This window comes from Artibeus jamaicensis, unplaced genomic scaffold, assembly GCF_021234435.1.
Source record: "Artibeus jamaicensis isolate MK-2021 breed Jamaican fruit bat unplaced genomic scaffold, CSHL_Jam_final scaffold_3222, whole genome shotgun sequence".
Classification (NCBI taxonomy): domain Eukaryota; kingdom Metazoa; phylum Chordata; class Mammalia; order Chiroptera; family Phyllostomidae; genus Artibeus; species Artibeus jamaicensis.
In genome coordinates this window covers 6,232,357-6,304,445 of record NW_026522038.1, presented here as the reverse complement: position 1 = coordinate 6,304,445, position 72,089 = coordinate 6,232,357, and positions in this window count along the sequence as shown.

The window sequence follows — 72,089 nt, the reverse complement described above, 5'->3', positions numbered from 1 at the left end:
TGCTCCCTTTAAAAGTGCCTCATGGAGACTTGTAGTGCCGATGTAGGGTGCGTTTCATTCAGAACAAGTGATTTGTCAACAAACAGGTTCATGGACACTAGATAAACAGTCAAATATTTTATTCTGATTTCATAAATTATCTATCACTGTCTTCTACATGACAGTTTTTCTCTGTGGGTTTACAAAATGACTCTAAACTTTGAAGGTATGTGCTTTTATTTACAAAATTAGAGTGCAAACTAATAGTATTGTCAACCATGTATTAAAAGAGACTGTTGTACTTATTTTTCTTTTAGTACATTTTATGCATTTAGCTGTTTTACTGTAAGCATGTCATTCTATCTCTGCCAGGCAATTGTGGACTCCATGAAAGCAGGTCTCAGGTCTTCATGTTACTTTAATCCTAACAAGGTACTTGGCATAGGTGATGTGTTTTATGTTTGTCTGTGGAGGTTCTTGGGCAGAAATGTGCCACCTATAAGGTAACAAGCTACTAAATGTTCCAAATTAAATGAAGTAAAACCAATTTCTACTATTCCCTTAAATCAAGAGTTTATTTGTGTGTGTGTGTGTAAATTGATAGGTGCTTCCTACTAGTTCGCAGGTGGCAATCACAAAGCCTTTGGGCTGAATCCAGCCATCCATCTTGTTTTATCCGGCTGGCTCCTTGTTTCTACACAAGGCAGTGCTGAGCTCCTTGCCCCTAGTTAAGGACTAGTTACATTTATACAGTCCTAAAATTATACTTGGCCCTTTGAAGGCAACCAGGAGGCTGATGTGGCCCCCACTGAAAATGAGTCTGACGCCCCCCGTACTGTTCATAAATTGTCCATTTAACTTCAACAATTGTTAGAGTCCTTTACAATCTCTGAGGAAGAGGAAAATTTTGTTTCTCTATATTAATTTGCAAAAGCAGCTCAGTTTTCTTCCCAAAATTGCATCACATGACATGCAGTATATAGAGTACAGGCATGTTAGCACTTTGAAATGACCCCAATTAACAAACTTGACAATTGCTTTAGCAAATATAGTCAAGAGTGGAAAAGGTTCATTTTTAAGTGGTACTCCTGAGAAGTGTGAACTCATAATGAAGAATGTACTCACATAATCACTTATGAACAAATCATCTTGAAAATTAGACCAACACAAGTTAGAAATAAAACACTGTGTTTTTTACAAAGCACATGCATGTGTACTCTAAAGAGTGTAATATAATTCTGTTCCATGTTAACAGTTGTGGTTGATGAGCAGGTGCTGGGAATGAAGACTGATGAATAAGAAATACAGTTGTCCAGGAAGTCTTCAAATGGAGGTTGGTGGCAATGATTCCTATATGATTCAGAACATTAAGAGTAAGCTGTAAGGACATTTTTTGATCTACTTTCAAAGACATTGAAAACTTAAGTTACATAATGAAAACAAGAATCAGATTTAGGACTTGGGTACTCAGCTCACTCATTTTCTTGTATTTCTCAAGAGAGTGTAGTTAATAGCTAACAGGCCGTTTGGGGATTAATTTTACATATCTCAGAGAATAATAAACTTTTTACATTTCAAACTACCAAAACAAAAGACAAGAATCATTTTTTCCCATAAGAAGCTCAACTTGGTTACAAATATGTGTTCACCATAAATCAGGGCTCCTATCTCTTAAGACTCATATTGGTGAAATAGGTACTATGAGCAATTAATGTGTTAACTTGATTTGTTAATGCAGAGAATATTCACAGTTTTGCACATTGAAAGAGACTGATTCTGTCATCACTTTAATAGAACTCTGCTGGAAATCAAACACAATTTTTATTCTAGGGAATGATTACTGTGTCTTGTTTAATTCTCCCCTAACAAATGTCAGCACTAATGTATTACAGATTATTCAGTCAATTTGATGGTTCCAGGTGAAAGAAAGGAACACAAATCTCTTCTTTTAGTGTAAAAAGGGTCAGCCGGATGACTTCCCCTGCAGGAGCGGAGATGAGGCTTGACATGAATCAATCAAGAAGGCTCAATTTTACAGTTATAGCGCCTAATGCCTAAACATGAGCGTACGGGTGGAAATTAGCACCCGATTATGAGCATACATGATCTTCCCCTGGAAGACAATAATATTGGCATTAAGCTTCTCAAGAGGGAAGATGCTTCTGGTTTTTAATATGTCTTAAATTATGTCAGGAAAAACACTGGAACATCACACAAAAGCCACAGTCAGTGTCTATTGCTATCTCATAAAGCTGGAGATCTTTACAACAATATTGACACAGGAGCAGGCAAGCAAATGTCAGCCAATATAACATATGAAATACTTAACGTAACCAATTTTCAGCTGTCAATCAGCAGGGAATAATGACTGATGCAAGGAATCAATACGCCACAATTGAATTCCAGCTCACAAACTTGTTTCGTTCTGTGCTATAAAAGACTGTCAAATGTCACACCCCAAGAGATGCAACAGGATTCCAAAGATTTATTTATTTCAAGCTCTGAAGTCTATTAGCAATAGTGCTTCTTTGCTATTGGAAATAGAGCCTCAATGACATTAAATTTTCAAAAATGAAAACTAGTTTTTCTGACAAATTAATGTAAGTCTTCCTCGGTCCCATATTTATTTATTTTTGACCAATATGAAGTACAATTATACTCAACCAATTCTCAGGATTTCAGAAGGCAAATATTTGACATAATTTGTCAAGTAAACTGCTTACAGAGTCAACTATTCTTAAACAAGTTGTCTCATACATGGTAAATAAGTGAAAATTGCACATGACAAACCTCCAGCTTATCTTAAACCCAAACCTGAACATCATGCAAATTATTGATAGAAAATGAAATCTATAAAATTTTGTCTTCTTCAAATAACAACATTAAATTCTACTCTCTCTACTGCATGACAAACTTTAAGAAAAATAATAAGCTAGTGTAAAAAAGTCTGTGTTATTCAGAACACAAGTACAATATTTTGTCTTATTCCATGCCAGCAATTTAAGAGTTTGCTAAACATATTTTAAAAAATCATTTTAGTATTAATCAAGCATTTAAAAAATATAAGTCTGATGATGTGTAGTTAGTAGAGAGATGCTTCCTGTAAATAGGGAGAACAAGAAAACAGAAAATTACTCTACCTATCCCTAAGTATTCCCACAGAAAATATTTTTAATCCACATTATTTTATATGTTGCTCAATACTTTTCCTAAATTATAAGGGAAAATGTAAAGTGTTAGTTTTATGAAAGACAGATAGGTCAATGATGATCTCCAAGGAAGCATTTTTTTTCCTTTTGGGTCAAGGAAAATGTAATTCACATGTTATCCTGAGCCAGTTGGAGTGACAAGCCAGTTATCCCTCAAGATTCAGTTATATGTGTCAGAAATGTAGGAGTTTTCCACAGTTGCCAATGGCTATACGGATAGGGCAAAGTCAAAGCCTGCTACTCTTTGGGCAGGAGCAACCTAAGGCATATGCTAAAGGTGCGCAATTATTACTAGTACTTGTATTTGTAAACACTTGTGTGTTGCCCTTTCCTACACAGAATGTCAATATGTGGGACCATATACTAGGTGGCAGAACTTGGCACTACCAGAGCTTATGCCTAGGCTAGGTTTTATGACCTCTTGACAACCCCCATTATAAAGTATATCTGAATTAGTATTAAATGTTTTAAAAACATTTTTTCAGATGTATTTGGCCTAAAAAAAGATAAAACCCAGATAAAGCATATTGGGAATATGTTTGTTTATGACTGGGGAAGCAAAATGTCTACATTGTTTATAAATGGAAATAAAATACTGTTAAGGCACAGTTACTCATGTGGTTGAGTAGGTTGATTAAACCCAGACAGAATAACTTGGTCAGAACTGCAGTATCCTTCATTTGTTCTTCACTGAAAATGATAACATTGAACTGTAAAAGTTGAGATTGAAAAACCACTAGTGTGCTGTCTAATTTCAGCTGCAGAAACTGCTGTGCTCTCTTGGTGACTTTATGAGGGAATAAGATTATAGGTCACAAGAGCTTCTTTATTTCCCACCTGTAGCTTCTAACAACATTTTATTAAGGATTTTCCCATCTTCTTTTTCTGACCTATAGGGGTTGAAATTCTAACAGCAGTTACATGACCTTGACCAGATAGTATTAACATAGATTAGTGATTCTGAAATGAAATATCATTTTATCAGAGCTCTATTTATAGTGGTTACTAATATTTTACAGTGCTAATAAGACAAACAAGATATATCTTTATGTAAATAGAAAGGAGCCCTTAATGCAGCTAAATACTTAGTGCTTTATGTTTGCCTCACAAAAAAATCACACCAAAGCATTATTATTTGAAGGTTTAACATTAATTTGTAAAACAAACATGTTGGAGAGCAGTCCATAAAACCTTCTTGACATATGGTTGCTTATTGGCTTGTTTAGATGTGTGTGTGTTTAAATGCTCACTCATTGATTAGCTCTCCAAAATAAAAACTGAAGGAAAGGGAGAGGGAGAATTTTAAGTGCAGCTACACTCTTATTGGAAGATAGAAATTCTTCTTTTCAAGAATTGTTTTTGGAGATGAGATGTGTGATTTCTTTTCCCAATGGTTTTGAAAAGTAATGAGATGATATTATTGGGGTACTTGGAGTACAAGGGAAGGTGCTATGTACCCAGTACTATCATTGGACTTCACTTAGAAATGTACATTAACTGAATAAATATTAATATAATAGAACACAGCTACTCTGCTCACACTCTGGTAAAGATTTCAGGAAACACATGGGTCAATGGAATGGCTGAGGTTTGTATATTTTTAATATTGCTTTATGCCAAAGTCAATGAATTAAAAAAAAAGAAAAAAAATGAATGGAGGACTTCCAGTCAAGATGGCAGCATAGGCATACATGACTCACCTCTTTGCGTAACCATTTCAAAATTATAACTAAAATATAGAATAATCATTACACAGAACTGTCAGAAATTGAGTTGAGTGGAAGTCTGACAACTATGGAAGTAAAGAAACCTTATTTTTCCAGACTGGTAGGAGGTGAGGAGACATGGAACTGGCAGGTCCCTTGCCCACATGTGGTGGATAAAAATTTGGGAGGGATATCTTGGGAGCAGTGAGTCCCAGATTCACAGCAGGTCCCCCAGCCCGGGGTTCCAGTGCCAGGAATATAAGTTACCACAACTTCTGGCTAGAAAAAAAAAAACAGTGGGTATTGAGTCAGTAGAAGAAACTTCTGGAGCTCCAATCAGTTCCTATTAAAGAACCCCCACACAGACTCGCCTATTCAGACTCACTCCCTCTGAGCTCCAGCACTGAGATAGAATCTTGAAAGGCACCAGTGGTACATAGGGAGAAACTAAAGTGTGTGGCATCAAAGTGAGCAGAGGCAATTATCCCTTTTCTAAATCCTCCCACCACAAAGCTGGCAAACTGGTGCCATACCTGAGACTCCATCAACCTGGCTAACACTCTTTGACTTGCTTTGGAGATCCTGAGAGATTCTGCTCTACCCAAATTGTGGGCCCATCGAAGCTGTTTTTCAATATGAATGACTTGTCTTGGCTCATACTTTACAAATTCCTGAATCCTAATGAACAATTAACAGCTGGCCTCAGGGAGCCCTAGCCCAGCACAAACAACAGCCAGCCTAGATTCACAGCTTGGCTTCACCTAGAAATCTCCAAGCCCAGTGTAAGTAACAGTCTTCTTAGATTGCTTTATAGTTCAGGCAGGGTGGCCCCACGCAAAACACACATGGGGGATGATCTTGGCCTGCACCACCCAGGAAACCCCAGCACCAGTGCACCCGATGGACAGTTACAAAGCAGATCAAAGCACCTCCACCCTGCCTCTGCACAGTATATCCTCCACAGAGGGCAGAGGTAGGTGGTAAGTCATCAACGCCAGTCCTTGCAGCTGACTGGCCTGGGTAAATCCCTCCCATTGATCTGCCAACAGCAATTAAGGTTCAGCTACAAGAGGAAGTTGTGCTCAGCCCACATGAAGGGCACACCTCAAGTACCCAGCTTGAGTGAGAAGGGAGGCTGTGTCACTGGACCCTATAGAACACCTACTCAACTAGGTCACAATACCAAGACATGGAGTCAAAGCAGCTCTACTTAATACATAGGAACAAACGCAGGGAGGCTGCAAAAATGAGGAAATAAAGAAAGATGTTGAAATGAAAGAACATATCAAAATTCTAGAAAAAGAGCTAAATGAAGTGAAGATAAGCAATCTATCAGATACAGAGTTCACTGGTTATAAGGATGCTCAAGAAACATAGGAGGACCTCAGCATCATAAAAAAGATACAGTCAGAAATGAGGAAACACTAATTGAAATAAGGAACAATTTATAGGGAAACAACAGTAGAGTGGATGAAGCTGAGAATCAAATCAATGATATGGAACATAAGGAAGCAAAAACAACCAATCTGAACAACAAGAAAAAAAGAATCCAAAAAAATGAGGATAGTATAAGCAGCCTCCAGGACAACTTCAAGAGGTCCAACATCTGCATCATAGAGGTGCTAGAAGGAGAAGAGAATGAACAAGAAATTGAAAATTTATTTGAAAAAATAATGACATGAAACTTCCCTAACTTGGTGAAGGAAATAGGCATATAAGTCCAGAAAGAACAAAGAATTCCAAACAAAATGAATGCAATGGGACCCTCTCCAAGATACATCACAATTAAAATGCTAAAGGTTAAAGATAAAGAGAGAATCTTAAAAGCAGTCAAAGAAAAGCAGTTAGTTATCTACAGGAGAAATTCCCACTAGACTGTCAGTTGATTTCTTAAAAGAAACTTTACAGGCTAAAGTGATTGGCAAGAAATATTCAAAGTCATGGAAAGTAGGGACCTACAGCCAAGATTGCTGTTCCCAGCAAAGCTATCATTTAGAATCAAAGGGCAAATAAAGAGCTTCCAAGATGAGAAAAAACTAAAGGAGTTCATCCTCACTGCCATTATTATAATGAAGTGTTAAGAAGACTTATTTAAGAAAAAGAAAATCAAAACTATGAACAGTATAATGGGAAAATACAAATCTATAAAAAATTTGAATCTAAATACAGACTAAGCAAACAAGAACAGAGACAGACCATGGATATGGAGAGTGTTTTGATGGTTGCCAGGTGGGAGGGAGGTGTGGGGGAGTGCATAAGAAGTGAGTGGATTAAAAGTACAAATAGGTAGTTATGGAATAGCCATGGGGATGTAAAATGCAGTATAGGAAGTGGAATAGCCAAAGAACTTATACCCATGACCCATGGACAGGAACAATGGTGGGGGAATTGTCTGAAGGAATGGATGGTGCTGAATGACAGGGGGTTAAGGGTGAAAAATCAGGACAATTATAAGAGCAAAATCAATAAAATATAATTTAAAAATATAGCTGAATATATTTTTCAGACATTATCTCATTACTTCTAAATATAAGTCATGATACCATAAACGTCCTAGAGGAGAACATAGGCAGGAAAATCTCAGATATTCCACCCAGCAATATTTTTACTGATATGTCCCCTAGAGCAAGGGACATAAAAGGAAGAATAAACAAATGGAACTTCATCAAAATAAAAAAAAACTTGTGCACAGTTAAAGAAAACATCAGCAAAATGAAAAAGGAACCAACTGTATAAGGAAATATATTTGCCAATGATACGTTGGACAAGGGTTTGATCTCCAAGATATATAAAGAACTCACATGACTCCATACCAGTAAGACAAACAATCCAATTAAAAAGTAGGCAAAGGACCTGAAAAGATACTTCTTCAAGGAGGACATACAGAGGGCCCAGTGACCTATTAAAGGATGCTCAACATCACTAGCCATCAGAGAGATGCAAATTAAAACCACAATGAGATACCACTTCACACCAGTCAGAATGGCCATCATGAAAAACTAAACAAACTACAAGATCTGCTGAGGATGTGGAGAAAAGGGAACCCTAGTGCACTGTTGGTGGGAATGCAGACTGGTACAGCCACTGTAGAAAACAGTATGGAATTTTCTCAAAAACTAAAAATAGAACTGCCTTTTGACCTGGCAATTCCACTGCTGAGATTATATTTAAGAACCCCGAAACACCAATCAGAAGAACCTGTGAATCCAAATGTTCATAGCAGCACAATTTACAATAGCCAACTGCTGGAAACAACATAAGTGCCCAGCAGTAACTAAGTGGATCAAAAAACTATGGTACATTTATACAATGGAACACTACACAGCAGAGAGAAAGAAGGAACTCCTACCCTTAGCTACAGCGTGGATGGAACTGGAGAGCATTATGCTAAGTGAAATAAATCAGTAGGTGAAAGACAAATACCATACAATCTTACCTGTAAATGAAACCTAATCAACAAAACAAAAATAATGAGCAAAATATAACCAGACACCTGGAAATAAAGAACACTTGGCAGTAAGCAGAGGGGAGTGGATACAGGGATATGAGGGAACGAAGAGGAAGGGGCATCAAGGAACATGTACAAAGGACCATGGACAAAGCCAAAGGGGAGTAGGATTGAGGGTGAGAGTTGGAGGTGGGTAGGGCAGAAGAAAGTGGTGATGGGAAAGTGGGGACAACTGTACCTGAATAATAAAAAAACTAAAGAAAAAAATTTAGTTCCAGATACACTCAAGGAAGACTACCTTAAGGTTTTTATGGCTCTGAGGTTTAATCCCTAAAATTGTTGGCTCAGATTTTTACTACTATTAGGACAATTGAGTGTAGAACTCACTTTTTTTTAGCTGTTAGTAAAAATTTTTAAAGAATTCCATTTGTTCTGCAGTCAGATGAAGGATTTGAGAATACTTTGAAAATAATAGTGTTTATATAAAACAGACAAAAAAGAGTCAATCTGGTGTTTTCAGCTGCTGTAATGACAAAATCGGATTGTCTGCACAGCCAGTCAATAAACAGTGAAGAAATCAGTTGATATGACAAAGAATGATTGGGAAAAAAACCTCATTTCTTCACTCTGTATTTTTCCTTATGAATGCAATTATGTCTGGTCAAGAAACCCATTTTCAGAAACCCACTTCATAAGCTGTTTTATTTTTTAATTAAAATAAATCAAGTTGAGAAACTACCAAAATTTAGCCAAAGTTTAGCTTTAAAAATTTTGGGGTGATGTGTTAGATTTATTAGGTGAGAATGGTAGAAAATAAATAATGACAGTGTGGCTATATGTCAGTAAAAGAAGAGTCTTCAAAACTAAGTTGATTTAATTTTAGATCTTTTCTTGGATTTCCTATATTTGCTTGCTCATTTGTAAAAAATATAATATAATCCACATAGCAAAATCCCAGTATTATGTCTGTGCCATCTTCTAAGAGCTTAACAGGACTGAAATGCAGATCTCTGGGTAGACTCAGTGTTAAGAGTTGAATTGTGCCCCCTAAAATGATGTTAAAGTTATAACCCCCGGTCTGGTGCATATAACTTTTTTTTGGAAATAGGATTTTTGCAGGTGATCAAGTTAAAATGGGGCCTAATCTAATGTTTTCTGATTTTGTTTTTAGAAAAAGAAGAAATTTGAACGCATCTAAGATGAAGAGAATAGCTTGTGAACATGAATACAGAGATCAGGATGATGTGTCTATGCCCCAAGGAACAAGAAAGTTTGCCTCCAAGCACAAGAATCTGGGAGAAAGGCATAGAACAAATTCTTCCTCAGAGTCCTCAGAAGAAATCGACCCTGATGACATCTTGATCTCAGACTTTTAACTACAGAACAGCGAGACAACAGATATCTGCTGTTTAAGCTTCCCAGTTTGGGGGACTTTGTTATGGCAGCCCTACCAAAGTAATACACCCAGTAATCACAGACCAATGAATACCATCAAATTTTTACTCAGCCTTTGATTTATGATGCATAAATAAAGAATAAAGTCATCTGAGGAATTTCAAGTTTGCTGTAAATTACATCTTCTCCTTGAGAGTCTGACATACAGGTATAATGCCTAGAGATTACAGAACAGTCCAGGCCATGCACTGTGTAGGATTCTACACATTCTTGAGTAGTATTTTTTAAGGGAGAGAGAGAAAAGTTTCTCCCTTGAGGCTTGACATTGTAAATATATTTCTCTCTTAGCTTCTTTATCAATAAAGTCAAAACGAAACAGAGATTCCCACTGAGTTGCAGTGTCACAGCTAAATGAGTCAGATAAATAGTCTGAATTACATAGGTATGGCCCCATTAGTGCCCTCTTTGAAGATACTGAATCATCTGAGTCACAGTTACTTTAGAAGACAGTATAGCTAAATGATTGTATTTGTGCCTATGAAAACAAGCTTCTTTGACTGTTATGTACCTGATGTCAATGCCTTGATGGAATTAATTTATTCTTCCCCCAAAATATTTTTCTTCCAACATTAAATACACAAGTTAATATTAAACTATCAAAAAGAAAAATATACAGTGAACTCCGCAGGTAAAAGAATATTTTCTCAGAGCTTAATATTTTCTCAGTGTTATTATAGGAGCATTCTATAAACACAGATTTATTTAATATGCCCATTTCTCTCATATTTGATTATTATTTTGAGATCAGACATCCAATAAATTTGGGAAAATGTGAATTCTACTGCTATTTAAATAAAATACTGAAATATCTTTACTTCTCTTTGTGCGTTTATTTCTAAGTAACCCTTTCTAATAAGTGAGAAACCTTGGGGTAACACAATAAGCTTGGAAAAACAATGAAGTCAGTGAGAATGAGAACAAGCACATTCAGCCTTCTGATTGGTAGGCTGATATGATTATTTTGCAAACCAAATTTCCTGACTATGTACTTAGTATGCAATATATATTGAAAATGATATTTTCAAAGCCTCTTTGTAATGCCAAGAACTACCATTATGCAGCCCATTCTAGTTATTAAATGATAATACTAAAAGGTTATGTAAAGGAAAAAGATTAAGTTGCTTAAAATAAAACTAAGGGCCTTTCACAACTGAATTCTTGCCTGTATTTTATAAAACTAAAATGAGTCATTTTGCTAAGTTAAGCAGTAAAAGGAAGGAAATACTTCTCTCATATAACCATTTACCTTGAAATCCACTGTCCAGGGATTTTTCAGCACTAGTATTTTCAGTCTGCAGAAACCAAAATTATGCAGATAAAGTTAGTCTCAGGGATGACTCCACAGTGAGACCAAGCTGAGAAGTTTTGGGGTGTCACTGTCCAATGACTTGTGCTGGTGGGGAAGTCGTTTCTTTTGTCTTCCAAAATGAAAATAATATATTAAAGTAAAATTGAGACGTTTTAAAATACTTTTTAAAATAATATTTTCCATTACAGTTTAGATTTAATATTATTTTATATTAGCTTTCATGTATAGCATTGTGGTTAGACAATCATATACTTTACCAAGTTTCTATCGAGTAACCACTTGGCACCATACACAGTTATCACAATAGTATTGACTTTATTCCCCATGCTGTATTTTACGTCCTCATGACAATGTTGCAATTACCAATTTGTAATTCTTAATTCCTTCATCTTTTTCACCCAATCCCCTTAGCCCCCTTCCCTCTGACAACTAATAGTCTATTCTCTGTATTTATGAGTCTGTGTCAATAAATTTTAAGATTTTAAAAATTATCATCAATACAGTCAACATTTTCTTCTTTGTTCTTTACCCAAAATGCAAACCATCTTTCTAACTGGGAGCCAGCCTATACCCCCAGGTCTTCATAGACACACTAGCTGGTTATCTAATCAAATAGCCGTATATATACATTTTCTCATTCTTGCAAGATATGAGAAGTTTGCCTGCTAAAACACATCCAAGTATTGTAACCATGACTAGACAGCCAGCTAGCCAAATGAGTTTACACAGGCATCCTTAATTTAGAGCTGGTATTTTCTAAAATGCAGAACTTATGTTTTATGCAGAATTTAATTTCTTTCTTCTCTGAAGGAGGTGTAATGCTGTGGTTCCGATGTGTGAGTTCTGAGGCCAGGGCTGGTTCTGAGAAAATATTCACAAGTTCATGACTAAATGAGAAAAAATAAGGAAATGTATGTAAGATAAAATTAACCAACTTGCTTTCTGAACATAAACATTTTAGTTAAAAAACTTGCTCTTAATATTTTTGTGATAAAGTCACTCTTTATAAAATAGTTATGTGGAAAAAAATTTTTTAAATAATTTTCTTACTTGGCAAATTAATGAGTTAGTTAAATTATATTGCTCTTTGTATTCCTTCATTCTGTTTTTTTTTTTAAAGGACCAATCTCTGAAGTCTAAGATCCTTGGTTTAAATATCTTCATAATATTTTAACACAGCTAAAGTAAGCAAGGTTTATTATATGTATAACTTAGAAAATTTTGTCATTATTTAGAATACATTATTATAAAAAATAATAAGTGGTATATATAGTATCTATAATATTCCTAAAGAAGAGTTTAAAATGAGCAAATTCGGTAGATAATATGTAAATTAATGCCTCTTTCTTTCAGTCAGTTAGAAGTGATTGCTTTTAATCATACATAATCTGTGTTTGATAAATGAGATTTATTTAAAAATACATAAGATAAAAAGATTATCTCATGACAAAATATAAATACTACGTTGTACATTAACCAGAAATTACTCCTATAAGCCAAACCAGCTCAGACAGACCATGACTCTCATTTGACCACTGTCTGCCAAGGAGCCCAAATCAAAGGTCCTAGAATAGCTGACTAGAGTATTTGCCAAACATCAAGATGCTCTTTTTGAAATGGTACATTTTAGAATGAGGGGGCATACCATTGGTATGACAACTCTGTTTTTGGTAAAAGAAGAGAAGCTTCTGTGGCTTTAAAAAAAATTCTGGATATCTTTTAGATGCTTAACAAATACCTGTTAGATTTTGAGCAAGTCTCTTCTGATTTTGTTGTATATCTCAATTGCAAGGGTTTTCCCCCCAAATTTCTTTCAGTTAGTAAGTTGCCATGCATTCCACAAAACCCTATGCAGAATTATAAATATTTTTATAGGAAAAAGAACTTACTGCAAGTCCTCACAGCTTTCTGGCCAATGACTGTGTTGACAAACATCTGACTAGAGTTGTTAATGTCCCCTAATAAATAGATAGATCAGAGTCCTTACTGGTTTCTGAATGGCAGTTTTATGAAACCACATTTTTAAAAATTTATATTTAATCTACACGTTTGTTTTTTTCCTGTTCATACAAACTTGGAGATGTAGTCTAGCTCCATCCAGAAAAATGGTTTGTATTTTTTGTGAAAGAGCAGAGAAGAACATGTTGACTGTATTGATGATAATCTTTAAAATCTCTCAATTTTATATTTATCTTTCACTTTTGAAAGACTAAAGAAATAAATTCCTTGCACTGACAGTCCTTGCAGAGGAAATGCCCCCAAACTTCAAGAATTCTTTTTTAATAAATTTATAGATTATGTTGCTTTAAAATTGCATTTACTTTGGACTATAAATATAACACAATATTCTTCTAATTTCCATGGTCAGTAAGAAAACATGAGCATATTTTTTTCTCTTGTCTTTTGGCATTGTTTCTTTCTCACTGTGAGGAAGAAATAAGTAGAGCAAATATATGTACTTTGTATGTTTTCCTCTTGATTTTCTTCTTTATTCTGCTTCTGAAATAAGGCAATAGAAATATGCAAGATGTGTTTTCACATATACATATTGTCCTAATATAAAGTACAATAAGAGTTATTCAATATTTAAAGTAAAATGATGATATGTTGATTAAAATGATATACATTGATTAAATAGCTAACAGGTTGGCATTTCATTCTAAAATAGTAAGATTGACTCTTTTGCCTGCATAAAATTTTTTATAATCTCACTCAAATTTTAAAGTCACATGTAAATTAGTGAAAAATGAAAATCCATGAAACATAGAATTTATAGCATTGCATATATATAGTATTATAAGAATTTGTTCTGTTAAAATGTTTTTGTCTTAAACAGAGCTTTAGCAAAGTCGTTTTATAAAATGCAGGGTGACAGAATAAATTTTTGACTTAATTTATCTTACTTTTGTGGGATTCAGCCAAGATGTTAACATTATTTATTCAATGTGGCAAAAAACAGGCACATTTGTTCACTGGAGAAAGTTTTCCTTTGTAATATTCAACTCATAAAATTGTGTTAAGAGATGATAGAATTTTGAACTGATTTTGAAGTAAAATATTTTAAGTGGAACCTAACCAACAGAACAAACAAGCAAGCAAAATATAACCAGAGGCATTGAAATAAAGAACAAAGTGACAGTAACCAGAGGGGAGAGAGGAGGGGGATAATGGTAGAAAGAAGGGTAAGCGTGTCAAAGAACATGTATAAAGGACCCATGGACAAGGCCCAAAGGGTATAGGATTGAGGGTGGGAGGTGGGGGTGGGTCAGATCGGGGAGAGTAGTGGGGGAGAAATGGGGACAACTGTACTTGAACAACAATTAAAAAAAGAAGTTGAAGTTCAAAGAACTCTGTCTAACATGCATGTGTTACTGGGCCACAAATATTTCAGACCCTGATGGTTATGTGAAAATCCAGTTTGACAGCAGTGATGTTGAAACTATTCTCACCCCTCTGATAACATGATAAATGTGAGATAATGCTAACAGAAGTATTTTATTACATATTTTGTAGTATCATAGTTCTTTCCAAGAATAATTTACTGGATCTGTAAGGTAAAAAATAGCAGTGATACTTGGTACTCTTCAAGAGTCTTTCAATTCAGGAAGAAAAGGCACTTTATAAACTCCGAAGCTCATTAACCTTCACAAAATACTGCTGAGTTAGGTGGCAAATGTTACTCTTTTCAGTTCATAGATGAGTGAACTGAAGCACTGAAAGGTTAACTGATTTTTCCAATTCACAAAGCAAGTCACGGCATGAGGAGAGGTCACGCTGAATTCTTGACTATTGGTTCACATGGGTCTCTACTCTCTGGACACATAATTTATTAAATAAGCACCTATTGATTATAATTTACTGGATAATGCCATTCAGAATTTGTCCAAATAATTCGCTCATGACACAATTATCCACTCTCCAAACAGACAAAATTGCCTGATTCACCCAAATACTGCAGTAGTTTGGATCACTATAGGTGAATAATTGAAGAGAAAATTTCAGGCTGCTTTTATACTAGAGAAGCTACAAAAAAAGTACATGAATTTTTTAAGGAATAAGTAGTTGTTTTCACTGATAAGTAATATAAACACCCCCTTAATGTAAATTATATGAGAAAGTCTTCAAATATAATATAGAAAAGAAAGTTGCATGCATTTTTATTTATCTTCTCTAATACAAAACCATAAAGGTCTATTTCCTTTTTATAATTAGGGATGTAAAGAAGAGTGAATTTAAGTTTACTTAAAAATATTTGCAATGATGTTGTTAAATCTAGGTGATAGGTATATAAGGGTTTCATTTTATTATTTTTCATTATTGTATTTTAAATTATATGTAATAAAATATTAAAATGTACATTTCACACAGTTCCTGGAACATACAAAGTAATTATTGAAAGTAAAAGGTAAAGATGAATAATACATATTTGACAGTGGAAATATATTTGATATATTTTGGCCAGTGATCTAGAATGTTATTGTATACAAAAAACTATTCAGATAAATAAAATATTTTTAGATTGTAAAATGTTGAAGAATGATTTTACATGTCAGCTTCATTTTTTATAGAGTGAAACAGAAAGAAATAAAACAATCTTCTCAATATTAAATAGTCAGCATGGTCCTAGAAAATTCTTCAATAATGTGGAAAATTTGGGACCCTGTTGGACATACAGTTTCAGACAAAAGTAGGCTGTCTAAAGAAATCCTCAACCTCAGTTACTGTAATTAAAGCAAAATTTTTATTAGTTTAATTATAATCAAAAGAATTAAACTAAAGGAAAGAGAAAAGGTGGGGAAAAAGAGGAAAGAAGGAAAGTAAAAAGGAAGGAAGGAAGACAGGGAGTGAGGAACACAGGGCTAATGCTAGACAACAGAAAGAGTCCACTAAACTCAGAAATTCCAATCTTTTATTCTATCTTCCTTTTCATCTAATTCATTTGCCATTGCTAGAGTCATCTTCCTAAGTGCAAGTTTGGTCATAAAGTTAAAGTCCCTTATTCACAAATTTTCAAGGTTTTCTCTTTTCCATCAAATTAGGGGAAAAAATCTCATTTGAGAATCAAAAGTCCTTCACAGTTTACAATAGCCAAGTGCTGGGATTCACTGAAGTGCCCACCAGTAAATGAGTGGATTAAAAAAAAACAACTATGGTTCATTTACACAATGGAATACTATGCAACAGAAGGAAATAAAGAGTTCCTGCATTTCATGGCAGCATGGATGGAATTGGAGAGCATATGTTAAGTGAAGTAAGCCACATGGGGAAAGAAATATATCATATGATCTCACCTATAAGTGGAACCTAATCAACAAAACAAACAAGCAAGCAAAATATAACCAGAGATATTGAAGTAAAGAACAAACTGACAGCAACCGGCGGCAGATGGAAGGGGACAATGTGGGAAAAGAGGAAAGGGCCATCAAGGAATATGTATAAAGGACCCATAGACAAAGCCAAAGGGGATAGGTTACAAGGTAAGAAGCGGGGATGGGTGGAATAGGGGGGATGAAAATGAAGACAATTTTACTGCTGTACTTGTATAACAATTTTTTAAAAAGTCCTTCACAGTATGATGACTACCTACTTTTCCAGCAGCATTTCTTATTTTTCTACCTCTCAATATTTCATATTTTAACCAAACTTACCTATTCATTTTTTCTGAATATGCTTGAGCTCTCAGATAATGTTGATATGCATGCATATATTCAAATTTGGCATGCATCATTCTAAGTGTCTGGGATAATATGTTTTCTCTGCCTCTTCCCTGGCATTTGTCTTTGTTCTTTGGACTTTGTAATAATTTCTGAGTCTCAGATCACTGAGATCATAGAGTGATGTCTCATTAGTAGGTATAGAGTAAAGGGTTATCTCTTTTTGTGGTAATCTTGGCTATATTTTCTCTAATAGGCCCATTCTAGAAAAACCTAGAAATTCATCATTTTTGTCTGTGGAGATACAGTCATCCTTTTCAAGTAACAGTATTTCAGGTTTTTTGGAAGGAAACAATTCTCCCTTATTCTCAGTTATGGATATGATAAGACAATGAAGTATATAATATGGAATAGAGTGAGCTGACTTATGCATGGGGGAAATGAGGATCCCTCTGTTCTAAGCTGAGAAATATGCAATTCTGGTTATGTGGTAACAAAACATCTGTTAAATGGTATTCTTTTTTTATCAAGGAACACAGATAAGATGAGAACCAAGGTAAGAGTAGAAACTTGGTAGAAAAAATGTAAAAGCTCCTTGCCTATGTGAGCAAGCAAATTATATGAATTAGAGTCTAACAATATTGATCCTTTGATTAAAAACATTGAAATATATGTTCCAAGCTACAGTTAGTTTTAACAAAGGCATAAAGATGGAAGTCAAAGTATGATATTGTCCTGGGACTTGCAGAAATCCTCTCAATTTTTTTCTACTATTTATTTCCCCTTCCAATCAAAGGAAACAATTGCCACCATTATAAAGAGTCATGAATTGAAATGCAAATTGGTATAAAGGGTCACATTGACTATGCCATCATATCCCAAGCTATGCTTGTACATTGCTCTGAGGCCAGGGGCAAGTGGAAAGCACTCCGCCCTTAGACACTCAGACACTGACACCCCTGGGATCTAGATTCGAGGAATCATAATGCAAAATCTCTGTCTTTAGCTATAAAGCTCACAATTTGTATTGTCTGAGAAATTCCACTTTGATTTTCTTTCCAAAATTATCTCCATGGTCCAAACTCCACATGTTTGGGGTGGACTGACTCAATATTTGGCCTCCAGTTCAGATGCCTGATTGACTCGGAACTGTTCAAATTTTCACATCACTTTGACCACAGGGGTTGGCTCACATATTAACCAATATATGAGAGGTACAAAGTCTTTTTTGGCTGTTGTTGTTGTACTAGAAGAACTCATGCTTAGAGTTTCCAGATGCTACACAGCAAAATTTGCTTGAAATGAAATCAACATAGGAAAATAGAAAAGAGACACTGAAAAATGGAAGAAGCTCAAGAACTAAATATCTTATTAGAATTCATGAATTATCTACACATGAAACCAACTTTTTTCATGAACTTTTCTGTTATATAAAGGGATATATTTCCTTTTTCAATTATGCCAATTTTCGATTCTGTCTCCTATAACAGAAATATAGTAATTACCCCATAAATAGGATTAAATTGAATCAAATTAAATTGAGGTTGTTTCCAATGCCACGATTCAGCAGATTCAAATTTTACCCACTTGATTAAAGTTATATCTGACAAAAATAATTACAGTGTAGATTCCAGTTTGGGATGCTTAGTATCCCCTGACATAATTTCCAATTCCCATCATTAAGTTTAAGAAGCACCAAAATTAGTGAACTCAAAGCGATACTGAAAATTAGTATTGAATTTTATTCTAGTGCCAGATTCTGGGCAAAAATTTGATGTGTCGCAAGGTTGATAGGACTGGATTGAAAAACTCCAATTATGATGCACTGTAGGAGAACAAACTTCCTTCCCTGAATGTGAATGGAAATACTGATTTCTCACTATTCATTCCCAGTTTTTAAAAAAGTTCTGAACCAACTTGAAAACAGCAGAGGCATCCACTACTGTATGGTATACCTTTGTTTCTCTCTTTCTTTCTTCTAATCCCACACATCTCTTAGTGTATTCTGAGTGAGTAAATGTTCTTCAGTTAGAAAAGAGGATGAAATGCTGGACACTTGTTGTTAATCTTTGTTCAACAAAGTAGTAGGGTAAGAGAAACTCTCATTTCAGGACATCATAACTTCACAAGATTTCTGCCTATGAAGGATAGATTTGGAATATGAGCCATGTATTTCTGCTCAACTTTCAGGTTCAAGTATAGAAAAGTTAAATGTGTGCAGAGAAAAAACAATCAATTTCCATATTCCACTGACTAGCCCATTTATGTGTTTGGATTTGGTATTTTCTGAGGATTGGGCTCATATCTTTAACAAGTTCTCCTAGTTTTAGAATAAGTAAAAAAGAAATAATGCAGCATGAAAAAATTATTTAAACATACCCCATCATGAGAATAAGGCATTACTCAAAAAAGGAATAGACCTCACAAAATAAAATGACACAGGGATTGGAGAAATGTTTTATAAAGAAATTATGCCTTCCTAAGTGTAAAAGAATAATTTGTAGTTCCTTGAAATAAAAAGAAAATAATAAAGCAATAGTTGGCAGAGATTAAAAATAAATTGATGACATACAATAGAGCTTGCTGAAATTATGTAGAATTACATAGAAACTAAAAAATTAACAGCAATATAAAAGTAGAATTGAAAGTAGTAAAGAATAAGTTTTCTTCATTTTCAAGTTTTGGCTGACCTTTCAAACCTTGAAGTCAAATTTTTCTAATACTTAAAAAAATTAATACAGAGATACTAAAAGTGATAGATGGTCGAGGAAAAGGGAGAATCAGAAGTTTGAAAAGTATGGTGAAAGAAAAATGACATCTTTTTTTGTTTTTTGTTTTGTATGTGAACAGTTTAGTTTTGTTTTTTAAGTATATTTTATGCTATTACAGTCACCCCGTTTGTTTTTTCCTTTAATCCCTCCATGCTTCACCCCTCCTCCCTCCAGCATGTTCCCCCCTTAGTTCATATCCAGGGGTCATACCTATAAGTTCTTTGGCTTCTCTATTTCCTATACTGTTCTTAACCACTTCCTGTCTATTTTGTGCCTACCAATTATGCTTCTTGTTCCCTGTACCTTTTCCTCCTTCTCCCCATCCTCCTTAACACTGATAACCCTCCATGTGATCTCTATTTCTGTGATTCTGTTCCTGTTCTAGGCATTTGCTTAGTTTTTGTTTTTTTAGGTTTAGTTGTTGATAGTTGTGAGCTTGTTGTCATTTTACTGTTCATAGTTTTTGATCTTCTTTTTCTTAAATAAGTCTCTTTAATATTTCATATAATGAGGGCTTAGTGATGATGAACTCCTTTAACTTGACCTTATCTGGGAAGCACTTTATCTGCCCTTTTATTCTGAATGATAGCTTTGCTGGATAGAGTAATCTTGGTTGTAGGTCCTTGCTTTTCATGACTTTGAATACTTCTTTCCAGCCCCTTCTTGCCTGTAAGGTTTCTTTTGAGAAATTAGCTGAGAGTCTTATGGGAACTCCTTTGTAGGCAAGTGTCCCCTTTTCTTTTGCTGCTTTTAAAATTCTCTCCTTGTCTTAAACCTTGAATATTGTAATTATTATGTATCTTGGTGTGTTTCTTTTTGGATCCACCTTCTTTGGGACTCTGAGAGTCCTGGACTTTTATGTCTATAGGTGAGATCATATGGTATTTGTCTTACACCACCTGGCTTATTTCACTTAGCATAATGCTCCCTAGTTACATCCATGCTGCTGTGAAGGGAAGGAGCTCCTCCTTTCTGTCTGTTGTGTAGTTTCCACTGTGTAAATAAACATAACATAGTTTTTTGATCCATTTATTTACTGATGGGCACTTAGATATGCAGATTAAAACCACAATGAGATACCACTTTATACCTGTCAGAATGGCCATCATAACCAAATCAACAAACAATAAGTTCTGCTGAGGTTTTGGAGAACAGGGAACCCTAGTGCACTGTTGCTGGGAATGCAGACTGGTGCAGCCACTGTGGAAAAGAGTATGGAATTTCCTCAGCAAACTAAAAATGGAATTACCTGGCATTTCCATTGATGAGATTATACCTTAAGCATCTTGAAACACCAATTCAACATAGCAATGTTTACAGCAGCACAATTTACAATAGTCAAATGCTGGAAGCAACTTAAAATATTCTTTAAAAATAAAGTGTCACTAGTATAATTTCTAAAAATTAAAAGCATGGTTATAAGAGCACTAAAGACCTAGAAAGATATAAAACCAAGTCAAAAACACGCAAAAATTAAGAAACAATTAAAACTAAATTTTAATGGTATCAGAATATTATATTATGTAAGGAAAGGAGAATGTGAAAACAATGATAAACTTAACTGTTAATAAGAAATAACTAAAATGTTAGTAGTGGTTATCTTTGGTAGCAGAGATAAATTTTTGAAATTGTCTATGTATTATACATAAAACATAACTTTACTTTTATAATTAAAAAATAAGATTATATTTCAAAAATAAATGTAACTACTGATGTAGATTAATTCTAGATTGTGTGGCAGAGTAACTAAGCAATGAGAACACTTGAAAGCTTAAGGGTTTGAAACAAGAATTTAGAAGTATATGGAAAATTATACATATTTGTGAGGCAAGAAAAAGATTAACTTGTAATTGTAGCTTTTGTTTTTCACTTTAAGAACTACTTCTGAGAGCACAGTTTAAATGAAGAGAAAGCAAGATTGGCCTTAATAGAACAATGAGTTTATAAAATCTATCCTCTAATTGTAGTAATTCCTTTTGTTCTGTGTTTTTATGCTCTATACTGTACACTGTACACTGCGGCACTCAATGGCCAAAAGCCCATGGTATAGCTTAAGGAGCATAGAAAACAGAACCATAGTCACAGTCTAAGTAAAAATGGTGTTGAACTATGGAATGATTTGAACAATTTCTATAATTATTGAATTTTTCCAGTTCTACCTTTACCTGGAAATATCATATGCTGGATAATTAAGTAAAAACATTCTGTCTTGGCTTTGCCAGTGCCTTGACAACTGTTTAACAAGGAGAACAACGGTTTCATGTTTTCCCACAGCCAAAGTCTCTCTTACATGATTCATTTACCAGCATTAAGATTTAAATGACTGATTAAATGTTTCAAACAGGCCTTACTAGAAGTAATGTCAGTTAACAACGTTCAGTGTCTTAAATTAGATTAATTTGCATCATCTGGTAGGAGGAGAATGATCTTGAAGCTTTCTATGAGTCACACCGAGCAAGCAGTTCTTCCTACCCATTTCCCTTTCTTTGTTCTATGAAGCTAGTGAAGTTTATGGATTCTTTCTGAAAAAAAAAAAAAAAAAGACCAAAGTCATTCCAAGGGTGGACGTAGGGGTCAGTGTTTGGGGACTGTCATAAAACAATCATAGCTACTGTCTGCTTCACAAGGCTTCTTTTGGTCTTCTCCTCAGGCTCAGTGATTCCCCTGCATCCATTGTTTGTGAGGGACGTTCAGTCAACATCAGGCGTTCTCCTGAGTGTGGGACCTTGTGCAATTCACATAAATTTTGTAGAATATAGGAATTCGTCCTGAATTATTACTTTGTTCATTTAATCTTTCCACATTTTATTTAGTAACATGTATCAGACATTTGCTAAGAGATGAGAATATAAATATGAATAAAACAAATCTCTACATTCATGAAGTTAATGGTCGAGAGAGACACAATTTCCAACGTTTTTGTATTTCACCATTTATGATTTTATTAGCTCTTCTACAAGTAAGTTTGAGGGTACGGTGGGAGAAGTTGGAGAGGAAGGTGAAGTACCTAATGGAATTTGCCAAGAATGTCATCTTATCATGTCAGTCCTTTACTGAATGTCTCTGAGAAAAAGGAAAGGAGTATCTGGCCAAAAGGGCTCTCTCTCTGCCTCCAGAGGTCAGTCTCTCCTTGAAAATCCTTTCCTGAATCTCCTAAAGCTACTTCTAAGGATCTCACATTTGCAGGTAGGAAGAAGCCTTCAAGAATTTTACTTGCATAGAGAAAGCACTTCTAAGGGATTTTTCCCCCCAAACGTGAGCTAAATCTCAAGCAAGTTTTTCCCTTTGATTGAGGTAGAGGGGCTTGTGTGGGTGCATGTGATTTGTACTTTTACATTCACTTTCATACGTCTTTGAAACATACACAAAGATTTTTGCCTTAGGCCACTAAGGGAGTGAATATCACAAAAGGGATTAGCACGCTGTACTTCATAGCATCAATTCTTGTATTGGGGTATTAAATCATACTTTTAATTCAAATAACTTTAGTATGCCCAATTCAAGTCAGAATCATGAAGGCACATGACTGAAGAGGGAAAAAAGATTGGCTTTGATTTGAAGCTGAATCAATGTAACTAGTATGGTTTATTTGAAAGGCAACCTCAAACTTTCACATTCAACAAGCTAGCACTCTAGCCCTACTAGGAGACCGCTTCATAGCCCGGAGCAGGTGGCATTTAAAAACAACCGGCTGATTAGGAACACCTCCTTCCTTCTATTCTGTTCTGAAAATGCATTTAACAATTAACAAAATGAAAGCATTCCCTTTCTGGAATTTTGACTTTAGAAGCAGGAATTTAATTTACAAAACTGTCTACAACTAATTAAAATGAGTAGTCACTACTGGTTTGCAATGGGTTATCTTTGAGAAAAATCACACTTTAGATGGCCAAAAAAGGGTTCATATTCTGGTTTTGAACAATAATCTTCCTCCATTGCTAATGCTTTCTCTGTTCAGCCAACTGATACTCATTCAAATTAATGGAGTTTGAAACCTGAAGCCACATAGTGAAGATAGTTGATAACTGAATGTTAGGTTCATACAGAAAGGCTTTATTTACATCAGGGTATTTTTGAAAAGAGTCCTTATTCCTTTAGTCCATTATCTTATTTCTTTGGCTTCTGATGGCTATTTCTATTGTGTAATATACAACCAGAGAAGTGCTGTTTTGCATTATTTAAGTCAGTGAAAAATTTAAAATATTTTTAGCTAATCAAATTTTATTTGGACTGAACATTTTCATCAAGATGTTCCACAGTTAATTTCATGCTAGTATTTAATCTGATAACATTTGTGTCATAATTGGGGGAGGTATAGCTATAATGCTGCCAACTTTCAAACAAATTTTGATATGCCTGAATCCTGTAAGGCACCCTAACTTTTTTTAGTTTAATCAGGAATTAAATTTTACCTCATTTAGATGCTTCTATGGATTGTATTTTCATCAGATAACCAACCTGAATTGATTTGGTTAGTCTAATTGAAATACAATAGGTCTACTGACACTTACCTTCTTTGGAGAGTTGGTAGCATGAAGTGCTCACAATATGCCTGTTTCTATACCCAACACTCAAAATTATTTTTAAACAAGTCAATTAACTAAAGGATCAAGAACTAATAGAAATGAAAGAAATTTGGTGTTGCAAATATAAGCATATTTAAGCTACTGCTGATTAAATATAGTGGTATCTAGCATCTGTTTCCATGAATTTGAATAGGAATAAATAATAAATACTAAATAAATTTCAACAATGCAAACAGGCCCCCAGAAAACAGAAGCAGCATATTATATTATCTTATAAGAGGATACTCAGAAATCAAAATCGTACTGATAATACTTTGGAAATATTTGTTATGATTCATTTATCTAAATCATGCCACAACATGTACATAGTTTAAAAGAAAAATAAATGCACATCATATAAGACTATGATTAAAATAGCATATTGTACTATGAAATAAAGAACATTAAGAGATCATGAATGATTATAGAATATATAAGAGCTTATTTTACAAGTATTAAAGAAGAAATGTGAACTATATCAAGAAGGTATTTAAAACTAAATCCATTTTGAACACACAGAAACAGACTCATACATCAATCCCTAAATTTTTTTTTCTGGTAGTATGCTGCTATCATAAATAACATTGATAGTTGACTTAGCTAATTTATGGGTTAACCTAGGTCATTCTCATTAATTTACCAAAAGCTTTAAAGCCGTTAGCAATGTTCCTCTTTGATCACTTCTTACATTTGCCCCAGGATTCTTTTCTGAAAACCATTGGTTTACCTTTCCCATCTTTTACGATATAATCCTCAAGCTCCAAATCACACTGTGTGTTCTTTAGGTGTTGATCTGTGTCCCACTAAATCACTTAAATTATCCCTAATGGGTTGAGATTAAGAATTTTTACCTTGAACACACACACCTGCCAGTTTGTGTAATTTCTATTGCTTACCGTGATAAGGGCAAAGTGGAGCAAATGACAGCACCAAAATTTATGTTTTTTATGTCTTTGGAAATCAGTGTTAAGATAATCAAGGAAAGAGTGACAATTACTTGGGGCATAACCCATAAGAAGCAGCAAAATACCCACATCTGTCCCATTAAAATATCCATAGATTATACTATCAAATGGAGAAAGTTTGACTAACTTTTAATGTGTTTCTGGCTCAGAGGAGGGTGCAGTAAATGATTTCACTGGGTAGAGAAACATGTGCTACATTGCTGAGAAAAATTGTACTTACTTCCCACACACCATGCCTGGTGACATTTACTCCGTTTGCTATATCTCAACCCTTAAAGAATAAGTTCAACACAAAAATTTTTAACCCCATACCAAGACACATACCATAACCTTTCAATGATCTTTGCGATCATAATCATGAATCAAAACAGGCAAAAGGATAAGATAATGATGTGGGATGCTCTTGGATTTTTGGATCAAGAAAGATCAGTATTCAGATATCAGTTCTGTCATTAAACGTCTTTCAGTTTCTGTTTGTTCATCTATAAGAAGAAATGATAATCATCTGCATGCTGATCTGAGTTTATTAGAACTGATGTGTATACTGTGTCTACCACAATTCCTAGTACTCAGGAGATATTTATTTCCAAAATCCCTCCAACTTGGTATGGGGTTGAAAGTTTTACGAAGTAAATAAAAATTTCTTTCAATATTTCTAATTACAATAGGCCATTGGCACCCTGAAAGATATATTTTAAGCACAGATAACAAGTGGTCATTCTATATCTTGTCATGATTAAGGGCCATGGGTTCATGTAAGTTAGCTTACTGAATAAAGGTTTGACAAAGAAACCCACTTTGAGAACACAGACAGCCTTTCAAAAAGTATTGCATCTCCGCTTTCCTTTTTTAAATTTAATTAATTAATTACTTTTTAGATTTTATTTATTTATCTTTAGAGGGGAAGGGAAGAAGAGATGGAGAGAAATATCAATGTATGGTTGCCTCTCATGAGTCCCCTGTTGGGAATTGACCTGTAACCCAGGCATGTGCCCTGACTGGGAATCAAACCACAATCCTCTGGTTCATAGGCCCACACTCAATCCACTGAGCTACACCAGCCAGGACTTCTTTACTGGAAATTCTTGATTTTAACTGTATGGACCTAAGGAGATCATAGTACAGTGCTCAGTCTCCAAAAGAGTCTCTATTTGCCTTTTCTCTGTTCCCATTGGCTGGCAATTTTTTTTCCTAGCTACAAAATTCCCTCTAAGATTGAAAAATAAACTCAGTACTAGTACCTTAGGAGATTTTAGGTTTCTCTGAGGCTCATGATCAAATGATTGGTGTGTTGAGTCACAGTATTGTATATCTGAAACTCAAATAATCAATACAAGATTGTATATCAACTATATTTTAAAATGCTTCTTGAAACGATGGATCACTTTTTTAAATGCTTTCTTAATCTACATCCCTAGGAAACCTAGGAAACATAGCGCTAATATTAGTTTGAAAAATGTTTTCCCTATTAGCATATTCAAGTGATATTTGAGTAATTGCTATATTTAGGTACTCACACATCATTTTTTTAATTTTTAAATTTTAATTTTTTATTGTTGTTTTACTATAGTTGTCCCAATTTTCCCTCATTGTTCTCCCCTGCCCTGACCAGCCCCCACTCCCATGGTCAATCCCCACCCTGTTTTCCATGTCCATGGGGCATTCATACACGCTCTTTAACTAGGCCCTTCCCTGCTTTCCTCCCTTATTTCCCTGCCCCTCACCTCTAGTACCTGTCAGTCTGTTCCTTGTTTCCATGCCTCTTGTTCTATTTTGCTCATTTGTTTGTTTTGTTCATCAGGTTCCACTTATAAGTGAGATCATGTGATATTTGTCTTTTACCTCCTGACTTATTTCACTTAGCATGATGCTCCCTAGCTCTATCCATGCTGCTGGATAGGTTCTTTTGAGTTGGTGTTTCAGGATTTTCAGTGGAACCTCTGGATCAAAAGGCAGTTCTATTTTTAGGTTTTTGAGGAAGTTTCATTTTAGAGTTTTTCTGGGAAGAAACTGTGACATTATTGGATTCTAAGGAGATCTAATTTAGTTGAGGCAAACATCATTTAATTCATAAGATCCATATCTCTCTTTCCTAAGATATAAATTTTTACCTCTTGCTATGTATTAAAAACACCTATAGTTTTAAACATGCTAAAACCTGAATTCTTCCCCAAGATACTCTGATTGCAAAGTTTGTGATGGGGCTAATTTACCCATGGTTTTATTATTTTTTCTAATGTTACACAGGTGAAGGCTTCCACTTCTCAGAAGGATGCAGTAGGTTGTTGTAGACTAATGATCCCTCTACCTCGGATAGAAAAACACATAAAATTTATTAAAATATTTTTGAAGACATTAAAGTAAAATTCCAGGTTTGGAGAAGTTTCTTGAGTTTTTCTGGGCTAAGGAAACAGACCAATGGCAGGCTTGCAATCAAAAGTACATGTCTAACCATTATTCTGTACACCTGAAACAAATACAAATACAAAATAATGCTGAAAGTCAACTCTAATTGAATACTACTACTACTAATAATAAATTACAAAAGAAATATTGTGGTTCAGACATAAATAATAGGGGAAACCAGAGGTAAATGGAGTTCTACTAACACTCAAACCAGCCACAACCCAGGTTAGCCTCTGAGTATATTATGGTGATCAGATTATCATCTTCTCTGCCTCATATACTCTCTTTGTAGAAAGTGACAGTATCTGAAGTTTATGAAGGTCTTTTATCCAAAATGACTCTAAAGAAACAGCATGTAAAGAGAAAAGACAATATGACCAATAATCAAATGAATAACCAAATGCTAGAACTTAGTTTACATAACCTTGATATTGGAGTTAGAAGAAATGGGGGGAATGTTTTAAAATATAGATGAAATACCATATGATCTCACCTTTAACAGGAAGCTAAACAACAAAACAAACAAGCAAACAGAATAAAAACAAAGACACTGAAATAGAGAACAAGTGGGCAGCGACCAGAGGGGAGAGGGAAGGGAATTTAAGGGGAAAAATGAAGAGGGATTTTGAGGAACAAGTATGAAAAACACAGGGAAGAGGACTTGGGGGGGGGGAAATGGGAGGGAGGTGGGGAGATGGGGCAGGGGGGCTGGGATGGGAGAAATAGACAAAAAACTGTACTTGAAAAATAACTAAATAAAATAAAAAAATAGTTGGAGGAATACAGAAATCTAAAAAAAAATAGGTGAAAACATCAATACTTTCAATAGAGAATCAAAGCATATGAAAATAAAAGTAAAAAACTGGGTATGTTTGAACTGAAAATTAGAAAAATCTGGAATTAAAACTCAGGGTTTTAATTTGACTGAAACTCAAAATTTAAAAGCAAATCAGGTAGAGCAAAACATAAAACTAGCAAATTGTAGTGTAATGGACTATAATGAGTTTGTGAATTTTTACCTTAGAAACTCACAAGCTAACTTGTTGCTGTTCCATAGACGCTGGCAGAAGGCACAAGTTCCTTAAGACAAAGCAAATGACTTTATTACTCAGAGCCCAGCTGGCAGCATGAACTACATTTTTGCTCTGGTTCCTGATGCTCACCAAGTCGCAAGAATAACGCAAAGTGGTTCCCTACACACAATCCACAAGTGTATTTTGGGAGGCAAACACTGATCTGAAAAGATGAAACACTTTTATGGAATGCAGACATAACCCTAATCTTTGTCCAGGAGTAGATGGTACTTCAGTCCCCAAGTTTGCTTATTACAAACACAACCCGGGGATCTGTCTAAAACAAACAGCACTCAGGATCTTAAATTCTTAGCATATCCGGGAAGAATACACAGGGACGCTCAGGGCCGGTGGTGGAAATGTGGAAAAACAGCAGCGAATAAAGCACCAGAAGGAGTAAATAAATAGTGTGGGTAAACATAACTGAATAAAACCTCTATAAAACAATAATCGTAATATTTTTATAATTTTTTACTTTCAAATGCATTTTTATTTTATCATTCACAGAAGTTTACACATACATATAAAAGATTATTGGTCATATATATGGAATGATTTCTGGTATGTTTATGGATTTATATTCCCTGTAAGAATTCTGGCCCAGTGATAGGAAGCCACTATCAGGGGTGTGCAACCCATGGCCCACAGGCTGCATGTGGCCCAGGAGGGCTATGGAGGCCGCCCAACACAAAATCGTGAATTTACTTAAAACCTGTTTTTTGCTTATCAGTTTTTGTTAGTGTTTGTGTATGTAATGTGTGGCCTCAGACAACTCTTCTTCCAGTGTGACCCAGAGATGCCAAAAGGTTGGACATCCTTGCTAGATCTATATCTGACCTTTTCAACAAAGATTTCTTTTCTCTTTATTTTTCATAAACTTCATTTTTAAATTATAGTTGACATGAAATATTATATTAGTTTTAGGTGTACAACATGGTGATTAGACATTTGTATGACTTATGAAGTGATTACCCTGATAAATCTAGTCCCCATCTGACACCACACACAGTTATTAAAATATTATTGACTATATTCCTTATGTTGTATTTTACATCCCCAGGACAGTTTGTAACTATCTATTCGTACTTCTTAATTCCTTCCTCTTTTTCACCTGTCCCCATATCTCCTCCCATCTGGCAACCACCAAAATGTTCTCTGTATCTGTAAGTTTGTTTCTATTCTGACAGTCTTATGGGAGCTCCCTTGTATATAACTAACGGCTTTTCTCTTGCTACTTTGAGGATTCTCTCTTTGTCTTTAATCTTTGGCATTTTAATTATGAGATATCTTGGTAAAGACCTCTTTGAATTCACTTCTTTGGGACTCTTTTCACTTCCTGGACTTGTACATCTATTTCCTTTCCCAGGTTAAGATAGTTTTCTTCATTATTTCTTCAAGTAGATTTTCAATTCCTTGTTCTCTTTTTTCTCCTGGCTACCCTTGTGATGAGGACGTTTTTACACTTCGTGCTGTCCCAGAGACCCCATAAAATACTCTGATTTTTTAAATTCTTTTTTTCCTTTTGCTGTTCTGATTGGGTGCATTTTATTACTTTGTCTACCAAATCACTGATTTGACCCTCAGCTTTATTTGTTCTATTGTTGATTGCCTCTAATGTATTCTTCATTTCAGTTATTGTATTTTTCATTTCTGACTCCTTCTTCTTTTATGTTTCCTGTCCCTTTGTTGAAATTCTCACTGGGATCAGTGAGCATCCTTAACAGCAGTGTTTTGAACTCTGAATCTGGTAGATTGCTTGTCTCTATTTTGTTTGGTTCTTTTTCTGGTGTTTTGTTCTTTTCATTCATTTGAGACATGTTTCTTTGTTTTCTCATTTGGGCTACCTTTTTGTGTTTGCTTCTGTGTATTAGAGAGAGTTTCTATGTCTTCCAGTCTTGGTGGAGTGGCCTGAGGTAATAGGTGCCATATGGGGCCTAGTCCTGCAGTCACCTGAACTGGGTGCTACAAATGTGCCCCTTGTGTGTGTCGCATGTGTCCTCCCCTTATGTGTGATGTTGGCACATCAATTGAAGGGATTAACCCATAGGCTGATTGCGAGGACTGTCCATGACACCACTATGGAGTGGCTGCTGTCCGGAGACTGATCCTATGGAGCAAAATTTGCTTTTGCAGGGCTTTGGCTCCTGTTAAGTCTTCCTTTTGAGTGTGTCCTCTGTGGCGGTAGCTGGGTGGTACGCTGGTATGGTCAGATGCTGGCCACCAGGTAAGTTGTTCTGGGGCTTTCGGGAGATACAGGCCAAGGTCAGCCACTGCCTGTGCCCTGCCTGTGGCTACTTGGCATAAGCTATAGTGATATGCAGATGGTTGCCACTTGTACTGGACCTGGAGGTGCCTGGGAGAGGGTAAGCTTTGAATTAAGGCTGGTTGCCAATCTGAGGGCTGCTTAGCAAGACACACAGGGGATGGGGAGACAAGATGCTGCTTGCTTGGGGTTTTGTGAACTATTGAGAAATTTAAGAAAATCTGCAGCAGGGCGAAGAAGACCATTTGTATGAAAAGCCATTAGAAATGGTTTGTATGGGTCTGAAAGTTGGGTGGCATGGGGTCTCAAGAGATCACCATCATTGGGGAGGGGTAGGGTGTTATTCATGTTGATGGAGACCCATGTATGGTGCCCACCTGCGTCTGCAGGGTGAGGGCTCAAAAAAGGAACATTGGCTTTTGCCAGCACGCCTCTCTGGGAGGAGACTGCCCTCCAGCCCCTTCCCTGAAACCAGACAATTTAGTTCCTCCCCATATATCCCTGGTACCTCTCAAGCTACTGCCCCAGTGCTGGAGCTTATAGGGAATAAGTCTGTCAGCAAGTAACTTGGTGTGTGTGGGACAAGTAAAAGGAATGCCCAGGACTCTAGAAGCCCTCTGTCTCGCTAGTCACAACCTCAGCTGGTTTTTACAACTAGATGTGGGTGCTCCTCTTCTTGCAGCTGGAACCCTGGGTTGTGGATCCTTGTGTTGGGCTGAGGCCCCTTGTGCCTCAGAATTGCTCTGGCCAGCAGAGCAGTCAACTGGAGCTCGACCACCTTCCTGGAACAAATGGGTTGAGGGGACAAGAGGTGCGAAGAATGACAGCAAGACAGTAAATTCTGATCAAGCTGCAAATTTTATTTTTCCATACTGGGTATATATATAGGGAAGAAGGGAGAGGAAGGAGATTAGGCTGCTTGCTATTGGCTAGCTTAAGACAAAGGAGGGCCCTCTTATTGGTTACTTGGGTGTAACTTGTACTCGTGGACACCTCATGGGTCTGTAGCTGATTGGCTTGTGGAGCGCGTGCACACGGAGGCTAGCCGGAGGTTATTTGGAAAGTCCCTGTTGATTAGAGGTTCCAATAGTCAACGGACTGTGCCTTGTGGCTAATCGCAATGTTCTTAGCTAAAGGCCAGGTACTCGAGACCTGGGGCAAGGTTCCCAACAAGAAGGGAACTTCAAAGTCAAGATATTTCTCCTGATTTTTTATTGCCATGCATGTGTGTGGGATCGGCCCTTTCCACAATTCTGTCTCTCCTATCAGTCTTGATCTGGCTTCTGTATATCTTTAGGAAATGACTTATGCTTAGCTAGACTTCAGGTGTTTCTCAATAATGGTTGTTCTATAATTTAATTGTAATTTCTATGTGGTTGTGGAAGGAGGCAAACACAGCTTTCAAACATCTCTAAACCAATGCTCAGTGAAAGCTTTACTCCATAGAGCAAGACCATTCTGAAGCCTTTTAATAGCCAACTTGTGGGGGCGACCCCCGGGGCGACTTTCAAGAGGTGCCCCCGGTGCCATGGACATGCGTGAGTGAGTATATATGGCCGAGACAAGATGAGATCTGTTTGGGGATGGAGGCATGGGCTGTGGCCAGTTTCTCTGGGGAGAAAGAGGCCAGCAGTGGCCAGTTTCTCCGAGGAGAAAAAGGCCCTGAGCGCCTTTCTCCATAGCTTTTTATTGGGTTGTAATACACAGGAATACAAGGCGACAAGGATCAAACAGTAGATAACATTTCAAAGAGGTCTGAGGGTTTCAGTCTGAGTGAGTGTCTGTCAGGAAGAGAGTTGTAGAAACTTTGGGAGAAATACTCATTTCCTCTCAGACCTTTATCATATGAATGAAAGCACTCTTAGCAGATTTCACAGGTTAATCAGCAAGTCTTTGTGATGCCAGTTCCCCAGGGCATGCTCTAGCAAGGCAAGGAGCTGCACCCCTCCCCAGCAGGTATTCAGGCTTAAGGTGATTAGAGCCAGGAAGCGCTTCTCCCAGAGAACATGGGGACTCAGGCTTTGACAAAGCTGGGGGGCGAGAGTTCATTGCTCTCTGTTGCAGCCTCCTAAGTCCTTCCACGAAGGCCTCCCAGGTGATCGAGTCTGGCTTAGGTTGCCCCCTGCTGTGAGGGGTCTTACTCGTCATTGACTTCCGACCAAGGCCTGGGGGCAGGGAGAGGAACTGAGGCAGCGTTTGCTACCAGAGACAGGCTTTGTCTCCTGCGGCTGACATTCCAAAGGTCGTCTCTCCCCCTTAGCCGCAAGGGGTAGAGATACAATTCCTAAAATCAGGCAGAGCGGTCTACTATACCAACTAGTAGGTGGTTATATCAGGTTGGGTCCAATCAAGACAGAGAAACCATATGGTAATTAGAATAAGAAAGTTTAATATGAAGAACAGGAGACTGGAGCAACAAGGGCGTGTTATACAATAGAAGAAAACTCAGAAGTCTATAGAAGCAGCAGACTGAGGTGGAGTGCCCAAGGAAGAGCCCCGGGCTTGTGCTGAGGGCTCCAGCGCAAACTGTGTTGGGGAGAGCACATCATGCCCACTGATGTCAGAGAAGTCATTGTGGAGCCATGCTGGCAAAACTTGCAGAAAATCTACCCTCTGGGATGCCAGGGAAGGTTATTCATAAGTTGATATCTCTCCTGAGGCACTCTGCTACAAAACCATCCAAGGTAAAGAGAATGCCTACAAAAACATTCAAAGTGAAGAAAGACTGAGGGCAAGTACTGGCGTGTGGGTACTGCTGGCTAATGTGCAGAGCAGGAGCCAGGCATGGGAGAAGCAAGAAATGCTGCAGGAACCTGGTGCTCAAGGACCCAAGCATGCTGGAGGAGCCTGCAGAGAGAGCAAACCAGAACTGGAAGCAGAACATTGACTTCCTGCCGTGATTCTTCTGGTCCCTGTACTGACAAAGCGTCAGTGCCAGATGACAACAGAGAAAGTATTTTAAGGGCCTAGATTCATTTTCACAAAGCAGTCAAAATGGTGAATTTGGGCCTGAGGGTCAATAAACTGAGAAACCATACGGCAGGCACACACATCAGTCGTTATGAGATTCATTCCACCTGTCAGTCAAAATGAAGTCATGCGGTATTGTGAAATATAATGAAACAAAAAATTAGTTCTTTACACTGATAAGTAATTGTTCATTTATGTCACTTAGCCCTCATTCTAACAAAGTTATAACTTTTTTGTTAGAAAAATAATTTAGAGCATTTATTACTCCCAAGTCCTTCACATTTTTCCTTTTGTCTCATAGCCTTTAGAGATTGTTCTGATGGGACAATCAAGCAATTGGTGGTCACTGCGATTAGCAAACCTTGTCAGGATTTATACCACAGAACACACAGAATATTTTTAAAAGAGTGCACAGTTCTATATAGGCAGACATACTGCTGCTCCTATGCTACATAGCAGGATGTGTCTGCCACGCCAATGCACGTCTTCAACCCCAGACTGTGACAGGTCCTCCACTTTGTGATGAAGTCCCCCGGGCTTGCCTGTACTTCCCCTCAGGGCCTGGCTGTATCTCTGGGAAACAATCCAGATATTTATCACAAGCTCAGAAATGCAGATTGTTTTCTTTGTCTCTTTTCTCTGTATCTAGTTCCTGCCATCAACATAAGTTTAGCATTTGTTTTAATTCCCTTCCATTCATATTTTTTTGACTGAGTGAATTTTATTCATTTATCTAAAACTAACTCAATCTTAGGAATAACAAGGGCTTAGAAAATATTTGAGTTTAAAAATAAAGTCTCCCTAGTTCAATGGAAAACTCTTAATAAAAATTTATTTTCTGCTTTTAATTATTTCTTTTGCTGTTCAAGTTCAGTTGTCTCCATTTTCATCCACCACAGCACCCTGACGCACCCATTCCTGCCTCCCACCCTGACCTTATCCCTTTGGCTTTGTCCATGCGTCCTTCATACACGTTCCTTGATGGCCCTTCTATTATCCCCCGTTATCCCCCCTCCCCTCTGGTTACTGTCAGTTTGTTCTTTATTTCAATATCTCTGGTTATATTTTGCTTGCTTGTTTGTTTTGTTGATTAGGCTCCACTTATAGGTGAGATCATATGGTATTTATCTTTCACTGCCTGGCATTTTATGTTTTCTTTTGATTAAGATTTTCTTTATGCTGGGCAGAATATTATAGCATAATCAACATGAAATATAAGACCATTTGTCTCTTCTAAATCACTTGTTTAGGTATGAGACACTACATATTTTGCGTAGTTTAGTGTGAAATACTTCAGTATAAACAGTTTACAATGTGTCTTCAGCTACAAAGTAGCAAAAATTCTAAATATAAAACATGTAGCCTTTTTAAAAATCATTTTTATTTTTCAATTACAGTTGACACACATTATTGTATCCGTTTCAGGTGCACACCTCACTGATCAGACATTGTATAACTTACTAAGTGATCATCCAGATGAATCTCTCACCCATGTGACACCACAAGTGGTTATTAGAATATTTCTGACTATATTCCCTAGGCTGCACTTTCCATTCCCACAACTCGTCTTCTGAAGTGTTTTCTCACTGGTGGAGAGCTGCCATGGACCTCCAACATTGACTTTCAGGGAGTTTAGGTAGGTTTCTTAAAAAGACACTGCCCTGTAGATTCAGAAAATTAGTGCAAAAAGAGTAATGTTCATTGATGTTCATTTTGTATGCATTTATAAAACATTTTACATAACCTTAGTCTGTCACTTTGTACCTTAAAAGCTGCCCAATGTATCTTGACAATTAGCAAATGAAACACTACAACTTTACTGCTGATGAAAGCAAGTGACCAAGTAAGGTAGGGAAAAGCTTCATTTTCCATCGTCAGTTCACGAACATCTGAGACAAAACTTACATTGTCCTGAGCATTGGCTTAATCTGTCAATTAATTGCTTTGCGCCTTTAGGCTAAGGTCTGGACAATATTTTTAAATATCTTGGTTTCTCTATTCAACAAAAATTTTGAGTTATGTATTTGGGTAATAAAATAATTATATATACACACATACATGTATGCACACACGTATGTGAGGGGTGAAGGTTCATGAAGTGCATAATAATGAATTACTTGTGGGGGCGACCCCCTGGCGACTTTCAAGAGGTGCCCCCGGTGCCATGGACATGCGTGAGTGAATAAATATGGCTGAGACAAGATGAGATCTGTTTGGGGATAGAGGCATGGGCTGTGGCCAGTTTCTCTGGGGAGAAAGAGGCCAGCAGTGGCCAGTTTCTCCGAGGAGAAAAAGGCCCTGAGCGCCTTTCTCCATAGCTTTTTATTGGGTTGTAATACACAGGAATACGCAGTAACAAGGATAAAACAGTAGAAAACTTTTCAAAGAGATCTGAGGGTTTCAGTCTGAGTGAGTGTCTGTCAGGAACAGAGTTGTAGAAACTTTGGGAGACATACTCATTTCCTCTCAGACCCTTATATGAATGAAAGCACTCTAGATATAATTTTTTTTAATTTTAAAATTTATCTATATTTAGAAGGGAAGGGAAGAGGGAGAGAAATATCAATGTATGGTTGCTTCTCATGCATGCCCTGCTGGGAACTGGCCCCTGCTGGGAACTGGCCTGCAACCCAGGCATGTGCCCTGACTGGGAATTGAACCATGATCTTTTGGTTCACAGGCCTGTGCTAAATCTACTGAGCTACACCATCCAGGGCTTATATGATAGCATTTTTACTAGTCTATCTTTAAATAAATTTTGAGTACTAGTAAATAAACTTTTCAATTCTTGTTTTTATCCTTTTGTTCCCAATTCTTTGCATTTATTGCAAAGATAGGATTTTATTTCGTCAGCACTGTGTTCTATTGTTCTGAGAACAGCTGCTGTGAGACTATTAAAAAAGCTTCAACTACTTAAGATTATATTTTAAAAATAGCTGTGTCACTCAAGTCTTCTCATTTATAATTTATAGTCTTTGAGCCTCAACGAATGCCCACCTCTTAGCCAGTCCCTGAGGATAATATTTAGTTTGACTCAAGAGTTGCCTAACACACTTATTGGCAGGTATATGTTTTGCTAATCAAATTTGCACTTCTAATCTAGAGGACTCAAGGGATAAATTTCTTACCTGCTATTTTACTTCTCTTACAACCCCAAGGGCAAGAACAATTTCCATTATCAGAATTTCATTCATGATCAGCTACAGCAAGAATAGTACAGAGTATAAAATAAAGTGCTCTTTTGCTTATGAATTATGAAGAGTTATATTAAGTGAATCTCTTTAAGAAATCATATTATGCTACATATTACTCATGTCATTTACATATTACAAAAATCACTTACCCTACTATTTTAGTTTAAACATCTTGAATGTAATTGTTTTCTATTTTCAGCCATTGTATATAGAATGTATTTCTCCTAGTAATCATATAGTTTTATTTCCTGATTGGAAAAAATATTAAACTATTTGTGCTCAGATTCATTTATTTTAACTAATGTTTAAGTTCTGATGTTCAAATTTATGTGGTCCTGAGCTGAAATTATTTTAAAAACAACACCAAGGGCTTTGAATATCTTTTTTGGCAAATACAAACTTCATGTCTATTGAATTCTTGAACAAATGGAAAATAATATTCATATAAATCTGTTCCCAATATCAATAATAAAGTTAAATGCCTATAAGAGTCTGCCTTTTCCAAAATTTATGTAATCAGTAAATTTCCCCCTTTATATTTTACTGTTCAGTTTTTTAACATATCCAAATTTTAATATATGTAAAAAATTAGTAATTATACAATTTTGATGTTTATTTCAATTATTTTAGCTTTAAATAGTTATTTTATTTCATTTCATTTTTGTCCTTATTTCTGTATTTTGTAATAGTTCTTTACATGGTTTTTCTTTTCTAATTTTTAAATACTTTTTGAATTTTGACATTTGTTCATATTCTTTCCTCTACTGCCTTTTGTTTATTGAAAGTGATGCAATTCTAGAATCGTCAGCCACTTCTAGTGCCTCTGCTTACTCCTAGATGTTCATTTTGGCTATTTAATTGCACTGTATTGCTCTAGCACAGATAATTTTTTATAACACTAAGATTCACTCAGACAACTCTGTTTATTTTTTCAGCTGTTCTTTCATAAGAATTTTAATAAAAAGTGTGAAATGATTTCAGTCCAAGGAGGCAGCTGAACCAAGAAGAGAACAATAATGTACCAAAAATGCTCTTGTGCGATCTCTCAGATGGGTGCTGTCACCGAGCAGGGCTTTTGTTTCAGTTGGAGTGACTATGATGAAGCAGGAGCGCCATGGCTCTGAACTCCCTTTGGACAATCCTCCATGACATACGGAAAATGTTTCCTGACTTAGGAAAACTAATATCAGGACAGAATTTACCAAAAGGCTCAGGTCACTGGGGTGAAAGAAGCATTAACACAAGCCTTAAGTACAGTCTTTAAGTCATAAGTATCCTACAAATAAAAGAAATATAATGACTTGTTTTAAGAAGCTGGAGGGAAAATAATAATGTACTTAATAGTTAATATTTGATTTTTCAATGAATAATTTTATTTTCTCAAAAACAAGTACATGTGCTTAAAATGACAGTAAATTTAGTATTCTGCACTGATCTATTTTTTGTGTATGCAGTAGTGGAAGCTTTAATCTGATCATTTGTTTATATAAAACTGTGCTGTTCTCAAATGACATTGAATGAAACGAATGTAATGGCTATTTGAGTTGATATAAGCTATGGACTTGTGCCACTAAAATCTAGCTAACTAGCAAGATATCAGCTAGTACTTCACTTAAAATTCTAGGGACCATTCATATGTCAGAAATTCAAGTTAGCTGTTACTAAACAGTTATGGTGCTTTATTTACACACAGAGCAATCATTGGTTGGGCAGAAGCTGTCCCTCCAGCCAGGAAATCTGACATATTGGGAAACAAAACTGAAATCTATCCTTCCAGTTTGCAGATAAAGGCCTCCTCACTGACTTAATCAACCACCATCACTCTCTATAACCAATCTCATGCAGACTTCTAAAATTATTGAGAATTAAATCCAAAGTGCCTTCAGAATGGAAACCTTAAATACTGGGTTGATTATTAGATTACCTTCCTGAGGATAGCTTCTAAGAAGTAGCAGTGTGGCTAAAACTTTAAACACTTTTTAAGCATTGGGCTTTTCTTTTTTCTTTTTTTATTTTTCTGCTATTTCTAATGTAGTTGTATTTATTTCCTCTTATAACAAACCTATGCAGCATCAGCATTAAAAACATTCTGCAAACATTCATTAACAACATGCAAGTTATTAGCTCTTGATATCTTGATCTGGTTTATTCAGATGGCAGACAGGTGCTGTCTCAGACGATGGAAAAAGTTCTCCAGGTGGTATTGGTGCCAATGAAGTATTCGCTGGGGGGCTATACAGGTCATCTGAGACACCAAAGTAAGAATACCACCTAAGAAAATACACTTTACCCCAAAATAACCCTAAACATTACAATTTTTCTCAAATGAGTAGTACAAGACTACTCCATTCAACCATCATGGTGATATTGAAACCTGACTCACGATTGGGCCATCCAATGCACTTAAACATCTAACAAGACAGCATTACCTTATAACCAGCGGTCATGAAAAAAAGGTTCAATGTCTTATCATATATCAATTTTGTATTTCTCCTTGTTCAAGACCTATTTCTCCACTTTTTTACATGTATATAGATATTTTACATTTTTTCCTTATACTACCATAAAATATTCATTATTAAACTTCGCTTCCTTCTCTCCTATATTTAGACAATCTTTAAATATTCCTTTGACATTTGACATTATCTATGTGTCTGACTTCACAAGGATAGATGCATAGATAGATAGTGATGATAAAGAGATAGATAGAGTGATAGATAGATGATAGATAAATAACAGAGAGATGGATACATAGATATCCATGATGTTGTCTTATAACTTCTTGATGTTTTTCTCCATGCTGCTAATAACTAAGCAAGATTAGTCTGCCAAGGTAAATAAATTTTTTAGCATGAATACCACTTACTCTGATAGTGTGTGAGATATGGATAAAGACTGTAGGATATAAAGTAATAAAACTTGGAGTTTGATTTCAACACTTACTTGGTCTGTGATCTTAACAATACATACGGAGAGCCCAGAGACATGAAAAGATGCTCAATATTGCTAGCTGTCAGAGAGATGCCAGTTAAAACCACAATGAGACACCACTTCACACTGGTCAGAATGGCCATCATAAACAAAGCAACAAACAACAAATATTGGAGAGGTTGTGAAGAAAAGGGAACCCTAGTGCACTGTTGGTGGGAATGCAGACTGGTGCAGCCACTGTGGAGAACAGTATGGAATTTCCTCAGAAAACTAAAAATGGAACTGCCTTTCGATCTGGCAATTCCATTTAGGGATTATATCCTAAGAATCCTGAAACACCAATTCAAAAGAACCTATGCACCCCAATGTTCATAGCAGCACAATTTACAATAGCCAAGTGGTGAAAGCAACCTAAGTGCTCATCAGTAAATGAATGGATTAAAAAACTGTGGTACATTTACATTATGGAATCCTATGTAGGAGAAAGGAAGAAAGAGTGCCTACACTTTGTGACAACATGGAGGGAACTGGAAAGCATTATGCTGAGTCAAATAAGCCAAGCAGTAAAAGACAAATACCATACGATCTCACCTTTAACTGGAACCTAATCTATAAAACAAACAAGCAAGCAAACTATAATCAGAGACATTTGAATAAAGAACAAACTGACAGTAACCAGAGAGGACTGGGGAGGGGATAATAGGGAATAGTAGGGGAAGGGCCATCAAGGAACATGTGTAAAGGACACACGGACAAAGCCAAAGAGGGTAGGTTTGGAAGGTGGGAGGCAGGGATGAGTGGAGTAGGGAGACGTGGGGGGGCGGTGAAAATGGAGATAACTGTATTTGAACAACAATATAAATAAATAAATAAATAAATAAATAAATAAATAAATAGAAGTAACCAATGGAAAAAAGTTATGTAACCTCTCTGAGATATGTATTTTTCTATATGGGAGTGAACAGAGCAGCCTTTGCTCTGCATGTCTCACAGGGCGCTTGAGAGAACGAGTCAGACAGCACTTTTCACAGTGTCTGCAAGGGAAGCACCAGGTCTTTCTCTACATATGTGTGTATATATGTTTTTAAGCCATTACTTCACAGACCATACTATTATAAAATACAATTTATGAAAGTTAATTAGGAGAAAATTAAAAGAAACAAGTCAAACATACAAAACTCAGGCCACATTTTTTAAATCATTAAGTTTAATTGTATAAAATTGCTGTGTTGAATTGCTATAAAAGTTTGTGAGCATTTACTCAATTTTTGTACTTATTTTACTGGGGAGTAAAAGCAAACAGTTCTGATTATTCTTTTCTGTTTTAGCCATTAAATATATAATCCATACGATTATTTTCTTAAACAAGTCTGTGGTTGCCTTTTATTAGTAACAGGGCTTGTTTACTCCACAAACATTTTAAAAGATATAAATAAGCACAACATAAAACAGTTTCAACTACAAAGACTATTATTATATTATAGGCTGTAGGGTAAATTATTTTCTTTATCCTCTCCAAATCGTCAACTTTGTAATTACTTTGTATCTTCTACTTCTAGTTTTCTATGCACTACTCCATTACACATTGCTGTTTTCAGCCATGAATATATTCAGCCAACTAATATAATGATACATAGTCAAATTTAATCTACTAATTTTTATTTACACCTCTGTATCTAAGTATGAAGGTACAATTTAGCACTTAACATGCTAAGTGTTGTTTCAAGGTCCTGTGACTACCTTATGGCAACAATATGAGTTGTTATGGGAGTGAAGTGTAAAAAATTTCCATAGCATTAATGGATTAATTAATCAAACATTTTATTGCATTAATATGCAATTGAGCACTCCATAGCATTAATTAATTAATTAAATTTATTTCCTTAGTATTATGGAAATTTTAAAGTGAATTAAAGTAATTTAATTGATTAAATTATTGGGGTGGCATTGGTTAATAAGATTATGTAGGTTTCAAGTATATAACAAACAAATACAGTAAAGTTGTAGGATACAAAATTAATGTACAAAAATTCTCTGCATTCCTATATACTGACAATGAAAGTTCAGAAAATGATTGAAAAGGCACAATTAAATGGACTGTGTTCATGGATTGGAAAAATCAGCATAGTTAAAATGTCCATGTTACCAACAGCAATACACAGATTTGATGCAATCTCCATGAAAATCCCAATGACATTTTTAAAGATATAGAATGAATAATTACCAGATTTGTACAGAACCACAAAAAAACCCCAAATAGCAAAAGCAATCCTCAGAAAACAGAATTAAGCTACAGGGGTCATATTACCTGACTTCAGGTTATACTAGGGAGCAACAATAATCAAAACAATATGGTATTGGCAGAAAAAGAGACAGACCAATGGAAAACTATGCTGCTTTCTTAGGACAAACAGCATTCTGGGATGATAACGATATCCATGCTTTCAAATAATTATTTGAGTAATACATATTTTATAAATGTCCCGTGAGTTTATGAATCTAAATGCTACACACTAAAGTGAGTTAATATTTCAGCCTGAGAAAGTATGTTTGTGTCTATGAATGTTTTGTGTTTCTTTTAACATACATTTATGCAGCATTTGCAGTCAACTAAAATAAAACACAAAATAATAGTGTTTGCATAGAACTTGAAACATCTCATACAGACAGGAATCATTTTTTTTTCAGTATTTTAGTAGTTTGAATCTTGAGGGGATGGTGGTACTGAGAGGCAAGAATGTTGCCTCAAGTCTCCAGCACATCCGTGGCAGAGCAGGTCCTGAGTGCAGTCTGTCAGTCTGAAGACGCTTCTCAAATACTATACCACAGGTAATTACAGGATGTTGGATTTATAAGGCCAATTTCTCTAAAGAGTTCAGAGAAAAGTTCTATATTCCCTTTATTCTTTCTTTGGAGAGTTCGAAGTTCAAAACTTATCTAAGTTTTCTATTAGATATGCTATGGAAACTAAATTTAAGCTTACTTGAAAACTCAAGAAATTGTGATATAGCTATGTAGAGTGATTTGTTCAAGGTTACAGAGCAAATCAATAAAAGAACGAGAACTAAAATATGTTTTATACTTTTCCTGTTTCATACCTTTTTATTGGAATATTTCTGTTTTTTCTCTCTCACAAAAGCTGAAATATCGCAAACAAATGAAGATTGTCTTTAAAGGATTTACTACATATATCCTGAGAAAGTTAAAACATATGAAGAAAAGTTCAGAGAAATATGCAATTTTTTACTCCATTTAAAATTCAGGGTTAAAGATAAGTTTAAGTTTACAGTTAGAAGAAAAAAATTACAGTTAGATGATCTCCAGGACCACACTCCATCAACCATGTGTTACACATAGCAGTTTCTTCAATACTTGCACAATAAATAATTTTGTGAATGGGAAGAGTAATAAAAATGATATTTATATTAAATAAAATAAATCACCATGTTTAAAAATATTCATTTTTGTAATGTAAAGTATGTAGTAAACAGTAAATTAGTTGCTTGGAATACAAGGCTTATTTCATGATCTTGAAGAGCTTATAGTCATGCCAAGGAAATACAAGTAAAAAGCTCATTTATTCAGACTGTTGAGTGCTGCGACACAGGTGGACACGTGTCCCCGTGGGGTGTCATAGTGTCCTGGGAGCAAGCAAAGCCCGGTTATGCTTGGCATTCCAGGAAGTACCATGCATGTGTATAGCCAGGAAAAACCCCAATTCATTGTGAAGAGAAAACAAGATCAAGAAAAGTTCTTATCTCATGGACATTCTTACACTGAGTATTTTTTACTTTAATTAACTAAAGTATTTTGAAGAAAACTTTGAAAATTTTATTATAGGTGCAGTTTGTGGCAGAGGTGGTGTGCTAAGTGTGTGGTAGCTATCTCCATCTTCTTGTGGTGGACATCTCTAGATTCCAAAATCTGGAAGGCTGAAAAGTTTATTTATTAGATTTCTTCAAAGGTAGAGCTCAGTGTGCAAATAAATCTTACCCACTTGAAGCTGGCACTTGTGTGAGATTTTGAAGACAGAACTGGTGGATCATATTCATGCTGCTTCAGCTGGGCAGCTAACAGATACGCGTTTGGAGTTACTGAGTAGTTTTTGCCTGAGCGTTTGAGTGTGTAGTCGTTAGACCTGTGGGACTCGAGAGGCACTGGCAGCAGGAGTGGCAGGAACCTCCTGAACCCCGGAGAGCAGCTACGATGGAGTCTACTGGTCACAGTCGTTCCCCTGCAGCCTACATGTGCCCACCTTCCCCCAGAGTGTAGTGAGCAGCTCCCTGGGCCAGTGTGATGCTGGTGTTCCGGAGTCTTTCCTGGAGGCCCTTCCAAAATCTCACTCCTGTAGCTCTAGAAGGAGCACCCAATGTCCTGAACCACATCCCTTTCCATTTTCAGTAGCTAGAGAATTGCTTATTTCTTGCAGCTGAACTGGACAGATGCTTAGTCAAACATGAGTTTGTGAAAAATAAGAAATAAATGAAACTGTCACCATTTTTAGGAAACATTGATTCATACATTTGGATTGTTCCTAAACATATTTTCAGGAATTTATATGTCTTATTCAACTCTAGTGCCCATCATTTCATATGGCATCTAATATATAATATAGCCTGCTCAGAAAATGACTGATGATTGAATAAAATCAATAAAATAACAATTTTATCAATGTATCTAAATTTATTCTTCTCTAATTTTAATTTTTTAATTATGTTTGGTGTAAGTTAATTATTGATGAGAGAATATAAAATTTTTCATGTTCAAGTTAATAAATTTTACCTTTAAATTTTCTTGCTGTTCTGTGTAACAAGTTGACTAGTTAATTTTTTCCTTTCAATTGTAATATATACACTAAAATGATTTTTGTCATACCCAACGCAGCTATTCCAACCATACCATGATGTTGGCCATAGGTTTTTGATATATTGCCTTTATTATGCTGAGGTATGATTCCTGTATTACCACTTTGATGAGAGTTTTTTTTTTTACCATAAATGGGTGCTGAATTTTATTGAATGCTTTTTCTGCATCTATTAATATGGTAATGTGATTTTTATATTTTATTTATGTGATATATTACATTTATTAATTTGTGAGTATTATATCTGCCTTGTGTCCAATGAATAGATCCCACTTGGTCATGACCCTACTTGTTGTATAATTTTTTAAATGTATTGCTAGATCTGGTTTGCTAATATTTTGTTGAGGATTTTAGCATGTATATTCATTGGGGATATTGGCCTATAATTTTCTTTCTTTGTAGTGCCTTTACCTGGTTTTGGATTTGGGGTATAACTGGTCTCATAAAAAAAGCTTGGAAAACTTCCATCTTCTTGAATTTTTTGGAATAGTTTGAGGATGGGTGTTAGCTCTCCTTTAAATATTTATAAAATTTGTCTGTGAAGCCATCCAGTCCAGTCCAGGACTTGTGTTGCTGTTTTTTTATTACTGCTTCGATTACATTAGTTGTTGTAACTGTATTCAGCTTTTCTTATTCTTCCTAATTCAGTTTTGGAAGATTGTATGTTTCCAGGGATTTCACCAAGGATGTTCACTTTGTTGCCATATAGTTTTTCATAGCATTGTATTACAACCCTTGGTATTTCTGTAATGTCAGTTGTCATTGCACCTCTTTCATTACTTTGATTTTCTTGCTAGGATGTGGAAAAAAGGGAACCCTTGGGCACTGTTGGTGGAAATAAAGACTTGTGCAGCCATTGTGGAAAACAGTATGAATTCCCCTCAAAAAATAAAAAGTGGAACTGCCATTTGACCCATCCACCCCACTTCAGGGACTATACCTAAAAAATTCCAAACACCAGTTAGAGAAAAAATATGCACTTGTATATTCATAGCAGCATTATTTATAATAGCCCTGATCTGAAACCAGCCCAAATGCTCATTAGTAGATTAGCGGATAAAAAAACGGTGGTACATTTACACAATGGAATAGTACTTGGCCATAAAAAAGAAATAACTCTATCTTTGCAACAGCATAGGTGGACCTGGAGATTATTATGCTAAGTGAAATAAGCTAGTCAGAGAAAGGCAAATGCCATATGATTTCACTTATATGTGGAATCTAATGAACAAAATAAACTGACAAAACAGAAACAGAATCATAGATACAAAGAACAGACTGACAGATCTCAGACAGGGGAGTGGTGGGGAGGACTGAATAAGAGAAGGTGAAGGGATTAGCCAAAGAACATACACGCATCTCTCATGGACACAGATGACAGTGTGGTGAAGGCCAGAGGAGGGGGACAGGAGCTGAGTGGAGGTGGGCAAACGTGGTGGTGGGAGAAATGGGAACATCTATAATAGTATCAATAATAAAACAAACAAACCAACCAACAAAAACTCTCTCACCTGATGCTGTGGCTAGTTTCAACATATTTTCTGTGGGCACTTGACTATCAACAATAGCAAAGCCAGTTCCCCAGGTTGGGGCTTCTTCATGTTTGCTTTGCTGAGCATGACGTTCTGAAGCAAACAAAGATTTCAAAGTCACAGCTAGTGGGCTGCCTTCACCTTCATCTGCAGATGTAGTGTGTCCAGGCTCATTAACATAGATGATGGCAAAAAAATGTGTTGATGGAAATATGTAGGCACTTTGGGTAAAAAAGTGCCAGGAACAGAAATATGAAGGGGACTTTTAAAAATAGAAATCACCCTGTGTCTCTGTTCTTTGATGTGTCTGGCAGGTCGAGACCATGGGAGCAGACATTTACACTCAGAATGGGTATGCTCTGGGGGACGTTGTGGGAATCTGGGTGCAACTGGGTGAGCCTTGTTTTTTGGTTGGTGAGAATATTTGACAATGCTGCACTTCTGTGGTTATAGCAATTTTATCATTTATCTTCTCCTTTAACAACATCTCCATCTCATATACTTTATTAATATTCGCACATTTGGGGATGACCCAAATTAATAAAAAGAAGTTTGATCTATGGCATGTCCAAAATGATATGGTGTCTGGCAAGTAGAGTGAGTCAGCTGAAGGTTTTGATTCATGGAATGATGAACTATTCTTGGAGTGATGTTGGTAACCCAAGATCTTTTTCTAAATGGCAAGAAGTTAGATTAATAAGGAGACAGTCAGTGCATGTACAGAGACGAAGGGAGAAGGAGTGCGAGTGACCCACTAATTCAGCACAAGCACAAAAAGTTGGGTTTCACATTGTAGACAAGTCAATGCTTAAAGACAGGACAGCTTCCTTTAGTGGAATAACATATGAAGACATACAGGCAGAGCAGATAAGGCGACAGATTCCAGAGCATCAACAGGCCCTGCCAATAGCTGCAGGTCAAATGATGTCATATTACCAGTGGTATGAGAGTTCAATGTCAGTACAGTCAGGTGAGACCTGGAAAACACTCTTTGCTTTACTTACATATTACTAAAATGTTTCTGTCATTTTCTCACAAATTACAGTAAATACCTTATTGAACTATAGATTTTTCAGGGTATTTTCATACAAATAAAAATTTATAAGACTTATAAAGTCTTGAAATTATGCCATCATCTTAAAGAAATCTTGGTATTTTGGGGTCCACAAATATTCACAAGAACAAATAATTATGAGGCCAGCCACTTAATCATTCATGTTTGGACTAAAATGAAAATGCACCTAAATAAACCAAAAATATCTCCTATATGTCTTTAATACTTAGATTTTGCTGTATGTTTCAATCACACTTTAACACAAATCTGTTTTCTCTAATAAAGAGTACAGACCTGATAGCAGACCCACCTGTTTGTAAGATATTATTTTATTTCCAGAGCAGATAAAATGCTGTTTGTGAAATTCAATTTCTCAATTGCCTTTTTGAAAAAGGTTGAAACCACTTTTATATCTTATCATGTGTCCATTGCACCATATGTTATTACACTGTGTATGCAATTTATATATGCATTTGCTAGGTAGAGTCCAGCAAAGAGGAAGAAAAAAGAGTAAGCTTTATAGAGGTGATTTTTAGTTCTATATTTTCCTCAAAAAGCAATATGGGGAGGGATGCTAGCCTCTTCGTGAGATTGCATTATGATCTGGTGACCCTGAAAATAAGGTCAGAAGGAGGTCTCCCTGCTAACTGGAAAACTAATCAATATAATTCAACATAAGGATTGGTGCCCCCAAATCACATAACTTCTCTCCTTTTCAGTTCCCCTTCACTAGCAACCCTGAGATTCCAGCTTTCTTCAACTCATGGTTCCCCCACCATTGCTCACATATCCAGAGCCCTGCATGTAAGCAAATGCTAATAAAAATTGTAAAAATCTTATATTATTGATTAGGTATATAAAATAAAAAACCTTTAACTGAATGTCATTTTCATGAATTGAAATTTTTTGAACTGAGATGTACTTGTTTGACATTCGATTTAATTTATTTCACTTAAAATATTAACTTGAAGATACAGATTTTCAAATGATATAAATGGATAGAATTATGTTTTCCCTAAGAGATCAATCTTATTGCTAATATCAAAACCCAATTATTTAGATTTGCGGCGGGTTTGCAAAAAAGCTTCTCTGCGGACTGGTCTGCATTTGATTCTGAGCAGGTAAGGTTACTGAGAAGGAGAGCAAGAGAAAGGGTAAAAGGTCACTGGTGACTAATTTTCTGAAAACTAGCAGCTTGTGTAAGTAATAGGACATTTATTGCCTTTCAATGTTGTCCCAGCAATGAGCTAGAAAATCCATAAGAATTCCCAGACCTAGCCTTTATTAAGGCATAGCCCTGGATTAGTTTAATGTGCAATTTAAAGTCACTGTCTGCCAATACTTCCAATACTTTGCTTACTCTTCTTAAGTAGGGCCATTTTCTACCCCTACCCCGAATCAAGTAAAAATGCAAAAAAAAAAGTGTTTTTCTTACTCATTTAAGAGTGAATCTTTTTTTTAAATTTAAGTTATACATTTATTTCTCCTATATAGAACAGTTTCTGATAAAATGAGCAACCCTAAATTAAGCTCTTTTTATTCATGGTGAATTCATGAAAGTGCAAAAGGTAAGGTCTGCCTGCTTTGTGCCCATCTGCTCTCTGCCCAGGTGTGTGTATCGGGCCTTCATATATCAGTGCTTATGAAACACTCAGGTATCCATGGACTGCTTTATAGGATATTTTTAAAAAGAGAATACAATATAATTCGAAGACTCGAAGTGCATTTTGACCAGAAAGTAATTTTAAGTATTTATAAAAATGAGTCTTAACAGAGTAACACTATCAGGTACTAGATTAGAAAGGAATACTACATTATTTGACGCTAAGAATTGTGTACATTTTATTTCAGAATCCTCTAAACAATTTCATAAAATAGGCTTCAACATCATCTTTTTAAGGATGAGGAAACTGTAAGTTAGGAATTTTAGTAAACTAGCCAAAGTCACAGAACTAAAGAATTAGTAAATTTTGTTGTTATGTAAATGTTTCTAATTCTTTTTATACAGCTTCATGTCAGAATATCCTCCAGTGCTTCTAATGAAAGGCTTCTGAGAAGGTCTTTTACTTGGTATACACTAGATCTTTTCAAGCTTTTGAAACATGTTTTAAAGTGCCCACAGGGTTTTCATGTATTTATTTATTTACTTATTTTAAGTTTCAGAACTTACTGGGGTGACATTGGTTAATAAAATTTACAGGTTTCAAGTATACAACCCTATACTACATCATCAGTACATTGCATCACAAATTCACCACCCAGGTCAAACCTCCTTCCAGCACCATTTTCCACATCTTAGTGTGATGTAGTGCCATTTGTTTATTTTTTCTTTTGTTTCCCTTGCCTGAGGAGCTATGCCAGAAAGAAACATTGTTACTAAAAATGTCAGAGACTTTATGGCCTATGTCTTCTTCTAGGATTTTTATGGTTTTGAGACTCACATTTAGTTAGGTCTTTAGTTCCTTTTGAGTTTATTCCTGTGTGTGGTGTAAGGAGGTGGTCTATTTTCTTTCTTCCTTTTTAAAATGTTTTTGCATGTATCTGTTCAATTTTCCCAACACCCTTTATTGAACAGATTATCTTTACTCCATTGTATGTTCTTGCCTCCTTTGTCAAATATTAATTGACCATAAAGGCGTGGGTTTATTCCTAGGCTTGCTTTTTTGTTCTGAGTCCAGGCTAATAGAAAGCAGAGGGGGTTTCATAAATAGAGGAATTTTAAAGAAAGCTTATTTTCTTCAGTCATTAACCCTATAAAATGAGATTCAGTGTAAGGAAGCAGGTGTCATAAGAAGCAAAAAAAGATACCCCAAATTATGCTGGTGCTTTCTTGCTAGTTTTTAATAGAAGTTCTTATTTTTAAATGTTCAAAAAATATTTCAGAATTATATTATTATTCCAATATTGATTTTGCTTTAAAATCATAAGAATAACAATGGGATAGAAACCTGGTTAATTGTGTTGGTTCTTTGTTATCTCCCATAGATCTAGTCACATAGAAGATGCTTCTTAAATGTCTGTGATCATACCTAATGGCCAAAGAAATACATACTCCCACCAAAATTCTTATACATTTGAAAGCTACAACACAGTATATTAAAATAGAACAGAACTATTTCTCCCTCAGTTTGGACTAAGGTGCCAATAATATAGATATCAAGTATCCAAGTAAGACAAATATCCAGTACAGCTTTTTCAGAGGAAATGTTTATTCAGACATTTTTTTTAGAAAATTTTTCAGAACTGGGCCCTACAAGGGCCCAGAAGCAAGGAGATGGGCTTAGTAAAGACTACCTTACTAAGAGCGGGAAAAATGGGTCACAAATGACCATTAGGAATGTAAATGCATCTTCCATGGTCAACAGATCTATGTATGAGAAGTATCCAATGATGAGTCCTACCAAGAGCCCAGATCATTACACCTTAAGACAATGAGTCGTGTTTAAATCCTGGTTAGGTCTAGAGAGAACAAAGCCAGTGGAAATATTGCCCGATTAATTATGAGCTTACTTCTCTTTCTAGTACTCTTTCTTGCCAAACTCTCACCTTGGAGAGGTCTGCAAAAGCTAGTAAGTGAGAGGATGAGGGAGGAAGAAAAATAAAACAGAATAAACCCAAAACACCATCCTCTTCATTTCAGATTTCCAGCCCAAAGCAAGCTTTGCTTGGGAAAGGGGTTGATTTAATGTTGAATTGGTTTTGGAGTTTTAAAATTTTTAATATTTATTTAATTTTAGAGAGGGGAAGGGAGGGAGATGTGCCTCGACTGGGAATTGAATGGGCAATACTTTGGTTTTCCAGTCAGGTGCTCAATCCACTGAGCCACACCAGCCAAGGCTGGATTTGAAGTTTTGATTGATATTATCAGGTTAGAAAAACTGATTTTTGAAGTGAAGCAATATTAAGGACTTGTAAGGGCAAGGCTGTCTGACTCCAATGAACTGGAGTAGCTACAGTTTGAGCAGCTACAGAGGAAGATTAAACCCTCCAAGGCCTCAGTCAGCCACAAGAAGAGCAGGGTAAACGTAGATTTATTCTGGACAACCATTTGTCCAGTTAAACTTCTATTACTTTGGACAATGGAGAGAACAAATTTGGGTATTTGCCACTGACATATTGTGAAAATAAATAAAAAAATACAACCAAATTTTAAAAAAATGGATATTTAATTCAATGTATAGATTGGAGGATCTGTAAATAGAGCCAAATTATTTCTTTTCAGGAGAACAACGAGCTTTTAAAAAAACACATATAGGATTTATTTAGTAAATATTATTTGGAGGAGCAGCTTATAAAACAAAACAAATGATCCATACACAAAAATTTGCTTGGGTGCATCCACTTCTCCCCTGCAGCCCTGCTAAAGGCAGGGGCACTCAGACTGCAGCCCCGGAAAGGCCCAGGGAACCCTGAAACAGCTGACTATAACTGTGAAGTTGATTGAAGTTTCTTGCTTTACATTAAACATTCATACATATTTTACATTCTGGCACATAACACATGCTCGTTTCATAATACAGCAATATTTTCAGTTATTTAAAAATCAGTATAAAGCACAATAAATTTTTCATTTGAGAAGCTACACACAAGCCACAAAAATTAGTGTAAAGAATACAATTTAAGTGACAAAAGGTAATTATCAAATGTTTTGATGAGTAATAAATGACTAATCTTTGAATCGATGACATAGAAGTTGACTAACAGATTACCAAAGTTAAAATACTGAAATTTTGCATGACAAGAAAAATAAAAATAAAGAAAGTCAACCATAGTCTAAATAAGTATAAAAACAAATATAACATTTAATAAAATATAAATAGTAAATAAATTATTTGTAAATATCCTTGATAGTAATCAAATACCATACACATTACCATAGACTGAAGCATAGTTTTATGCATAAAAAACTGTCAAAATATTGTTTAAATTTATACCATTTTAAGCTGCTGACTTTCAATAAATATATACTTTCAAATTCCTGATACTATTGTAGATTTGTGCAACATGTTTGAAAACCAACATGGGTATATACTATAAAACAACAAAGGCTTTCTTCCTCTTTACTAACTAAACCCACTAATCGGAAATTACATTTAGGATAAAATCACACAAAATTAAAATATGTTGTTTTTTAAGTGAACCTTAAAATAGGGAAATTTGAATGCAGTTTAAATGTCCAGCAAAGAAGAATGCTTTAATAACTTATGCTACACACAATCATTAGAGATTACAATTATTTCTAAACTATTTGTAGAGAATTAAAAAATGCAGTAAATATTTTAAAGGCAGACTGTAACTGATGATTCAACTTTGTAAAATATGTAGACAAGTTCCAGAGGAACAAGATTTGAAACAGAATCTGTTTTGTTAATAATAATAATCCATTATGGAAAAAATGATTTTCTTAATATGTTAAAGTCATCTTTCTATAAATTCTTAAAAGTTAGTTGTGGCTGATGTATTATTCATAGTTGCTCTATATTTTTAGTAACAATTTCTCTAAATTTTTATTGTTCTCCATCAAATCGTGGTTCCCATATTACCAATGTAAAACACATAAACAATATATATAAATTAAATATATTATTTATTACCTGTTTGCAATGAAGGCCTAGTAAGTTATTGAGAGTAGCAAAAACTTGAGTAGATGCATTTCTTACTCTGAACAGATTGTATCTGGAGCTAAAACAAATAGGTTTCTGATACTTCCACACCTAAAATATGACAAATTCTGCTCTTAGGAAAGTGTTTATTTTTCACCATTCTGATTTCTGTGCAGTAGGATTTCCCCTCAACACTGCTAATTATTGCTTCACTTCATGCTCCTCCTCTCCAGGGAGACAGAATGAGTTAACAAGTTTGTGAGTTTGGTAAAGAAATTGGACATGCATAACTCAGCATTTCTCTCCCTTCTCTCAGAAGCCAGCTGCTTGTTAAAAAACAAAGAAAGTGTTCATCAGAGACCAACTTTTGTCCAATACTATCTGTAACTGAGTTGGTAAGTCAACAGAATTCTGGGATTCAGCATTAATTTGGAAACCCATTGCTGTTAAGTCCTCAACTTCCGTTCTTGTCATTATCAGTAACAAATATGATACTATTCTATCCTTGTCTGTTATTAAATTTATAACTCAGGGAAAAAAAAGAACTATTTTTTTGCCTCTTTGAATCTCAACATCTTAAAGTGGAACAAATGAAATACAGTGAGAATTAGGATTGCGAGAGGATCTTTGCTGCATCAGAAAATATTTAGTGGGGTAAGTAAATAACATTTTAGTTAGTTTTAAAGTTTGTATGGCTATTTGGCTGAAGGAACAGTGGGGGATGCAGGAAGTAGTAACAGCATGACAAAATGTCATAAAGATAGAGAAGGAGATAAATGTAATACTCATTTTAAGGAAGACAAGACTTTCTGGCTTGCCTACAGAAGTTGACAGTCTGTAAACTATGTTCCTGTTAACATTTAAAAAAATCTATTCTACTGCTGATGGGTATTTGGATAGTTTCCAGCTTTGGCTAGCACAGGGAGTGCTGATATGAACATCAGAGAATATATATGTCCTTGGTGAACATGTGTACAAACTTCTGATGGGTATGAACCTAAGAATATTTGAAGCATGGGGTACAGATATGTTCCACCTTCATAGATACATTACCCACAATTCTGATACACTCTTTTGTAACTGTATGTTCAAAAGAAACATTGCCCATTTTCTATTGATTTTACTGTTTTTCCCCCATTGACTTATATAGCAGCACATTGTCAGAGGGCTTCTGAAAATTGTCTTGGAGGGACTGTGAAAGCTACAAGGACTGCTTGAAATTACGTACAGCTCTGTGAAAGAAAGTGTCAACGTAGTAAGTTTGAGTGGGATGACAGAGAATCATCGACTTTTGTATGTGCTTGAATCTTACTAATCCCAACTCGTTTAGGAAAAGAGTTATCCTTGATAACTCTTATACTTATATAAATAAGTATATTTATACTTATACTAAATGTTTTATTTACCAAAATGAGGTTGTGTTACCCACACCAATTTTTTAGTTAATTTACATTATTTTATGGACATCTTTGCAGCTAAATACACACAGATATGCTTCATTATTGTAAAGACTTAATAGCTGGCTTTATCATAATTCAAGCCACCATTTTCTTATTGATGACAATTTAAGTCATTGCTGAGTTTTTGTCCTCACAATGTTGCTCTAAGAATTCTTGTACATCTATTCCTGTGTGTATATGTGTGTATGTGGTCGGACCATAGCTATAAAAATGCTTACAGCAACAATGTATTTTGTTGTTGTTAGTACTATTGTTGCTGTTATTAATTGATGCAGACTAAATTCCCAGAGTCAGCTTGTTTTAGCAAAATTTATATCGGTGATGAAACCCTTGGCTCAGACACAGTGTTTAAGTGCTATGCTTACAGAGCTCACTTAGCCTCTTATATATTATTAAAAGAATATGCAGAATAGCTCTTATAATGATTCTCACACACTTCCCGATTTTCCCCCTTATGCTCATTTTTTATACTTGTCTACATTTGAAAAGCCCTTTGTGATTGTGCTAAGCAGGAATCTCAGCAGGCCTGAAGGTACATAGACTCGGTGCACATTAGGAATGCATTAAGTGTGGTCTGGCAGCAAATTTGCTTTTCTTAAATGATTTCTAGGCAAAACATATAACATAATGACAACAGGTTGTACTTGTTTCTGACTTGACAGCTAGTTGAGACTGGTACTGGCTAGAGGATTTATTTGGAATCAACCCATATCTACTCACTAAGATTAAAAAAATGAAGACAAAGTATTACGTTTTAAAAATCTTTAAGGGGATTCTGGTCAAGAGGGCAGAGCAGGTAGACACTGGATTCACCTCATCAAATGACCACATCAAAATTACAACTAAATTGTAGAACAGTCTAAAGACTAGCTGAACAGAAGTCTGATAAAGATGCAAAAAAAAGCTACATCAAGACTAGTAGGAGGGGCAGAGATGCAACACGGGCTGGCCTCACACCCACATGGAGTGGTTGATAATCTGGAGGGGTATCCAGGCTGCAGAGTCACCCATGAGGAGCAGGGGTCTCACTCCCAGGCCAGACTCCTCTGCTTAGTCCTCCAGTGCTGGGAAGAGGAGTCTGCATAACACCTGGTAGGAAAAATCGGCAGGTACTCCATTATCCGGGCGACATAGAAAGTTGCTGGAAACCTAGGCGCGTCCTCAAAGAACTCACACACATACACACCCTGGGCTCTGGTGGAGAAACAGCAGTGTGGAGTTTCTAGAAACATACAGGGAGAAATGAAGTTTTGGGCTTTAGAGTGAAAGACAGCTGTCATTGTCCCTGTGTTGGGCCCTCCTCTCATACAGAAAATGAGTGCTATCTTTCTTGGTGTTGAGCCCACTCCCCACACAGCCACATATGAATCTACTTTACCTTGATGAACTCCACTCATTCATCCTGATCAATCCTTGAGACCCCACCCAACTCATGCTCTGTGGAAGGCTCTTTCAGTGTCAGCCGGTCTGGGCCCATGTTGAAGTTATTCTTAAAAAAAACTCTAGGAATGTTTGGTGGGTGCCAGAAACATACATGGAAAAACTGAGTTATATGGTTTGGCTTCAAAGACTGGAGGGAGTTTGGCTTCAAGGACTGGAAGTTTGGCTTCAAGGTTCTATTGTTCCTGTGTTGAGCCCTCTCCCCACACTGCCAAATCTGAATCTGAATTAGTCTGTTGAACTACACTTGCTCTACCCTGATGACTCTCTGAGACCCTGCCCCACTGCAATGGTCTGCAGTCTGCAGTCTACATTGTACCCTGCAACTTTTGCTGAGTGACCTCAGGTTCAACACTAGTGCTAAATCTGAATTTGAATTGATTTGGTGAGCACCACTCATCCAACCCTGGTGACTCCTCTGAGACTCTGCCTCACCCAACTATCATATCACCTCAGGCTCTTTCAGCAGCTGAAATTTACAGACAGCCAGCAAGTGGTAGTAGGTCTTGGAGTACCTTTGGCCTTTTGGTGACTTACCCCATGACCAATACTGGTATCAGCTGGACTTCACTAATAGTACAAACTCTCTGAAACACATCCAGGCCCAGCATAGGTAGTTTCTAGTGCATATTGCTTTATAGCACCTAAGAGGTAACCTCCAGTCAGTCACTTGCAGTGTCTGACATTGGACTGCTCCAAAGGTCCTCCAAACAGGTCCAGAGCCACCACATCTGGTGGTTTGCCTCATACCACAACAGAGCACCACCCAATTAGCTCAATTAGCACCCTCAAAAGGTAGTCATGGCAGGCACCAGATCCTGCTGGGGCAAATCATACTTTATGGGCTCATGGTCAATCCTCACAACCAGTCACCTTGATGTCAATCCCACCTGTGAACATATCAAAAGCAATCAATACTCAACTATAATAGGGTACACGCAACCCACAGAAAGGACACTCTAGAGCACCTGGTTCAAGTGACCAGGGAGAGAGTACCCCTGGGCCCAATAAGGCACTGAGGACATAAAGCCATCCTTTATAAGCTGGGAGAAGTAAAAGATCTACTTAATACATGGGAACAAACACAGAGAGACTACCAAAATGAGGAGACAAAAAATGTACCAAATAAAAAGAATTAAGTGAAATGGAGGTAAGCAATCTATGGAATAGGGTTCAAAACATGGATTGTAAGAACACTCAAGGAACTTAGTGATAACTGTAAAGAAAGAGATGGTAAGCATAAAAATAGACATAGAAGTTGTGAAAGATAACAATCAGGAATGAAAAATACAGTGACTGAAATAGAGAATACACTAGAAGGAATCAGAGCAGATTAGATAAAACAGAGGATCAAATCAGCAATTTGAAAGACAAAGTAGCAGAAAACACCAAATCAGAACAGAACAAAAAAAAATGAATGAGGATAATTTAAGGGATCTCTGGGGCAACATCAAGCATAACAACAATTTCACCATAGGGGTACCAAAAGGAGAATATAGACAGCAGTGATAGAGAAATCTTTGAAGATATAATGAATGAAAACTGTCCTAACCTGGTGAAGAAAATACAAATGTAAGTTTAGGAGATTCACAGAATCCTAAACAAGATGAATTCAAAGATGCCCATGTCAAGACTCATCATAATTATTTAAAATGGAAAAGACAAGGAGAGAATCTTAAAAGCAGCAAGATAAAGACAGTTACCTAAAGAGCTCCTGTAAGACTGTTAGCTGATTTGTCAACAGAACTAGAAATAAAACAACAAATGGAGCCCAAAGCAAGAAGAAGGAAGAAAACAGTCTGGGGATAGATAGTAATGGAAAAAATACAAGGAATATAAATGAATTAAGAGTGAAAATAAACAAAATAGAGTCAAAAACAAAAACAATACAAAAAATCAATAAAACCAAGAGTGGGTACTTTGAAAAGATAAACAAAACTGATAAACTTTTAATCAGACTCATACAGGAAAAGAGAGAGAGTCCAAGTAAATAACAGCAAAAAATTTAGGACATTGAAATAAAAAATTGAAGAAGATAGAAATAAATGGGAGCATATACTATGCCCATGGGTAGAAAGAATTAACATCATTAAAGTGTCTATACTACCCGAAGCAGTCTATGGATTCAATGCAATCCCTAACAAAGTATCAGTCATTTTAATAGAAATAGAAAATATAATCCTAAAATTTATATGGGACCACAAAAAACCCAATTAGCCACAACAAATTTGAGAGAGATGAACAAAGTTGGTGGTATCACATGACCTGATATTAAATTATGCTACAAGGGTATAGCACCAAAATAGCATGGTACCGGCATAAAAACAGACACTTAGATCAATGGATCAGAACAGAGAGCCAAGAAATAGACCCATTCCTATATAGTTTTTTATTTTTATTTTATTTTAATTGCTGTTCAAGTACAGTTTTCTGCCTTTTACACCCATCCCATCCTACCCCTTCCCCAGCCCTCCTTCCCTCCCTCCCATTTCCACCCTGTCTTGTTATTGTCCACATGTTCTTTATACTAGTTCCTTCAAACCCTTCCCCTTTCCCCCTGGAATTCCCTCCCCTCTCCCCTCCGGTCACTGTCAGCCTGTTCCTATATGTTTAATTAACATGTGACAAAGGAGACAAGCATAAGACAATGAGGTAAGGATAGTTTATTCAATAAATGGTGATGAGAAACTGGACAGAATCATCCAAAAAATGAAACTAAACTGCCTTCTTACACCATATACAAGAATAAACTCAAAATGGAATTAAATCTAAGACATGAAACCTTAAAACTATGAGAAGAAAACAGGCAGTAAATGCTGTTATACTGTTCTTAGGAATATTGTTCTTTAATATGTCTATTTGGGTAATGAAAACAAACGAACAAGTAAACAAATGGGACTACATCAACTAAAATGCTTTTGAAAGGAAGAGAGACCATCAGCAAAATAAAATATCAACCTATCGAATGGGTGAAAATATTTAACAGTGATCCATCTAATAAGAGGTTCATATCCAAATTTATAAATAACCCATATGACTGAACACCAAAAAAACCCAAACAGTCCAATTGAAAAATGGGCAGAGTATCTCAATAGGCATTTCTCCAAAGAGGACATACTGATGGCCAATATTCATTTAAAAAGATGTTTAATGTCAGTAATCACTTGAGAAATGCAAGTTAACACCACAGCATGATGTCATCTTACGCCTGTTGGAATGGCCATCATTAATAAATCGACAAACATCGAGTGCCGGCGAGGAGGAGAGGCTGTGGAGAAAAGAGAACACTCACACGCTGTTGGCAGGAATGTTGCCTGGTCCAGACACTGGGGGAAACACCATGGGAGGGGGATGCTCAAAAGGTTATAAATAGAACCACCCTGTGACCCAGGAATTCTTCTGGGTATAAATCTGAAAAATACAAAAGGTAACCGTACATTGATGTTTCTCTCCCTCTCTCCTTCCCTTCCCCTCTAAAGATAAATAAATAAAATCTTTAAAAAAATCTGAAAAATATATTAAAAAATCCAATTAACTCAAAAAATATATGCACCCCATATTCATTGTGTCATTATTTAAATAGCCATGATATCTAAGCAACCCATGTGACCACCAGTAGAAGACTGGACAAAGAAGGAGTGGTACAATGTAATATTACTCAGAAATAAAAATATTAAACCTTTCTATTGGCAAAACATGGATAAACCTAGAGGGTATTGTACTAAGTGAAATAAGTTTGAAAGAAGTAGATGACTACCATGTGATTTCATTTATATGTGAAATCTAAAGAGCAAAATTAATTTACAAACAAAACAGAAATAGACATAGATACCTAACAGGGAACTAACAGAGTTTAAGAGGAGGGGAGTTTTGTGGGGCTGGGTGAAAAAAAGAAGGGATTAAGAAGGAAAACAGGTAGTTACAAAATATTCATGGGGATGGAAAGTACAGCATAGGGAATACAGTCAACACTGTTTCTATAATTAGGTGCAGTACCAGGTGGCTCCTTGAGTATCTGGGGGATAAATTTGTAAATTATATAATTGTCTAAATGCTATACTGTATACCTGAAACTAATGTAAAATAATATTGAATGTCAACTATAGTTGAAAAGAAAAAATATTAAAACAAAATTTTAATGTTTATTAAATATTACATTAAACATTATATTTTATGTTAATATATTAATGCTTAATTATATAATATTAAATATAACATCATATTTAATATAATAAAATATTGGTGGCTGCTTGCTGCCACCAATAGGCAAGCTCTGGAGGCTGGTGAGAAAAAAAGGTTTTTTATTCAGATGCTGCACAGTCTGGGGGAATGGCAGACTCTTGTCCCAAAGCCCGTACCTCCTGAAGAAAACCTGAGGGAAAAGGGTGCTATCCTCAGCCAGACCATATCAGCAAATGGTAAGTTCAGATTTCCTCACTCTCACTTAAAGAAACTACTGTCCTTTGAGAACCACAGGCAACCGCTGAGGTCACCCAGACAGCTCAGCTTGTCCCCCGCTGCTGTCCAGCTTCAGGCTCCTTCCCGGAACCTGCGGTTGGGCTGGCACCGCCATTGGCCATGTGGCTTCCAGGGCAAAAGATCCCACAAATGCTCCAGCCAGTAGATTTGCCATGTCAACAAGAGAGTGTCCCTTCTTTCCCTGGGATTTATATTAATTTCAGTGTGTGACAGACCAGATGCTTTCTCAGAGTACCCAGTTAACTTCCCACGCTTCCTTACACTCTGGGAAGGCCCGCCTTCTGACCAATCCCTTCTTTTTCCAGGCTAAACGGACAGACCGCTTCAGTCCAGATCCGCCCCCTGCCGCTATTCTGTGTTCCACAGTGCTCGTGCCTACCTCCTGCCTTCCCCTGGTCTCATCCCCAATCAGGTACTGGAAGAAATAGGAGGCCTTTTCCCCTATACAATTATCTTGCTAGCCTTGTACATTTGCAATGCAATACTTCCTCTTCTGACCATCCCGCTTGGGGGCAGGAGAATCTGCCAGTAGGAGTAGGATGCTTTGCACCAGGAACAGAATCTTCAATAGAGGGAGCTGGGTTACCCAGGCAGTGTGGCCCCACCCCACTGCCTCACCAGGGCCTCGGTGGTTCACAGTCTCCAATGGTGGCCCTTCTTGTTCCCTGACCCCTATCAAATTTCATTGTATTCACAGGCTTATCTTGGAAACCTGGTCTTTTTCTAATATTTCCACCATGGTTAACAGCACTTCCACCTATTTAGTTTAATAGCTGGAAAACTGAATGCCTTTTTAACAATTTAATCTTGTTTTACTTTCTATGGCAAGTTTATCATCAAACAATATTGATTTTACCTTTGCATCACCTCTTGAAATTATGACCTTATTTCTATTTTTCCATCTTGATACAGTCAGTCTCAGGTTTATCCTGGTTCACCAAAATCCCATGAAACTCTTCTTCATAATGTGGTTGAAGTGCTCTTTTCTTTATTTTTTAAAACTTGTATTTAATTTTATTTATTTATTTATCTTTAGAGGGGAAGGGAAGGAGAGAGGGAGAGAAATATCAGTGTATGGTTGCCTCTTGTGTATCTCCTGCTGGGAACTGGCCTGCAACCCAGGCATGTGCCTTGACTGGGAATCAAACCGCAATCCTCTAGTTTGCAGGCCCACACTCAATCCACTGAGCTACACCAGCCAGGACTAATTTTTTTATTTATTATTTTAGAGAGAGAGGAAGGTGGAGACAGCGAGAGAATGAATCATCACTTTCTTTTTCTATTTATTTATGTACTCATTGGTTGGTTCTCGTATATGTGGTAGGTGCCTTGACCAGGATTGAACCTGCAACCTTGGTATACTGGTTGATGCTTAAATGAACTGAGCTTCATGGTCAGGGCTAAGGTGATCTTTTTAAAGCACAACTTTAGGTTACTTCCCTCATTAAGACCTTTAAATGGCTGTAAAAAAATTGTGGTAAAGGCCAAGTTTCTTAATGTAGCCTGCAAGATCCCTGGGTGATCTGCCCCTGCCTGTTCCTTTAATAGCATCTTTCATCAAACTTTCTTTTGTGCCTGGTGTTTGTGGCACATTGGTCTTTATTCTGCTCATACCAAACTCTGTAGGTTCAGGGCTTTCAACACATGTTATTTTCATGCCTGGAAAGCTCTTCCTCTTTCTATCTTCCTAAACCTCCCTCCATCTAGTTAATCCCCCTTTTACCTACCATATCTTGACTCAGATTTTACTTCAAAGTAAAGCTTTTCTAAGCCCATTAATTAGGCCAATTTTCTGTTATATTCTCTCAAGTCACATGGACATTTTCCTTCATAATACATGTTTCAATTTATAATAATGTATTTATTTGTGTGATTATATGATTCACAGCTCTCTCCTCAATTGGTACACAAGTGTCATGAGAGTTTCCTAGTCTTCTTTACCAGTATATCTTAGTACCTTTTTACAGTCTCTCATATGGTAAGGACTCAATAAATATTGACCCCAAAAAAGAATATATTTAGACTTTCTCTGGATTTCCTAGATTCATTTTGAGACAATGCTATCTCAATGGGATACACGATGTAGGAATTTATGCAGATTCTGTGTTAGAAAATACTTTTTATCAGAGTATAATGGAATAAACATTGATATCATAACAGTAACTTACATGACTGAAAAACTGTATTAACAATTCACTCAAGTTCTCAGGGATGTTCTAGATGATGGCTAAAGGCCAACACATTCTAGGGGTCAAAGACATTTCACTAGACTTCCTGACCTTGACACTGACTTGTAGATCTTGGTTAAAACATTGGGATATTACAATTTCCTGTGGAAGCTAGACAAAGTCTTTCTCAATTCTTTAGTGAACAGGTTTACACTCTGGACAAGGGAGACACTTGGTTTGTTGGAGAAAATGAACATGAGGAGAGTGCACTGAGCAAGGGGAGTGCGCCACCGGAGGCAGCAGGTGCTGGATCGCGTGGAGCCACTCAGTCCATTGTAAAAATTTTAAATTTTAATTAAAGATCTTACAAAAACATTGAAGATTTCAAAGTAGAGAAGTGAATGATGATATTTATAATTTTAAAGATCTTTAGTTGCACTCTGAGAATGAGCAAGGATTAATTCAAGGATTAATTTATTAGTAAATTAATTCAATGATTAATTTATTAGTAATCAAGGTGAATGATAATGGTAGTTAGGACTCCTGGGGCCACACTAAAAATGTATAAAAATAGATGTTTGAAAGGAAGTTATCAAGGATGAATCTCAGCTTTATAACTGGCACAAGTGAGTGGATTAGGTGACTGACACCGCTTACCTCAGTGAAGCTGACTGAAAGATAAATAAGATGAGAAGAGAACCAAGAGTAGTTTTTTTGGACAAGATAGCGGTTAGCCATCCAAGTGGATATATGGATGTGAGGCACAGAAGAGCCATTTAAAGGGGAGATACAAGTATAAGTACCACCCACAACTGAACATCATTCAAAATGATAGAGCCACAGAGGAGACTGGAATGGGGGTGTTGGAGTAACAGGAGACAAATTAAGAACAAATATTTTTACAAGGAAGAAATGGTCATGCTTGGCAAATGTCCCTGAGTAAAAAGTAAGGTTAAGATATAAAACAATTGATTTTTTTCTTTTTTCTATCTTGTCTTAGCTAATGAGGCCATAAAAGAATACTATAGAGTGGGTGGGTCAAACAATAATTATTTTTCATAGTTCTGGAGTCCAGAAGTCCAAGATTATGAACTGTTCCTGATGCAAATACTCTTCTTGACTTTCAGATGGCAGTCTTCTCACTACAGCCTCACAAGGCTGAGAGATCATATCTCTTGTGTCTTTTATAATGGCACTAAATCCATCTATGAGGACTCAGCCCTCATGACCTAATCACCTTCCAAAGGACCCACACCTAAATAATGTTACAGTGGGGATTAGGATTTCAACATTTGGATTTGGGAAAGAAATATTCAATTCATAGCATATCTGATAACCTAGATATCACAGATAATTTTCAATTAAAAGGCACTGCTTGGAAAGAGATTAACTATTCTCGCTGAAATAAATTGAATATTCCAGGCATATGCTTTAAAGTTGTGCTTAAATTTTTAATACTCTATGTGGATACTCAGCCTTATTATTTTTGGCATTTATTTTTTAAATTGTCAATAACTAAAAATGATACTTCACATAAAAATGCTCTTTAAAAAATCCCAAGATTGATAACATGAGTATGTATTTGTGCATGGCAATAATGAGCTGGAGCTAAATAGCTCACTGCTTAGGTGGCTGCTTCTGCTCTTCCTTCAGTCCCAACCACTTCAAGAGTGTTCAGACCTACCTGCTTCATTTCATCTGCCTAACCGAAGGACTTTGACTTTGATGCTCCTGCTTTAGAGATCTGCTTTGCTGCAAGCAACTTAAGGAAAGACCTGTGCAGCCCCATTTTATTCTCTAAAGTGACCAACAGAGGATGTGGTACAAAGGAAGTATTCAATAAAGTTCTGTTAAATTGAGTTCCCTTGTGTTTTCTAAAATTGAGTAGCTTCAAGGAAGTACTATAAACTCATGTTTTTTAAAGCTTCAAGAACAAATTAATTGTACCATATAATTAATGTTTGAACTAAACCTTTTTTTTTTTACTTTTGTGGATAGCTCTGCTTATAACATTTGAATTTTGTGTTTATTTAGTTATTTGTTCAATTCATAGTCATATCCTGTATCATTTATTATTTGAAAATAATTTTATATTTAAATAATTACTAATTTATAAAGTTTGTCATTTGTGTATACTATGGTATATGTCAATTTTTTATTCCTTGTTATCTTAATTTGAAATAGGGGACAATGTAATTACTTGAGGGGATGAGATGGATTCTGTCTTCAAGGGCCAGAATAATGTGGCATCAATACATTTTGGGGTAAGAGAGAGGTCTTTTGGGTAGCCCATATTAGTAATGTAATTATTGGGCAGAAGACAGATCCCCCTCTGCCAACCTCCCTCCACAGATGTCCTGAATTTGCTTCTACACTGTGGAAAGTGTATGCATATTTCCATCCCTTTCACAGTGAGTCTGAGCACTGAACATCGCAACACATGACGCTACTTTAGTGTCTAGCACTATTTTATTTAACACATTTCCTGTTATTCTTTTAAATTTGAGCAATTAGTCATTGGCATTATTGTCTGAAATCTTGTACTAATTACATTTTGTAATATAATTGATAATTCTCACTTTAGAGTGAATCCCACATGTGGTTTTTTTCTTGACACCTAACGGCGATAGAACACAACACTCACGAGAGTGGAGAGCAAAGGCCAAACCCAGGTAACTGATTCAACACAGACCACAAAAGATGTCATAAGACTTCAAATTGAAGAGGAGCAGAGAAAGATATGGATAGGCAACAAAACAAAAATGCTTGTACCAAATTCCTTTCTAGGTTTGTATATACCCCTAGGCTGGAAAATGGTTACCTAAAGTCTATCCTTCCAGTATTGCCCATGATTAATCTGATTCTTTTAGAAAATGTAGATGTACTTTTCTCTTTCTAGATCTACTAATTTCATATTTCTCTAGAGATTCCTGCATTCAAGGATGTGATCTAAATAGTGTGTGTGTTTGTGTGTGTGCAGTTCCACCTTAAATGGGTGAAGCATAGGTGAAATTTTGACATTCTATTCATGTCCTCTAGAAAATTGTTTTGAGTATAATTTTCTCCACGTGTGCTATCAGTTGTTTACCCCAATACTGAGACAGATTTAAGAAATATATAAAACAATCTAATCCTACAAGTTCAAGGAAATACCCACATAATTTAGTTTAAAATAAACAAAGAATGTAAACTGGAAATACACAGAAGGAGAATCCTAAATGATTAATAAGTATATCAACCAACCTCATTAGTAAATAAGAAATTCACATTAAACAGCATAGTACCAAATAAATTTAAAAGTCTTACACTACCCACTATTGCTAAAATGTGTTGAAAAATCATAGTTTCATACCCAGTGTGAGTATAAATTGTTACAATAAATTTGGAAATTTGTTTGTAATATCTAGTAAAATTCAGAATTTGCCTCTCTTGAAACACAGCAATTTCACACTTAAATAAATATCTTAGACAAAGTTTTACTCTGAAACTACAGACATGGAAACATTTATAAGAATGTTCATAGTGGCTTATTTATAATAGCACAAAATTGGAAGCAACTAGGTATTCATCAACTGGAAAACTATTTAGTAAATAGTGGTCTATTCACACAACTAAATGTTTTCAGCACTTCAAAATTAATGAAGTATACTCTATGTACTAATATATTTCATTTCTCAAAGATAATACTGAATGATAAATAAGTTGTGAAAGATTTTAAAATGCCTAGTCAGAGAACTTGTTGTTTCTAGATACAAACATATATATCAAAGTTTTAAAAACATGCAGAAAAGTAATATAGTAATATCTTATATTTACTACCTTCAGTAAACAGAAAAAAGCGGAAGTATAAAAGTGAATTCAAGATTACTATAATGTATTTATTTTAAACACTTGACTTAAAATGTTACATATGTCTAATAGTTAAACCATAGGTAAAAATGTAGGTAATATATAGTCTATAATTTTCCTCACATATAAAATACTACAAAATATACTATAAAGTATATTATTCATGCAAACTTAATGTTTCCACACCATGAGGCATAAGCACCTGTTAGAGCAGCCTTCAAGTGCATTTAGTTATCTCCCTAGGATACTAACTTCACAAATTTAGGACTATTTATTATTCTTTTTTGTTCATAGTGCCTGTGAACTTATTGTTTCAATAATTGTTATTGAATGACTATAACTTATATTATTAGAAATAGAGGTTGCAAAATTACATGTAAAATTAATAGCATACTGGTCAATATCAGAGTAAAGAGATTATAAGTGAGAATAGTCTTTCATGGAAATTTTCCTCTTCCCCCAGTTTCACCTCAGTGATAGCATCCTGGGTCATTACACTGACTTTTGCTGATGGGATGAAATGACTTCATAAAATATCATGTGTTTGATATATGCATATGAATGAATTACACAATGCAGTTCATAGTCATGGTTGTAAGTGAGTATGAATATGTTTTAATATGTATTTTTTGACAAAGGCCAATATTATTTTAGGAGTAGTAGGAAATAAAAGAGTCCTTCAATTATTTTACTTTTTTATGTCTATACATAAAATTGAGTTGTGGCCATGATAAACCACTTATATTAGTTAACTATTTTACGTTCTATATTCAATGTGTCTTTTTTCAAATCTTTGTGTAAAAACTCATAACAAGCACCTCTAGTTATATTTCAATTTTTAAGTATATTATATTGATTATGCTATTACTGTTTCCCAATTTCCCCCCTTTTCCCCATTCTGCCCTGCATGCCCCAAGCCTCCAGTATTCTCCCTCTTTTAGTTTATGTCCATGGGTTGTATGTGTAAGTTCCTTGACTGCTCTGTTTCCTATACCATTCTTAACCTCTCCCTGTCTATTTTATGCCTACCAATTATGCTTCTTATTCCCTGTACCTTTTCCCCCCTATTCTACTGCTCCTCCTCCCCACTGAAAAACCCTCCATGTGATGTCCATTTTCTGATTCTGTTCCTGTTCTAGTTATTTGCTTAGTATATGTTTTCATTGTTTTTGTTGTTTTTAGGTTCAGTTGTTGATAGTAACATAGTATCATATTGTTCATAGTTTTTTATCTTCTTCAATTTCTTAAATAAGTGCCTTTAATGTTTCATATAATAAGGGCTTAATGATGATGAACTCCTTTAACTTGACCTTGTTTAGAATGCACTTCATCTGCCCTGCCATCCTAAGTGATAGTTTGGCTGGATAGAATAATCTTGGATGTAGGTCCTTGCCTTTCATGACTTCAAATACTTCTTTCCAGCCCCTTCTTGCCTTCAAGGTTTCTTTTGAGAAATCAGCTGACAGTTTTATGGGAACTCCTTTGTAGGTAACTATCTGCTTTCCTCTTGCTGCTTTTAAGATTCTACCTTTATCTTAATCTTGGGTAACTTAACGGTGATATGCCTTGGTGTGTTCCCATTTGGGTCCAACTTCTTTGGGCCTGATTTCTTTGGCACTCTCTGAGCTTCCTGGACTTCCTGCAAGTCTGTTTCCTTTGCCAGATTAGGAAAGTTTTCCTTCATTATTTGTTCAAATAAGTTTTTAATTTCCTGTTCTTGTTCTTCTCCTTCTGGCATCTCCGTAGTTTGGATGTTGGAACATTTAAAGTTTCCCTGGAGATTCCTAAGCCTCTTTACATTTTTTAAAATTCTTGTTTCTTAATTCTGTTCCAGTCAGATGTTTATTTCTTCCTTTTGTTCCAAATCTTTGATTTGAGCCTTGGTTTCCTTCCTGTCACTGTTGGTTCCTTGAATGTTTTGCTTTATTTTATTTTGAGTTTCCTTCATTTGTTCTTTCATTTTGTGACCAAGCTCAATCAGTTCTGTGAGCATCTTTATCACCAATATTTTGAATTCCACATCAGGTAGGTTGGCTATCTCCTCATCACTTAGTTCTCTTTCTGGAGTTTTGGTCTGTTTTTTCATTTGGGCCATAGTTCTTCATCTTTGTGCACCTGATAAGTTATAAGGGAGTGGGGCCTCTAGGTATTCACCCGGGGAAGGGCAACCCTCCTTGCTATACTGTGGTGCTGCCTGTTGGGGGAGGGGTCAGAGAAGGAACAATGCAGCTCACCTGCTTGGCTCTATCCCCACTTTCCAACAAACTCTTGTGTGAGACTGGGAATTTTTCCCACCATGGAAACCCCTGCCATAGTCCACAGTCACCTCTGTGTCTTAGTTTCCTATTCAGCCAGCCCCACCAACGTGGTCTGTTGCCTTATCACAGGTTCTCTTAGCCAACCCCGTCTCACTGCATAGTATAGTCAGCTGCCTTGCACTGGGTTCTCTCCATCTGTTTGTCTGCCTGTCTCCCTCCTACTGGTCTGGTTGATGGTTTCTTTACTTCTTTGGTTGTTGGAGTTCCATGAAATTTAATTTTCTGGCACTTCTGGTTGTTCATTGTTTTTAGATTGGTTGTTATCCTCCTTTTGGTTGTGCAAGAAAGCAAAGGATTTCTACCTATGCCTCCATGTTGGCCAGAACTCTATATTTTAATTTTTATTATGATCAGATAAGCATTTTGTTATGGTTAATCTTCAGCTAATTTGGAAAATTTTAATAAAAAAGAGGGTTGGCCGTGATTACTAATACTTAAAGTATAAACAATATCATTATAGAAAATGAAAATGTAAAAGTTACTGATTAAACATTTGATGGTTCATTGTACATATATTGAGAATTTAAATTTGCTAATGGAGTCCTTTCACAGTTTGAAATGCATTCACCAATCCTTCTTGATACTCACCATGCTTTGATGGTATTGGCTTGATAACTCTTAAGATTTTCTAATAAACCTCAAGCATTTAGAACCAAGCATGGATGAGCAATATTTGGGGGAAAACCAGGAGAAAAGCAAATGAGCAACATTCCCAGGTTCTGCCATAATATGATCTTTGTAAAATACTGAATTTTAAAAATCAATAAAAATAATTTTGTTTCCCAAACTCAGAACTAATCCTGAGACTTAAAACATGACTTCTAAATAGTGTAATATTTTTCAAGTAAAATGTTAAGAGAAAACTCAATATGTAAATGGATTAATTTAAAGCTACACAAATATAAAGAGAGAGTGGTAGAAAACCTTTCACCAGAGAGTGACATATTCACTCAGAATCCTTGATTTAAAGGAACAAGTTTCTAAATAACTGGCCGAGAGTTTCCATTCCTGGTAATGGTAGAAAACTTTATTGGAATAATCCTCTTACAAATAGTGATTATAAATATAATTATAATGAACAGAGTATAAAACAACTTATTGAAGGTACCAGAAACTATATTCTGCATTTCTCTAAAAGATGAAAACTATATTCTGCATTTCTCCACAGTGAAGGAGATATAAATTGTACATGGCTTTTTCTAAGAGGGTGCTTTTCAACATAGTTACACAGAAAGCCACAGTTTTATTGGCTGTAGAAGTGAGAGGAGATACATGCGACTGTAGAAGCAGTTAGAAATTAAGGAACAAAATTTGCTATAGGAGGGAGTTACAGAAGAGGGAGCTCCAAAATGTATGTATCATTTCTTTTTTAATCCAAGGCTCCCCCGTAAATTATGCATACTTGGGCAAACATTCAAGAAGCGCAAGGAACTAACCAGATTTATTAGCAACTGCCTACTCTACAGGAGACAAGTTGAAGTCTGAATTTTGCCAGATGGGAGAAGCTTGGTAAGCACAGAGGACTTTTCTGCTTGAAACTTGGAAGGACCACCTCTAGAAGTAAAATCTATATCCTAGGGATGGGGAATTTCCCCTAGAACTAGGATCAAAACCAATGACCCAATTTAATAATGTTTAAAACCAAGTATTTATAAGCTCAAGGCCATGCACCAGTAATTTAACTGCCTATTGGGATGAAATTATTCAGAAAATAAAAATATAGTCAAAATTCTCTACAATGTGTCATCTTCACTGTCCTGTACATTGTTTTAAAAATTGCTAGATTGTTAAGGAAAGAGAAATATGCAAACTATAGTAAAAATATTCGGTTAATAAAAACAAACCCAGAAACATCCTAAGTGTTAGTATTGGCAAAATTTTTGAAAAAATATTTTAGTAAGTATTTTTCCTGAAATAAATTTTAAAAATTACTTTATTGTTGTTCAGTTACAGTTGTCTGTATTTTCTCTCCACCCCCTCTCTAATTTTTTTCTAAAAATTAGAGAAAAGTATGGGTAAATTGATAAAAAGAGGACTACTGCTCAGGATACACTTGAAAATTATAAAAAAACAAAATGACATTTACTAAACTGGAAAATACAATGTATAAAATAAAAAGTTGTATGAAGTTGACATTAAAAATAGAAGAATGGATCAATACATTTACAGACATATTAACAAAAATCTTATAAACTGAAACAAGGAGAAATAAAAGATTATTAAACCATAGTCACAATCAATGACTTCTGAGGTAATACAAAATTTTGTATCACATTTGTATAATGGGTGTCTCAGAAAGTAAGATGAAAAGGAATGATGCAGAAAATATATTTTAATAAATATTGGGCAAACTTTTTCATATTTGATAAAAACACTATTCTAAATAAGCAAGGACTAGGTAAGTCACAGTGGGACAAATACAAATAAAATCACAGCTCCACCTACTGTAGTCAGATTGCTAAAAAGAAAAGATAAAGAAATACTCCTAAGAGCAGATAAAAAAAAAAGACGGATTAAATCAAAGACACAAAGAATAGGTGAAGGGATTAGCCTGTATAGACACAGGCTACAGTGTGGTGATGGCAAGAGAGAAGGAGGGGTGGGAACTGCATAGAGGTAGGCAAATGGGAACAGGGGAACATCTGCAATAGTCAACCATAAAAATAAATTTAAAAAAGAAACAAAGAATAAAAACATCACTCACTTCTCACCATAAATAATGGGCCACATAAGAAAATAAAGTGACATTTAAAATGAAGACACTAGAGCCTATCAGAATAAGATTATTTACCCTAAAAAAAGTCTTTAAAATGAATGTGAAATAAATAAATTTTCAGATTAATTAAAGTAGAGAAAAATTGTCAGCAGCGTACACACATTACAAAAAAATACCAAGTGATGTCTTTCAGATAGAAGAAAGTGACACCAGGTAGAAAATGAATTTATTTAAAAAAAGGAAGATTACTAGAAATAATAATAAATACCCCTATACTAATTTTCTTCTATAATCTTAATTGTCTATAAAAAGCAAATGTATAACAAAGCATATGGAGTATATAACAAGTAGAGAGATAAAGTAAATGACAACAGCTACAGAAATAATAAAATGCCATGAAAGGAAAATATAGTATTGCTGTTTCTTATATCAAAAATCTGGTGCCACATATTATTCAATGTTATATTGTATTCCTATGATAAGTTAGAATTCCAGGTATGAATTACAAAAAAATAATTAAAAATAATAAAGACATATAGTTAGAAAGGTAATACATTTAAATGGAATAATACATTTTTTTCATTGATCTCCCCAAAATTTAGGAAGACAAAGCAACAACAAAAAAGTAATGAAAAGGCCAAACAGAAACAAATGTGAAAATGATTTACAAGAGATACTTTAAACTTAAGCATACTAAAAAATACACTA